We start from the raw sequence: 72,089 nt of genomic DNA, 5'->3' as shown, positions 1-72,089 counted from the left end.
GAAGCCCGGGTATAACTTCGGCGAGTTAACCCCCCCTCCCCAGCTGATAAAGAGAGAGAGAGAGAGAGAGGGGGCGTGCGTGCGTGCGTGCGTGCTGTGTGTGTGTGCGTGCGTGTGAGCGTGTGAGTGTGTGCGTGTGTGCTTAGCGTGTGCGTGTGCACATGTGTTTTCGTATATAGCTGTGCGCAGGTGGGCAGCGCGTGTGCGTTTCTGCGTACGCCCTTGTGCACTTAGCGTGTGTGTATGCGTGTGTGCTTAGCGCGCATGCGTGTGCTTTGTGCGTGTATGCGTGTGCTGTGTGCGTGTGCGTGCGTGTGAATGCGCGCGTGCGTATACTTAATGAGAATGTGTGTGCTTAGTGTACACGTCGTTCGTGTATGATCAGTTGGTTTGTGTGTGTGTGTGTGTGTGTGTGTGTGTGTGTGTGTGTGTGTGTGTGTGTGTGTGTGTGTGTGTGTGTGTGTGTGTGTGTGTGTGTGTGTGTGTGTGTGTGTGTGTGTGTGTGTGTGTGTTTGTTTGTGTCTGAATTGTTTTTTTTTAATGCAGAAAGCTGCTGTTGCAATGCACCAGGCGATCAACAATCAGCCAGGCGGCGCCGGCATGTGGCGCCGATTACTCTGCATTTCGCCTCAGAGCGAGCGATAGGCAGAGGCCGCAAACGGCAGCAACAATAGCGGCCTCACACTCTGAGGGCCATTTCGATCGCTAATCATGCAGGCCTGTCTATGTGCCAAGGCAACTCAGAGCTGTCTCTCATGTCTGATATGCATGAGCGTTCACCGATAGCCGAATTGCCAATGCCATCAGCGATGAGCCTTCACAGCCCCAATCAGCGCGGACGACCTCGACAAGCAGTTCGCCGGTTCGAAAAAACAGATCAACTCCAGCTTCGGTGCATCTGTGAGGTCATCCGCCTGATGTAGTTAATGTCACGCTCAACACTAGCTTAAAACTTGCTAGCAGTAACCATCGTTTTGTAGCTACTGGTAACAGTAACATCAAGGTGTAACAACAATAAAGGAGCTTCTTTAGAAATATATTTTGACGAAACGGCTGGCTACGTTAAGCGTAACCTGCTTGAAGTTTGAAATTTGGAGTTCGAAGTTTATTAAGAAGTTTGCAAATAATGCAGTACATAAATTGGTAAGGAATACAGAAAGAGGTCACATAGTTCATCACTGTGGGGGAACTTCTTGTTATAAAGCACATAGAAACAGGTAAAACATGAGCACTCAGAATAAATGAGCAAAAGTATAATGAAGACTTGTACACAAATCAATTGGGCGCTGAAAAATTAGCACAGTGAAATGATGATCTTTCATTACTGATTAGGTCAAAAATTCAGGGCGGTGGTTAAAAAAAAAAACAAGACGCGTCGCTGGACAGCAACAATGTCGGAATATAGAACAAAAGTAGTTTAGTGGCGGCAAAACAGCCTAGACTGATTTGTTAATCCCTCTTAAAGCAAACAGAACATACATGAAAACAGAATTTTTGTAAATTCCTTTTACACAGTAAACGCGTAACGGGGATGAATCAGCAAAGTGCTTCCACTGAGACGATTTCATTTTATTGTCTATTTTTTCTGAATTCTGAGAAAAACCTGTTTTCGTCTATGAGTGCAGACTAAGCCTTTCTTTGTTTTCTTTTCGCATGAGTCCGCGTAGGAAAAAATATTTTTCTGCCAGCATTTTTTTCGTTTGGCGAAACGTAGTCTTTAATCGATTGCCGGAAATCCAGGTCACTTGTACCGCGTGCGTTACTTTTAAATAATTACACAAACCGGAAATAGTGTCCTTGGTGCAAACTTTGGGTGCGTGCTTCAGCTGTCTCTAAGTGAAAATAGCTTGAAGACGCTTATTTATAGTTGTAACACCCCGTATGGTAGCAGTAAGGGCTGTTCGAATTTCCGAAATGGTCGAATGTAGAATTCTATTAACTTCTATTTGCTTTGGTGAATGAGTCGAGCAGTGCGCACCAGACGGTACTCGAAATTCAAAACATGGCTCGAACAACTCATGGATATTTTTGACATAGTGTCGGAATATTCCGAAAACCAAAGCGGTGATATATTTGTGAACAATTCTCCCAACAATTCCCCAGTGCTTGAAGAGCGCTCCTCCCCGTCGAGAAGAAGCTTGAGCTTTTGGCCCAAATGCTGAGCTTGAGCTTGAGCATGAGCCGAGTGCTGAGGAAAGAAGAAGGCGTCGAGCTTGGGACACTATCACTATCGTTAGCTAGAGGAGGAAGGCGTGGCATTAAAGGAGTTTTTATCGGTGCCGTGGGTCTCAGTCCAGTTACTCAACATTAGGCCCAGTGGACTGCATGATGGCCCAGCGAATCTTCAAGGCTCGCGAGGCCTGGGAATCTCCTGCTTGGGAAATTTCTCGATCCTGCGATCCCGGAGGCCATGCCCTTGGAAGGTGACTGCCATGGCCGGCTGCTTGACGCTACACAACGCCCGCACAGAACCCGGAGACGACACAGAGGACTTGGGCCAACTGCTACGGCTTATAGACATCCTCCAAGCACAGATTTCGCACCTCGTCAACGCGGCAGACAACGCATTGGAGCAGCGCCCTGCGAAACCAAGTATGCTGAAAACCCGTCTGAATGCACACAGCAAAAACAAACCAGCCTGGTAAAGCATGACAGTCAGAAACTTATTTGTATCGGAAGACTGCGCAAAGGAATATGAAGAGTCGGACATATACCTCGCAATGATTATTCTGAATAATTGGCTGCTTCGCGTGAAATTACCGAAGAATGGCTACGTCTGCACAAACCCGCAAGACAGTAAAGGCAAGCCTTCGTGGAGACATCTTGGCACCGTCACTAAAGCTGCATCTCTCCGAACGTCACGCAGAACTCCACCGACTTCTCTAGTTTTGGAGAACTTTTAGTCCCCGCCAACGAATCTCTGACAGCAGCGACACCGGAGGCAGCCACTGACTTTTCTGGATGCATCGTCTACTCTGCATCTTTGTGCCAGGGCGCCGCCACAGAGCGAATTCATACCGCATCGAAATGAAGAGCCTGACGAACCTATGACAGACCTTCCCAAGCGTGTGACATGAAATTGGGTCACTAAATAAAGGCTTTTAGAGTATCGGCACTCTTTTCTCTCATTGTTATGTGCCGCCAGGATTTTCATTGGTCGGTCGGCACCACGTGATATTTGTTTACATATGGGCGCAGCCATTTTGTTTCTGGGCGACGGACGCTAGAGCGGCCCGTGGCAGGCTGCCCGTCACAACCAGCGGCGGTTTCGTTGGGAGAGGTGGTAACACTGCAAGCCAGAAACAAAATGGCCCCCAGACGCTTCCGGGGCCCCAGACGCATCGAGCTTAAGACACTATCACCATCATTAGCTAGAGGAGGGAGAAGTGGCATTAAAGGCGTTTTTAGCGGTGCCATGGCTGTAGGTCCAGTTCCTCAACACCAACGGTTGAAAAAGCTTGAAATTTTGGAGAAAGGGTTGGGCTGTTGGCGTAACACTTCCTTGTTTATTTTTATGTATTGTTTCAACAAAGTAAGCAAGCTCGACGCAACTCAAAAAAGCACAGCAGGGGTACGAGCGAGGTTCACACGAAAAAGAAAAAAAAAAACCCTCAGGGTTCTTTCACGCCCTTTCGTTTCAGGAGGTACACTAACTTGAGTAAAAATTGTAAAATTCACATTAGTTCCTCTTATAGATTGCAGCGCATAGTATTAAGTTTTTTATTATGATGATTATATGCAGAATTGATGATTGGCAAGCTCAAAAAGAACGTATGCAGATAAAAACACTGGCAAAAACTATTGTTTTGGGGTTTTGTTTGTCAAGTCGCAATTTCTGTTCCGATTTTGACATGGAGAAACCACAAGAGAGCATTTTTCAAACTTTACTGACTCTCGAGACGACAGTTGACGTCTGCATCCACTGCTTTGCGGTTCCAATAGCTGTCTCAGAAAATGTGGCTAGCTCATACCTCCCGCCCGCCCTGCCAAAGTTGCTACCAAACTCGCAGTGCTCCGTTAATTACCGTTAATTAAGATAACTTGCGGAACACAACGGGTGACGCAGCTTTTGTACTATTTTGTCAACTGCCGGGAGCGTCTGGCCTGCTAGCTCAGTCGGTTAGAGCGTCGTGCTAATAACGCGAAGGTCGTAGGTTCGATCCCTGCGCAGGCCAAGCCTTTTTTTCTTTTTTTCAGCCTGTGGGGTGTGTTTACAATGCAAACACTTGTTTAAAACGCAAACAGTTTCCCTTCCATTGAAGGCTTGGAATTTTCTAGGACAAGCGTTCCTCATTTCCAGCAAGGCAAATGTCAGTTGTAACAACCGGACAACAGGTGCGTTTACGCACTTTACACGTCTTCGTTCATTTGCAAGACGGGGGGGGGGGGAAGGGGGGGGGGGCTTAAAGACGATAGTCTTTCTTGGGAGGAACAAGACATTACGCAAATTTATAAGGCATAAAATCAATAGATAAGTGATATTTGCAGTGCTCCTTTATTTGGAAATTCATAGATGCTTGGTTTTTGCGATAGCAAACGAAATACCACATCAACGGCAGAAAACCGTCACCTGCTGTTGCCAGCGCCACCTCCTGGCGGTATTTAGGAAGTCAAATGGAGACAGAAAGAACAATCTTGAATGAGTCTGGCGATGTCAGCCGAGCTAAGCCACCTGGCTTGCAACGCCTGATGAATGCGGGGACAATGATGATTATAATGATTAAGAAAAACACAAATGATTTTAAATATTTACAAAGTCTGATCAAGGCTTGTAAAGCAACAAAAGGTTCCATTTGATGGGATCGATGTTTCGCTTGGGACGCTCGTGCAGTAGGGCATCGTAGTTCTATAGATGTTGTAGTAGGGTGCCTCAATTCATCGCGCCTCCGCCGTACGGCAGCGCTGGCATCGGGACACCCGACTTGTAGCAGTGGATCGCGGTAAATTTAAATTGACTTGAGGAAGCTTCTAGCGTGTTATCTAGGGAGGAACGAGACGGGAAAGAAACAGCATGAGAGGTAAGCGGGAAAGAAAAGGAGGCCTTTACATGGCAGGGGCCCCAGCCAACTATCCTCTTTCGGCGACATTTGCAACAAAAGCAGCCGATACGCCGCCATTTTTTTTTCGTGCAGTAAAACAACGAAGAACATAAAAGACGAGCGTAACGTGCGAGGGCGCGCGTGCACGCCTCGCTTTATCTATCCGGTGTTGCCACGGTTGGCGCAAACTCTTTCGTATCTCGCAAAGGCGGAAGCAAACCAGCGTACCCATAGGTGCACGCGCCGAAACAGTTAACCTGCAAAACAGCCGGGGGTCCGTGCATCAATCGACCTCGGTGGGTACTTGCGCAATTGCCACGCGGTTGCTCTCGCGACGGGCACCGATAAGGTTGCACCGCGCCTACATGAGCATGCGCAGTTCGTTCCAAGTAGACCACGTATACCTGTAACTGCGTACAGCCGTCCAGGCGCGGATTGTTATCTGGAGACTCGATGACGTCAGGCCGGCGACTCGATATAGACACACGGTACTGCGCGGACTTCCCTGACAAAGATATTGCCGCACACAGGAACACAATCGGCGACGTTGTGGCGCTCACGGCGCCTCGAAGCGAACGAGTTTCCTTCGGCTGACTGGCTTTCGTGTAACTCGTGCCCTGGGTGAAGCTTGTGCTGAACACCAGTGACCTCTTACGTTTGTTGCCAATTTCGGGGGTAACTTACCGCAGAGTTAACGGTCTTTTCAATATCGCACTAAACACATATACTGGAAATCAGTGGGAACAAAAATAAGGGAGATAACTTTCCTTTCGCCTATACCCTGCAGTGCGTGTGATTCGATTGATTGATTGATTGATTGATTGATTGATTGATTGATTGATTGATTGATTGATTGATTGATTGATTGATTGATTGATTGATTGATTGATTGATTGATTGATTGATTGATTGTGGGGTTTAACGCGCTGACGCAACGCAGGCGATGAGGCTTGCCGTATTGGAGGGCTCTGGGTTAATTTTGACCGATTGGGGATCTTAAACGTGCGCTGAAATTTCGAACACACGGGCGTTTTCTCTTTTCGCCTGCATCTGGAAAGCGGCCGCCATGGGCGCGAATCGAACCCGTGTGCTTGGGCTCAGCAGCACAACGCCTTAGCCACTGAGCCACCGCGGCGGATAGTGCGTGTGAGTCACACGAACTGCAGGGTAGGTGTTATGTGTCAAGATTGTCATTAAGAACACGGTAATAACTTATTCAAAAACTTATGGAAATAACTTATTCTACCCACGGTCGTGCCTATAAGCAATGACCAATGACAGCGAGGCGACGTTGGTGTAATGTGTGATGACGTGGTTTATGCTTGCTACCCTTCACATGGTAAATTACAAAAAGAAATATTTAAATGGAAAGAAGGGTAGGAGTACAAAATGGAGGGAGGGGAAACGCGGCCGAAGTTCAATGGCGGGAAATGAATTTGGCGGAATGTCCCAACGGGGTGAACGCAAGGCGTCGCACCCGGCTGCAATGTCCGGGAAATCCTTCACACAAATTTTGCAGATACAGAGAATGTTTCAATTAAATGACAAGGGCGGAGGGGCTCAGATACTTCTCTGGCGACAAACAGATCACGAGCAGGGCTGTTAGCCATTTCGATGGTAACGACCTCAGTGAGTGTATACGTTAGGGAGGAATGCCCTCTACAGATTTTAGGTCTTCTCACAACAGTCTGGAGTGAGTGAGTGAGTGAGTGAGTGAGTGAGTGAGTGAGTGAGTGAGTGAGTGAGTGAGTGAGTGAGTGAGTGAGTGAGTGAGTGAGTGAGTGAGTGAGTGAGTGAGTGAGTGAGTGAGTGAGTGAGTGAGTGAGTGAGTGAGTGAGTGAGTGAGTGAGTGAGTGAGTGAGTGAGTGAGTGAGTGAGTGAGTGAGTGAGTGAGTGAGTGAGTGAGTGAGTGAGTGAGTGAGTGAGTGAGTGAGTGAGTGAGTGAGTGAGTTTTATCGCTCAGCCAGTCAGTGAGCCAGCCAGTCAGTCAGTCAGTCAGTGAGCCAGCCAGTCAAACTAGCTTGCCTTTAACAGCAACGATTAGGCAGGGCTGAAAGACGCATATTTAAGACGGGCTCGAAATCAGGATTTACCGCGTTCGGTTCGTTTAACGTATCTTAGGCTGTAACGTACGCATGAGAGCTTCTGTTGTTGCTGCTGAACATGCCCTCGATCGGCAACGCGGACACACCAGACGGAATCGGAACCATAGGCATTGTGATCGTGCAAAAACAAATTCCCCGGTCTTTAAGCATCCCTCGTCTCGGCCGAAAAAAACGCACAAAAATTTCTATCACAGGCACCAGCGGGATATATAATGACCATTTTAATACTACCTACAGGATATGATATCCACTCAGCCTCAACAAAAGTGAATCCTTCATCAACGAAATATCGCTATCGCCCGTATTCTTTGTCTCCAAATGTGTCCCGATTCTTCACAAACGTCGGCGGCCGAGTGGCCAGTGATGTGATCGGAACCTTACAGCCCCAGTGGTGAGTACAGCTGGTTACCGCTCCTGCATCGCGATACAGCTACAAGAGTAGCGGTATCGCGATGCACTTCCTGTGAGGGACAGCTCCTCTCACGAGGACGAATAAATGAATTTCACGGGTACTCCGCTGTCGCCAGCATTGAAACATCCTATTAGGTTCCCACGCCCCGCTCCACTTCATTCGCCGTAAAAAGAAAGCGTGCAATTGCAGGTTTGGAGCCGTTTCGGTAGAAAAATGCAGCTTCACAAACACCATCAAGTCTGGGGGTGGTCGCGCACAGGCCGAAATGCCGCAGCCTGTCAAGCTTGACATTTGGTCAACGATAAGATATCACGGAGACCCTCGCCCCTCGTTCACTCCCGCTCGTTGCTCCTCCTTTTTACTCGCCATGCCATTTTTCATTTGCACTTCCTCCGTGCGATCGTGTGCGAAACTGCTATCTGAAAAACCGCTATGCGGCCGATAGTGCCAGCGGAAGCGAGTCGGAAAAGTGTGGGGTTTTAGGGTTCCCATCCGGTTTGTTTCCTAAGAAGAAGGGAGGGGGGGGGGGGGGGGGGGAGCATCGAATCTTAGTAAACTAAAGACAGATGAGCTGAAAGGAAGAGAATTAGAGAGAAATAATGAGTGATAGGGAAGGGTTAAGAACGCCGCTGCTTACGGTTTCATCTCACAGATGAGAATGCTCTGAGAGATGAGATGAGATGAGGTTGTTTTTCGCAGATCGGAGACCAAGCCCCAGCTCCGTAAGTCGCAGACATGACCGGGCACTCCACTGGAAAAAAATAAAACAGCAGGGGAAAAAGGCAGTGTCGGTGCTAGGCCATGTTATTTAGTCAGCGTTGGTCTAGCGGGAAAGCTCTTGTCAGAAAACTGCGGCCGCCAAAGCTGCCACGTCGTGGGGCGACCGTGCGCTTGTGGTCGAATGCAGCGAACAGCGAGGGTAAGAAGTTTATTTATTAAGTGCAGAGCAATTTAGGGGCTCGCCTTGTCGTCGTAGCCTGCTAGCTGGACCCAAGTAGAGCCACACGGCGTTCCGTCGTCGCGGCGTAACCCAGAGGCTTCGAAAGCCAAGCGGTTTATACAGTCATAAGCGTTCGAAACTCGTGAACCCCTGGCGTTTGTCATACATCTCCCCGTTATTTAGAGCAGAGAAAACTACAGGAACATTTGAGGCAAAATATACGTAATTAAACGGCTGCGCCCGCGTTGCTAAGTAAATGAACGAGCGTTCATTTAGTTAAGAACGCTCGTTGGGTTGGTTTTTCCGATAGTAAGCGAAAAAAGTGGCACTGCAACGCCGGCATGTGCGGGAGGAAAAGAAAGCACAAAAAGAACAGAACTCCCGTTGGCGCAGTTTCAGGCAGGGAACGCGCGATCACTGCGGAGGCGGGAAATTTGAATTGCACTGGGTGGTAGCAGTGAGCGGATAACGGCGCTGCAGCCCGTTATGGCCAATCACTGCCTGCCCTTCCGACAGCTTTCAGATTGAGTGGAACGGCTTGAATGTTTTATTTATTTATTTATTTATTTATTTATTTATTTATTTATTTATTTATTTATTTATTTGAAGATTCAAGTTAGACTGCAAAATAATTTTTAATAGATTCTAGTACATTTTCATGTGGCAGGTTATTCCAATCTTCCTGTGCGAGGAAAAAAAAAGGAGTACCCAAAGAGTTGCCTCACAGGAGACAATGAAGACAAAACAGGACTTTGTTCAATTTTGAAAGAACTAGCCTTCAGTCACACACATCCCCTTCATGCCAACCACGAAAGACGTTTGTAATTCGAGAAAAAAAAAACGCCAGAAATATTGACAAACTCAAATTTCGCGCTGAGGAATGATATCGTCTCGCCGGACACGAAGATAACGGAGTGAGGACGTGTGATAGGTATACAATGCTGTTCTTGTTTGATAGATGGAAAAAAAATTCACGCATCTCCACGAAGTGAATCATGACGAGTGGGCGAAGCACTGGGGATCGTTCTTACCGTAAATCCCCCGTGGCATTGTCCACTCGCGCAAGTAAATGAGTGACAACGCGTGTGTACAATATATACAATTCCATTCCAATCCAATCCGACGCAATTTCAATCCAATCCAATCCGACACAATTCCAATCCAATCCAATGCAATCCATTTCAGTCCAATCCAATCTAATCCAATCCAATCTAATGCTCCTCGCGCATGCGCAGCACTGTGTACACGTACGCCAAGCCCCGGACAAAGCGAGGTCCTAAGGTGCTTCGCCCCTAATTACATTTTTGCTAGTTTTCATCGGGACTGTAACCCGAAAAGCGTAGCCAAGTCTGGCGAAGAGGGAGGAAATGTTTCGTGTTAGCGGAAAGCGCTCCCACTAGTTATCCTGCGCATTTTTCTCCCTTTTCCCTCTCACGTCACGTGAGGCGGGCCGCGACAGCGTCGTTGTCGTCGCCCTGGTCGTCCAGCCGGGCGTCCACTCGATCTTTGTACCGGCGGTGGAGCGGAGGACAGCCGACAACGCGCTATCAACAACGCCGGCTTGCACGAGATCCTTGCGTATTATGCCCGCACAAAGCGCCGGAGCCTGGGCTGTTTACAAGCTCGAACGAAGCATAACAGCGAGAAATACGGACGGTTTGCCTGCGCCAGCCGTGGAATATCGCGCGAAGGCGCGTTTTCTTTGAGCAAATGAGCCATTCTCGTTCCCCAAGTAAGGAATTGGTGGGCGATATCGTTCTGGCGTCGGAATGGGCTGCATGTGCATATGTTGGTGATGATTTATTGTAGGGTTTTACGCGCCGATGCAACGGGGGCGATGAGGCGCGCCGTAGTGGAAGGCCCCGGATTAATTTTGACCCCCTGGGGATCTTTAACTTGCGCCGAAATCTCGTTACACATGGGCGTTTTTGCGTTTCGCCTCCACCAGAAAAGTGGCTGCCGCGGCCTGGAATCGAACCCGCGTCCTCGGGCTCAACCATGTGCCTACGTGGGTATGGGTCTAAGAGAAGATGACCTTACAGAGAGGATGATGTGCCACTTTCGGTCAATCTCCCAAATTTATATGTGGAGAGAGTGTGGCCGTGGATATGGAAGGACGAATGTTTTTTTAGGGGCTTCCGACGACGACCCCGGACCACTTCTCATATTTATTTCACAGATACCCATGCACGTAAATGTGTAAAATAAACATGGAAAGTGATTCGGAAGGTGAGTAGCAGACAGACATCGCATCTAACGCTTTGCTTGAAGGACGCCTAGACTGAACTGCGTATATCGGTAAGGTGAAGGCAGGGGACTCAAGTTCCACGCCGGCCCTGCAGCATTTCCTTTTCTTTTTGACAAGGTCAGAAGAGGGTTCATACAAACTGCGAAGTCTAGACTTCTAAGATCCATACAAACCGCCAAATCTAGATTTCTAGGCAAGCAGCGCTTTCGCGCCAGACAAAATGTGCTCACTAGCGATACCTGTGATGTTTCGAGTCACGAAGCGACAGTTTGGACCACTTTTAGCAATATAGCTCTTGACATGGATATCTTAGTAGCGCATGCAGTCATATTAACATTACGAATATTTGAAATTCAAATCTATTCCGCAACAATAAATTGTTACTAGGAGGACAGGTAAAAGCTGCGGGACAGCTCCAGAGGCCCTGACCCCCCGGAACACGGGGCGACATACAAAGCATGCGGCTAAGCGATGAAAGCCTTCTTAGGGAAAAACATTAAGGTTTTTCATTTTCACTTGTACACTTATAAATGAGGTACAAGCACATGAAGTCCCCTCAGAACATCATTATACAATCATTAGGCGGAGTTATTTTACTGATATACACGATACCTCCATGTGTGTTGCGGTTGCTGTACGGTGTAAAACTGTAGGTAGACCATTTAGACCATACTACCGTCAAAACTTGGGAAGATCCTGCATATGTGTACGCAAATCGGGACCATCTTTTTTTCCAAAACTCTTGCAATTGCGATGTGCGGAGAAGTATTACCACAGAAATATTAAATTGAAGCGATATAGAATGGCTTTAATGTCTACGGTGGCATAGATGCCCTGGTGGAGAAGAAAAGAAATGGGGGAGAAGGGGGGGGGTATAATTATGGAGCTGGAAGTCGAAGTCCAAGGTTACGCAGTCCGTACAGGATTCGTGACGTAACAAATCACATGAACTCGTAGTTGTTCATCCATGGAGTAACATGTGCGCAAGACAGTCACAGTTAGGACAGTTTAGATTGTTCTGTGGAAAAACAGGTGCACAAGGCACGAAAAAGGCTGCGATGGAGTTCAGTCCAGGTTATCGCACCAGCTTGGATAGACCGCTGGTTAGTGTGGGTATTCAATTATTTTCTGAAATGATGAAGAGCCCCCTGGAACGCGTTGCATTTTCACTTCGAAATTATTATTATTACTATTCTTTATCAAAGTTTTTCTTCTTTCTCTGTTTTTATTTAGTAGTAATTGATACTCGTCGTTTCATTGTTCATTTTTCTACATATTTGTACTTGAGTGTTTTTATTCTATTTATATTTGTGTTCACTCGCATTTTCTGGAACATAACATCTGCAATCTTGCTAATAAAAACATAATTGTCTATGTAGTTATTCTAAAAATGCCCTTTTCATCGAATCTTTTGTTTGCTGCGCTTTGTAAAATCACGTATATATCAATCTTTATAGGAGGTCCCGTTGCAGTCTATGACTTTGGGATCCCATTCTATATATCCTAGCCATGTACTCAACCTTTACAATAAAATCTTTTAACTGGACTTGACTTGAAATGTGCTTCTTCATCTGCAGGCAGGAGACCAAATTCCAGTAGCGGCTTGCGAGTAGTAGTGAAAAATTCCGAGAAAGGGGGGGGGGGGGGGAGAGAAAATTGGAGTTTGTTACCGAAGAAACGAGGGAGAAAGTACGAAAAGAAGTTTTATTTTTACTATTAATAGTTCAGAGACCAGGATTGATATTGAAAGCTAAAACGCAGATGAAGGTCAGAGAGCTCGAAGAGCTGCCAACGTCAGTGCGGAAGCACCGTACTACAGTGGTCGATTGCGGGGGTCCCCTTTGCGATGAAAATGTCTGCTGAGGAACTCCTGTTGTAAGCAGCGCCCCTGGCGGCCGCTGCTTACCAATTGGTTTCAGAAGTTTTGTTCGTTAAGTTAATCCTTATTTATTGCCTCAATAGTCATATTTCTTTATTTTATGGTATAAAGATTTATAAACCTCTCAAATAAATGTTTAGTTTGATTTAAAAACTTACAGGTGGTGCTGGCTGGAACAGGAATTATCTGGGTAATATAGGGTTTCATACTAATATACGGGAACGCCTGCGCTCCATACAATTTTTTCATCGCAAAAGTGACCCACGCTCTCCATTGGTTTTTCCTCGGCACGAAACACCTCTACCGTCTAGTACACCGTAAGCGTAGTCTACTTTTCTTTGATATTCTGAAGCCAGCAGAAGTTCCTGGTTTAAATAAAAACAATCCCTTTGAGGCTGCTGGGTTGGTTCGTCGGCGAGGGTAAAACAAAAAGGACGAAAAGTCTTTGTGAACATCGATAATGTGTGTTAGACCAATTGCATCTGGAGGTGGTTCCGGCTTTCAGACGCTCGAGTAAACCGCAGGGTGAGTCATCACGGGTGATACGGCGAGGAAGCACGGGCGTTGCTGTGTCCACCAGTTATCTACGCGGCTATCGGCCGCTGATGTCATACATTTGTCCATGAGAAAGTTTTAGCTCGCTAATAATAGGCACGGCACTCACGCGTTACCTCCAGGCTTCACGCCTCTGCCTGGTGGGATTGAAAACGAACGGCAAGAACACGGGATAAAGCGCTTCGCCCTGTGTTCCTGCTAAGTCTTCGTTTCCAATAGCGGTGTCCCCGTCGTGAACCCGCCAGTTCTTCAAAATCTCGGCATCGTTTAAAAGGAAATGATTTCGGTGAACCATGCGTACGCATGGGGCAGTACGTACACGACATATCTGGAACCGGTTACTATGCTCCAGAAGCACGCTCTAAGAATTATCAACTTTTCCAATTGTACAGAACCGAGCAGGCCTCTTTCCCAGTTCACACGAATACTACCCGTTACCTTGCTGCACAAACAAAAAAATTCGCAAATAATCCATACTATAGTACATAATAGGGATCCGTTGCCATTGAGTATATTTGTTAGCCCTAGAGGAAACACCAGAGCTGCAACTTATAACCAATTTAATTAGCCGGTTTGCCGTAATACCTACGGACAAAGAATAACTCACTGAAATGGCACCCATATGAGGAATTCCATACCTAATAACGTGCAGATAAAAAAAAATATGTCTGGTTTTAAAACACCATTTACAAAGTTCGTATACATCATGATCATTGCGTTTTTTTTTGTGTGTGTGTAATGTAATCATTATTATGACTGCGTCATGTTATTTGGTGATATGGTTTGTCACAGGATATGTTATGTTATGTTGTGTTATTATACGTTATGATAGCTTCACGTACATGCTATTTTTCACAAATGTATTTGTTGCTGTCGCTGCAAATATAGCGTATTTTGCATTGGTCCTGCTACTACCCTATCGGCTAGGGGTTCAAACACTGTATTGAATAGTTCTGTAAATAAGAGATAAATAAACTGAACTGAAGTGAACTAAATGAATTGAACTCTTGAAGCTGTTTTAATAACCATAATGCCACATCAGATTCCACATATTTTATCCGCGACGCTCACTATGCTCCAGCGCCATTACCCGCCTTTCAGTGCCGCTTCCTATCTCACCAACGACTACCTGGACTTGAAATAAAATCGCTGATATGCGTCTACAACACGTGTGGTTCGATTTTTCGGACAACTCAAGCTACAAAGAAAAATAAAGAAACGCTTTTATCTATACATGCTTTGCCGCGACGCACCCACACAAAGAGAGGCGAAGTCTAGCGTGCGGTTTGACTCGGAAATAAAGCCTGTGCGTTGCACACAAATAAGGTAAGTGCAAAGGCGTTTCGCTTTGCGCAAGCTGGCTCTGCCGAAATAAGATTTGAAAGCTTTAAAGGAATGCTTCTCACCTTTTTGAGCGTTCATGTATGTGTGCTGAGGACATGTTCCTTGTGAACTCTTTCCTGTACATATTAGTTGACATTAACACAAACATTTGCGGGCGTCGAAAAACCGAAATCGTGTGTTCTCGTCAGTGATATTTAAATCATTTAATGGGCTGTCGCAAAGCGGAAATAGGAGCCGCACAAAGACACCGGGGTGTCACAATTAGCGCGGAGCCCCTCACAGCGGCACGCGTCATAGCCTGAATGCGTTGAACCTTTAAAATTCTGATTTTCGGATCGGCACTTCCTACTCGCCCAAGATGTTTACGTTCACCCATCACTCCTAGCACTTCACTCCCCTAGGTTTAAGGGGGAGCTTTCTGCATGCATATTTAACAGGAATTTCCACTTACTCAAATTAAGTTTATATTTATTTCCGTATACGACAAAGTTTCCTGAGGGTAGTTCCTGAAGCATCCTGTAGAGGTCATATCCCAATACCCCGAACAAGATGATACAATGAGCGAATCTCAATTGACTCACTCATATCATTCCTTCTACCAGTCAGGTATCTTAAATGCCGCTCTATGCATGCTGTCAATAATATATATGTGCGTGCATAGGCGCAGCGCCATCACGACATCATCGATGTTGTTGTAAGCTATCGCCTACTAACGTTTAAGCTATCACTAACGCCCATACCTCGTGTCAGCGCGCCATCTGCCGACCGCGCATGGTATCGCGGGTCAAAATAGAATGGACACCTCGTAGTCTCAGCAACGCCCACTCTAAAACAGAAGCCGACCGTTTTTTCGGACTCCAAAAATTAAGACTTGCTGGATATTCCGGACTTTCCCGAGGAACCGACAGTTGCCGCACAGGAGTAATATATACGAAAAAGGGACATTTCGGAGAAAAGGAAGCCAGAAGTCCAATTTTCCGGGCAAACTTTTCCGTGACAGAGCCACGGTGCGACCCCAGGACGCCGCCACTCTGAATTCTAATTACCAGGTTAGCTTCGGATTGGATGGGGACAGGCTTGACTCCCCCGGGATAACAAACTTTGATCTTGCAGGCTATAATTTTGCATGTAGTCCGTGACGGAAGCAATCTCAAAAGCCGGGAACGGTTCATACGTGGAGAAATTTAAGGCAAGGAATCATTGGCGACTTCTTCAGTCCTATTTAAATGAAATAAAGTTCGTTTTTGCGGTTCGCGGATTTTTCGGATTGCTCTTTTATTCGTTCTATTTTTCGTTCTCCTCCAGGTCCGTAAAATCGTTCGGCTGCTGTATCTCGGTTACTCACTCCTAGTTCTTTAAATTGCACAACCATACCGCTCGGCCACCCACAATCTACAAATAAATGTGGGTCGGTTCAGGTACGCTACCACATCATTGTGTCGTATACATCATGGTGACCTGTAGACACGATTGTTCTCGATACCAAAAAATACTGCGGTTGATTACTCTGTAATAGGAATCAGTAAAACACGAAAGGAAAATGTGCAGCGAAATCTGCAGCTGAGCATGATTTCCGGGTCAGCGGCTGTCTTATGGGTGGGCTTGGCGAGCGACATCCTTCTGGTGGGTCGCTTCGGCAAAGGTGTACTGGCGTCATTTCCGTGACAGATATGACTTCAGTGAAATCTTGGTGTATCCCGACATAAAACACTTCCCAAAAACGAACAACCCCAAGTATAACGTACTGATGATGATGATGATTGCTATTGGTCTCTCCTTTGAAGCGGGGTGATGACATGTCATCTTACCAAAAAGGACTAATATAATCATGTTTTTACACTCTTTGATTAATACTAGCGCTGCTTAGGGCAGGCACTAAAGCTTATTAGGCCCGTAATACTTTTTTTTCCCTGTTACAGGTGGTAACTGTCCTAGGCAATATTCCCCTCTCTGCTTTTCGTCCACCAGCATTCTAATCTTCTTTTCGTCCCCTCGACAGCCTCGAAGTTAACTTCCTCTGTGATACCCTTAAATCCTAGGGCTTCTCAAAGCCCAAAATTCCCTTCATGTAGATTTGGATGGATATCCTCACATTCTAACACTATGTGCCGCATAGTTTCTGTTTCTTTTCCGTAGACCACGCATACCCCATCATTTTGTGAATACTTCCCCACAAAACTCTTAGTTCGCAGGCAACCTGCTCTAGCCTCAAAAAGCAACTCCCTGGGAATTATCGTAGAAATTTTCCTTTCTGATGTTCAATTTCTCAGCCCTGTACATCTCTAACGACGTTTTACCTTCCATTTTTTCCCTCCATTTATTCGTTTCAATCTGCCACGCCTCTTTTTTAGTTACCTTGGCTGTTTTGGATTCTCCACTGTTCTTTCCGTATTTCATCGTTAGCCTTCTAGTCTTTCTTAACCACTGCGTGTCCACGCTTTTCAAGTATAGGTACCTAAAAACCTTAGCTGCCCACCTTCGTTGATCCATTGCCCTCAACCTCATCTCAAAACATATTTTACTCTGAGCTTCTCTAACTTCAAACGACGCCCAGCCCATATCTCCCTGAACTGCTTCGTTAGTTGTTTTCCCATGCGCGCCTAAGGCCAAACGTCCTACCGTTCTCTGGTTTACTTCAAGGCCTGATAGAACGTCTGATTTTAGGCAGAGTACAGCATTCGCAAACGTGAGACCCGGAATCATTTCTCCTTTCCACATTCCTCTTACTACTTCATATTTGTTATACCCCAACAGAGCTCTATGCTTCATTATAGCTGCGTTTCGCTTTCCCTTAACCTTAAGTTGCTCCTCGTGAGTTCCTAAGTATTTATCCCCTTCGTTTATCCACACTCCCAAATATTTATATTCCTTCACTCTAGGTAATTCGCCTTGCTGGATAGACACTACATCAGTGGTAGCGTCATTGAAAACCATTTTTCCTTATTTTTCTGCACTGAAATCTAACCCGAGGTCGGTGGCTTCCTGGCCGCTAATATTTATTAGCCGCTGCATATCGGTTTGGTTATCAGCTAAAAGAACAATGTCGTCTGCGTATAACATTCCCGGAATATGTTGTTGTACCACTTCGCCTTGCAGCATATGGGTTAGGCTAAACCCTACTTGACTTTCTTCCAGTTTCTTTTCTAACCCTGCCATGTAAAGCATGAACAGTATTGGGCTCAAAGGGCATCCCTGTTTCAGTCCCCGATGGATGTTGACCTGCTGGGCGTATTTCTGTCCTTCCCGAGTAAGGTGCACTGTATTGTCTTTAGAGATTGCTATAAGGAAGTGCATAATCCCTGGAGTTTCAGCGTTCTCCACAGCCGTTCTCTGTTTACGTTGTCATATGCCTCTTTAATGTCCAAGAACGTAATCCATAGTGGTCGATTCTGTGCTTTCGCAATTTCAATGCATTGCGTTATCACGAACAAATTGTCATCCAGTCGCCTGTCTTGTCTAAATCCATTCTGCAGTTCCCCAAGTATTTCATTTTCTTCCATCCATGCTTGAATTTCTGATTTTATCGCCTGCATTACGAATCTATACACCACTGACGTTACTGTGAGTGGTCTGTATGAATCAATACTGGCTTTGTCTCCTCTGCCTTTATATATTAAATTAATCTTTCTTTCTAACCAGTCCTTTGGTATTTGTTTGGTTTCTATCACCGTATCTATTGCCCTCATAAACGATTCCTTGCTTTTAGGTCCAAGCAGGTTTATCAGTTGCATTGGTATTCCGTCCGGGCCCACTGCTGTCTGGGGGGAAACCTCTTGCTCTGCTTTTTTCCAATCAAGGTTGCTCAAACTTATTTCCCTTTCCGCAGTTCTGGTGCTGTGGCGCTGATGTTACTGATGATGATGATTCCTATTGGTTTCCCCTTTCAATCGGGGTGATGACATGTCATCTTACCAAAAAGGACTAATATAACCATGTTTTACACTCTTGGTTTAATACTAGCGCTGCTTATGGCAGGCCCTAAGGCTTATTAGGCCCGAAATACTTTCTTTTCCCTGTTACAGGTGGTAACTGTCCTCGGCAATATTCCCCTCTCTGCTTTTCATCCACCAGCATTCTAATCTTCTTTTCGTCCCCTCGACAGCCTTGAAGTTAACTTACTCACTGATACCCTTAAATCCTAGGGCTTCTGAAAGCCCAATATTCCCTTCATGTAGATTTGGATGGATACCCTCACATTCTAACACTATGTGCCGCATAGTTTCTGTTTCTTTTCCGCAGACCACACATACCCCATCATTTTGTGAATACTTCCCCATAAAACTCTTAGTTCGCAGGCACCCTGCTCTAGCCTCAAAAAGCAAAGCACTGCCCTGGGAATTATCGTAGAAATTTTACTTTCTGATGTTCATCTTCTCAGCCCTGTACATCTCTAACGACGTTTTAGCTTCCATTTTTTCCCTCCATTTATTCGTTTCAATCTGCCTTGCCTCTTTTTTGGCTACCTTGGCTGTTTTGGATTCCCCACTGTTCTTTCCGTATTTCATCGTTAGCCGTCTAGTCTTCCTTAACCACTGCGTGTCCACGCTTTTCAAGTATAGGTACCTAAAAACCTTAGCTGCCCACCTTCGTTGATCCATTGCCCTCAACCTCATCTCAAACATATTTTACTTTGAGCTTCTCTAACTTCAAACGACGCCCAGCCCATATCTCCCTGAACTGCTTCGTTAGTTGTTTTTCCATGCGCGCCTAAGGCCAAACGTCCTACCGTTCTCTGGTTTACTTCAAGGCCTGATAGAACGTCTGATTTTAAGCAGAGTACAGCATTCGCAAACGTGAGGCCTGGAACCATTACTCCTTTCCACATTCCTCTTACTACTTCATATTTGTTATACCCCCACAGAGCTCTATGCTTCATTATAGCTGCGTTTCGCTTTCCCTTAACTTTAAGTTGCTCCTCGTGAGTACTTAAGTAGTTATCCCCTTCGTTTATCCACACTCCCAAATATTTATATTCCTTCACTCTGGGTAATTCGCCTTGCTGGATAGACACTACGTCGGTGGTAGCGTCATTGAAAACCATTATTCCTGATTTTTCTGCACTGAAATTTAACCCGAGGTCAGTGGCTTTCTGGCCGCAAATATTTATTAGCCGCTGCATATCGGTTTGGTTATCAGCTAAAAGAACAATGTCGTCTGCGTATAACATTCCCGGAATATGCTGTTGTACCCCTTCGCCTTGCAGCATATGGGTTAGGCTAAACCCTACTTGACTTTCTTCCAGTTTCTTTTCTAACCCTGCCATGTAAAGCATGAACAGTATTGGGCTCAAAGGGCATCCCTGTTTCAGTCCCCGATGGATGTTGACCTGCTGGGCGCATTTCTGTCCTTCCCAAGTAAGGTGCACTCTATTGTCTTTATAGATTGCTATAAGGAACTGTACTAACTCGTCATCTAATCCTTGGAGTTTCAGCATTCTCCACAGCCGTTCTCTGTTTACGTTGTCATATGCCCCTTTTATGTCCAAGAACGTAATCCATAGTGGTCTATTCTGTGCTTTCGCAATTTCAATGCATTGCGTTATCACGAACAGATTGTCATCCAGTCGCCTGTCTTGTCTAAATCCATTCTGCAGTTCCCCAAGTATTTCATTTTCTTCCATCCATGCTTGAATTTCTGATTTTATCGCCTGCATTACGAATCTATACACCACTGACGTTACTGTGAGTGGTCTGTATGAATCAATACTGGCTTTGTCTCCTCTACCTTCCATAGTACTAAAGGTTGCTTCCCCACAAGAAGACCCTGTGTGCAGGGGTGCACTCTCTACATGCCGCTTGCTTCGTTGTACTGGCGTCACTTCCGTGACGGATATGACGTCTGCGAAATCTTCGTGTATCCGGGAATAAAACACTTTCGTGTTTATTTTGCAAAAAAAAAATACACAGAGAGAGAGATAACACTGCACACACAGAAGCCACGCGAAAATGCAACGTATCGACAAACTCGTGCGCACGAAAAAACAGATCCGTGTATCTGCTTGCTTCGCATAAAATGTAAAAAGAAGGTAGTCTTCTGCCTTCCTATACCACGCAACGGCCTCTTCCTTCTCCACCTCCCACCGCGCAGACTTTTCTCGTTTCATCTCGCTCCTCCCATGGGCAATGCAATTGAGGTTTATTACATTCGGTGCAATTTTTCCCGCGTTCGAACTGCTCGCATATGCCACCCGTTGACACCTTTCGTGTCTGCTGTGCCTGGAGCAGCTCGAGTCGACATAAAGTAGAATCTCGATAAAGGTAACTCACTTAATAGGAATTGCCGTTTAAACTGAACACTATACGGTAAGTTGGTTGGTGTTCTATTCAGATAACGTAAAATCACTTTCGGTAATCGGAAGTAGCATTTCTGCGTCACCGTTTAAACGGAACCGGTAATGGAACTTCTTGTCACATCCATTGCCATGAGCATCAGCTTTTCCTGTCCCGGCTGTATTTTTTTTGTTTTTTTTTTTTACCCCGTTTGCCTTGTAAACCCAGTCTCGTTAGTAGTCAGCCGTGTTATCGCGAGGGATGCAACATCGCAGTTCTTGTTCCAGTCACTCGTTCGGTCTCGATTCAAGACGCCGATATTACAGGGCTGAGCTCCTGCCGCCTCGTTCGTGCCGTGGTGGTGCTATTCGTGGTTTATTACCGCGTTGCCGTCTTCTAAATTCAGTGGTAAGCCCTCGTGAGGTTGAGACCTCTAGCATCTGCGCAGATGCAGTTGAAGGACTCAAAAATAATTGAATCTTTCTGTTGTGTACACCGACTCATTGTCGTAAAACCAACTTTGTGAATGCTGCGCCTAAACCTTTTGTAGTTTTCTTGCTTTTTGAAAAACTATCAGCTACATTCACCTTCTGGTGCTTAGAGTTCTATGAAATTGTACTAAGAATGCGTACGCACATAAAACGGAACTCCTGTTAAACGAAACTAATTTTTTCGGTCCCTTGAAGTTCCTTAACCGAGAGTCTACTTTATTTTCGTTTTAGTGTTTATTTTCCCCGTGCCTCTCTTAGAAGCTTTTTTAATGCTTTTTTTCTTATTTGCTACCGTTAAAACCAATACAACCTCTATGCCTAATTAAAGGAATACTGATACATTCGGTTGTGCTCTTATATTTTCCCTCTGATATGTATTCCTGAGGCTTTTTTTTTTATTTTCGCGGAATGGGTTGCATATGTATGAGCCGTGACAGCAGTTTTATTTGTTGGGAATAGTCTTGCCTACATGTACATACCGTGTTTGCAAGATTCTAACGCGCACCTTTTTTCGCTAAAAGAAGCCTTAAAATTGCGTGCATGATACAATCAGGCTCAAATCTGAAATCGGTCTTCAATGTTCCCCGTTTTAGTGATAATGCCAGCAGGAACTGGATAAGCAAGTTTAGGAAGTTCATGGAATTTGTGCTGCCACCGCGTTGTGTGTCACATAAAATCTTCTACTGCCAGGAATGTGGGGTCACGTCCTTTACTTCTGCGCTGTAGAATTGGAGTTAAGGTATTTTTTCTTATTTTAATGAGTTAATTTACCTGCGCGTTACGATAGGGGGCGCTATGGAATCGTGCAAATTCGGCACTTTGTGTCGAAGCATTTATTCGTTGTTGTTGTTCTTTTTACGAGGCGGTTGGTACGAGTGAGATAGGCAGGCCGAAATTTTCACGGTTAACTGTACCAAAAATGTCTATCGTCTAGTAATTATAAAAAAAAAAAGAAAACCTGGCCGCGAAAGAAAAAAAGGAATGGCCTGCGCAGGGATCGAACCTACGACCTTCGCGTTATTAGCACGACGCTCTAACCGACTGAGCTAGCAGGCCGTGTGATGCCTGGCGTCGAGAACACAAGCCATGAGCTCCAAATTAACCCTAGAATTCCTCAAGTAGATACCGAGCTTTAAAACTTCGTAGCAAAACTTTGTAGCCCGAATTAAACCGCCGTTAGAAACTTAAAGCAGCGGATAATGACGGTAACGAACCAGTGTCGTCCCAGCAGTCGTTAAAGTTCAAACACAGCTTTTTTTTTTCTCTTGGCTTTTCCAAATTAACTTCAAAACAATGACTCAGGTTCTTCAAGGATACAATTGATTGATTGATTGATTGATTGATTGATTGATTGATTGATTGATTGATTGATTGATTGATTGATTGATTGATTGATTGATTGATTGATTGTAGGGTTCAACGCACCGACGCAACGCGGGAGATGAGGCGCGCCGTAGTGGAGGGCTCCGGATTAATTTTGGCCATCTGGGGATCTTTGACGTGGGCCGAAATCTCGTACACGCGGGCGTTTTTGCTTTTCGCTTCCATCAGAAAAGTGGCCGCCGCGGTCGGGAATCGAACCTGCGACCTCGTGCTCAGCAGCAGGACGCCTTAGCCACTGAGCCACCGAGGTCAAGAAAACAGTGATAAGAATAGTTTTCTATTCAGTATGTATCCAGAACCCTGTCACACGTCTCCACCCACGAGGGTTAGTATACGAAAATAAAAGCTTAAATGCTTCCTTGTTACCACTGGCAACCCCCGGCGCCATGCTATCGCCATCATCAAGTACATAATGAACAATATATCGCGTGGCCACCTATAAATTGAACTTACGTCAATCTAATGCTTTTCACCCTCAGTAAGGGCGTATCAAGTTCAAGTTTCACTCAGAATTTGGCTGAAGACATAAATATGAATATGACAGTGGTGGCTGCGATAATAATTGGCATTGAAGAGCGCTGAGGTGCTTGCTTCTTTTCTTTAGGTGTGAAGCTCGTGTGTTCTACTGCTATGCTCGTTCTTAAAGAAAACAGAGCTCCTCAATAGCTGCTATATTTCATCTGTCGCTGCCTGACCAACACCGTGATTGTCTAGAAGCTGCATACATGTTGATTTGGTTCATTATATATCCTCAGGGTCGGGTACATGTTTTCATTGTAGAAGAAAGACGTCTAGTTAGATCTGAACCGTTTAAAGCGTGGAGCAAAACTGCACATATCTCGCACAGACACGCTTCGAAAAACCAACATGCATGCACGCACACAAGGGAAACATCTGCAGCGACGTGTTCTGATCGCTATTCCGTTTTTGTGCTTTATAACTACCAAGGATACAGTATGCCGGCTCACAGAGTACCCTACAGAACGGCGCCTTTCGAGACCTCCACGAACCCCTAGTGCAAAAAGTCAAGTAGAAGTTTTGCATCATTTTATGTCCATCCAAGCAGGCAAACTGAGGCGTAGTGGTCTTCGAGGTCCCACTTCGCTTGTCACTGCAGTGCACGCGATAAGAAACAATGAGTATCCACTGAATGGGCCACAAGGAAATATCCTTACGCTTGAGCCACTAGAATATGAGTCCTCCGAGTACGATGGTCCACACAGTTTCAAATGTCTACCCACAACGGCTACTGAGTCCGAAACGCGGAGTAGGGCGCAATTTTTGTCACTAACAATCGCGCTGAACCATGCCTCCATATTCCTGTAGGATCGGAGAGAGACAAACATTGGGTTGGATGAAACGATGAAGATAATCAAGGCGATTATCTAAAACTTAATTATCTAGATTCGGAAGGCAGGGCTACTTCACAAAAGATCGCGGGATGGGGGATGTCACTGAGATAGAAATAGAAAACTCCCGAGAGGGACTAAGTGAGAAGGAAAGCAAGCAAGAAAGAAAGAAAGAAAAAAAGAAAGAAAGAAAGGAAGAAAGATAGAAAGAAAGAAGTAGAGGAATAAGGAAATTAAAGAAAGAAAGAAGTAGAGAAAGAAAGGAATGGAGAAAGAAATAAAGAAACGAATGGAGAAAGACGAGGAAATGGAGAAACAAAAAATAAAGACAGAAGTAGAGAAAGAAAGAAAGAAATAAAGAAAGAAAGAAAGAAAGAAAGAAAGAAAGAAAGAAAGAAAGACCGCTGGTGCTGCTGGAGTCCAGAACACAACAAAGGCTGCGATTAGCCGGAGGAACCCGGTTCTCGCTGGGAGGAAGGAAGTCAATGTTTTAATAGCCTCGTTCCCGGCCCACGCCGCTTCTCGAGCACGAAGCATCGCCGAGTGATTGACGAGTGCTGCGCGGCGGCGAGCCAGGCGGTGACAGCTCGCGGGGCCTCTTGCTCGCTCGGACGGCCAGAAAGAGCAAAAGAGAGAGAGAGAGAGCTTCTCGCGAATAAGTGCACATCGGCGTTCACGCTCCCGTTGGCAAGCGTGCTTAACGCGGCCGAAGGGCTGTATAAACGCCGCGACCGGGCAGCGACGACGTCGGCGACCAAGGGAGCACGCAGCAGCCGACTCAAGAACGAAACGATAAAGACAGCGAAGCGTGCGCGCGCTTCACAAAGCATTCATTGAAGTCCTGCCTTCTCCTCCTCTTTCGACTCCTTCGTTCGCAGACTCGGTCGAACGAACGAGCGTTCACATAGTTGGTAGGAGAGCCTACCGCCGCTTCAGCGCCCCCTCCCTCGCCTTCGTCACGGTGAGTTGCCGGTGACGAGAAACAAAAAACGAGAGGTGGAACATTTTTCTTGTCATCGCGGACGAATTCGCCGCAGCGCGGCTTAGCACTAACGTGGCGGCGATGGCGGCACGGGTCACTTCATTCTGAGATTGTACAATTCCGAGCCAGAAGCCTGGAGGGGGCCTTCGGTAGCGCGCGGGAGAAAAGAAGGGCGGGGGGAGGCCATCGCATCAAGAGAGGTTTAGCAGAAGGCGACGGCACGGCAAACCGAAACAAAGCGAACATCGGATTGCTGCGCGAACACGTCAGATGAAGGGACCGACGGCGTGTCTTCTGCGACGGACGTGCGGAACGGATGAGGTGAGAGACGAACCATTCTGCTGGAACGTTAAAAAAATGAAGAGGGAGAATGGGGGATGTGTTAAAGAAGGGCGGCCATTCATTCAAAACTGGTTTGATCTTTCCTGTCGGCCCCCGAGAACATCTTGTTCGAAGCCGCCACCGCCGCTTCTTGTTCGTTCATGGAATGCCCCTTCACGCGTTCATTCACAAGCGCATCACGAGCACGGTAGACGGATCCAAATAGGCAAAAGGAAAGGGGCGATGCAGAAGTGGCGCGAAGATATGTGTACGGGCCAAATAAATATACAAATAAAAAACATGTAGCGGTGTATAAGGAGACGCAGAAGAGCTTGAAGCCGCTTGTCAGTACTTGCCAACGTGCCGTAAACTAAACACGCACATTCCCCTGCGTTGTACAAGACCAACAGGAAAACAGGTCTTCGCACCGGACGTATATTTATAAACTTATGGCCGGCGTAAGACGGAAAGGCGCTCGAAGCGGCCCGCTGTAAGGAGCGGCCGTAAAGAGTGACACATACGTCCAAAAGGGCATCAGAGAGTGATAGAGAAACACGTACGTGTGGGAGAGATAGACAATGGAAGCGTTCAACGCCACTTCACGCGTTGTGAAAGACGCGCAGCCGCCTGTGGGCATCGCTCGGCGCGGCGTAGTACCTATCCAGCAGAGAGATGATAAGGCGAGGGCGTAACGAAAGAGAATTTCGACGGAAGAAAGGAAAAGGCAGCGGAGATAAAGGCCCGAACGGACAACGATGTCTCGGTGGAAGGGCGCCCCGCGCAGTGTTGAGTGCTGGGCGAAACTCGAACTCGGTTGTGGTGCCGAGTTTAAGGCTCGGAGGGCAGGGTGCAGGGCGGAGGCGGCCATTACGTGTAGCGCCGCGAAAGGGGCGAGTCGAAGAACAAGCCAAGTGAAGCCGAACGCGAGTGCGGAAAAGAAGTCATCACCCGGTTGTCAGGCGTGAAAGACGGCCGAGATTTCCGTTTTGATTCCCGTGTGCGATTGTTCTTTTCTTTTTTTTTCTTTTTTCGGCGGACTGTTTGTTCTCTGCATGGTTGGTCTTCTCCACGTCGTCTGGATCTCACTTGTTCTCTCGGCCATTGTTGTTCTCCGGTCGTTGCATTCGCTGGTCGCGCGTGTTGTATGCTTTATATATGTGCCATGTAGCTGATGTTCGCGCAGGCGTGAACGGCAGACGGGTTTGGGAACACCGCACAGCCTTCCCTGTAGGTTGAAAAGACGCGTTCGCAGACGACAGCGCTGTTACGTCAAGACGAGTCACTTTTGCAGTAACTCATGCTGTGGCGGAGGAGTGATCAGCAAGCCTGGTTGGTACGTTCTCTTTACGTTAGCTTGCGAGCTTTCCGACAGGTCATTGATAATCCCCTGGACACCACAGCGTCACCCAGCCACGTCCATCAATCGGCCGTTTGGATTTACAGCGCACCTCTTGCCCGGTTCAAACACAAAATGTTCTGCCGACCTGCAATTCTATAGAACACCGTCAGATTAATGGCCCTTGAGGACGCCAGTTTTGCATGAACAGCGAGGAACAAGAAATCCCGGCAAAACAAATAAGCATGCTGCCGTAACAATGTCAGTACCAAAGTGAACAGTTTTTCTATTTCTAGAACTAGACTCTACACCAAGTACGTCAAGGTGATATGTGCATTAACAGTAGCAAGAAATTTGTTAAAATTTCGACCCGAGACTTATGTGTCAGTGACATTTTTGTGCGGAGTTTTATTGGGCCTGCGTTCAAAGTTACTCTGGAGCCTTCAAAGGTATGTATGTAAAAAATAATTATATAATTTTCTGCACCTTTTCATAGAAACACACAATTGTGAACGACGCTCCCTACAATCACCACATATCGACCATCGATAAAATACAAAGCAAGGGATGGATGGAAGGACGGGCCGACGGAAGGAGGAGTCATGCGGGCACATAGACGGATGGATGAACGGACAGATAAATTCCTATAGTGGAAAGGTGGAACGTTCCGTATACGGAACGTTCTACTAGGCATCCATCTATCCGTCCATACATATATATATATATATATATATATATATATATATATATATATATATATATATATATATATATATATATATATATATATATATATATATATATATATATATATATATATATATATATATATATATATAGAATCATGGGAATGCTGAAGTCACATGGAGTATGCACCCATGCATAACTAATGCAGTTGATATTTTTTTAAAAACACAAAAATAGAGTGATTTCTCAAGATAGGAATGTTTGACACAGTTTTCGTGATTGTGCCCTGTTTAAAGAGCGAGAAACGGCACCATATGTTTTTCGTATATTTTCTGTATACTCCCTGTATACGGAATTCATACGGACAGTAGGGAGTTACGGCAGAGCAGCGAACCAGTTCCGGTACTGCACCCGGAACAACTGCGCATACGTACGGTACACCCAATTTTTTGGCCTGTGCGCCCGCGCAGTAGCTCCGGTTGCCTACCGGGTACCGTATCGGGACCGGTCCCCCGCTCTGCTATTTCTCTAATGAGTTGGCGTTTCTGGCAGCCATACATAGATAAAATCATTGTCAAAACTTTAAAACCCTACTCTATTATAGTGTATTACTAAGTCATGTACCTGTTTTTGTTCCGTCGCTGTGTGAAAGTATACGTGAAAGTATGTGTTTTTTTCCCGTGTCGTCTCTGTGTTCACAACAAGCGCAACTCACCTTCAGAAACAGTCTCAACAAAAGTAAGAATTTCGTATTCCCAGGATTCCGTATATACGGAACGTTTCAGGATGGACGGATGGTTGGATTGATAAATGGATGGCCGCATTGGTATTAAGTACTCAGCTAGGCATTGATCACAAATTTTAGGTCAATAATCGGCAGGTATTAATCGTTTAATTCCCCGATTAACCAGTTCTTTCACCGAGCCATGGAAAGAATATTGACAAAAGTAACCTTCAGGGACGGGAAACGAGTGCCTTGGATCATGGAGCAAACTCGGTTGCAAGGCGCCCATCTCAAATTAATACAGAGAAATGGAGTTGGCGTGAGCCTGTAATGCGAAAAGCAACCGGTGGACCACCGGGGTGGTCCACCGGTTGCTTTAAAGAATGGCTACAGGGAGACGGTACCAGATACAGAAGACCGATAACGCGATGGAGTGATAAGATAAGGTAATTTTGTGGCAAACAATGGCTTCGGATATCACACGATAGGAGCAGCTGGAGGTACATGCGGGTAAAGGCTTCACTATATAGCGTTCACGAAGTCTGTACTCCCTTAGCTTTTCGTCATTCAATGTACAATGACGCGCTAACTAACGCTACAAAACATAGCAGGCTTTTAACATTTCTCGCTAATGTACAATTTTCTTTAGTATACCGCGCGTGCTACTAGCATGCATATTTTGCGGACAAGCAATTTATCGCAGTCACTAAGTTCTCTGTGCCAACACCTAGCTTTTAAACGAATACCAAACCGTGAATTTAAACTTTTTTTTTAATACTTTGCGATAGAAATAAGCAGTGTAGACGACTGCTGCAGAGCGTATAATCTAATGTGTGCACGCGCTGATGCAAATATTGCAAATGTGTTTGCTTAAAATGCGGCGGATTTCGAAAATCGGATGGTGGCAAAATTTTAGTTTCCTTTAAACCTGCTGCTAATCACGGCGGTAACATTACGAAGAGTGTTAGTACAAAACTGTTTGTAATTCGCTCCATAGGACATTTCTCTATTCCATCTTTTATTTGAACCATCGCCAAGGCATCAATCACTCTGTCAATCAACATTTATATTGCAACACTACTTCTATGCTTACGTTATTATGAGCTAAGACCACGTATCTGTGGCTTCCTCGCTTACTGTACAGTAAGCACTCGTTAGGACGAAGTCCTCAATGCGACAAACTGACCGCAGTATAAGCGGTACTGCGGTAAAAGCATGATTTACACTCCATGCACTGAAGTTGATTGGGGCCATTAAAACTTGAAGAAACTGAGATTTTGAATAAAAGCATTCTTTATAGTGAGAGTTTGCTATACCTTCCACAAATGTATGCAAACCAAAGAAGCTGTAGCCAACAAATCACTCTATAAATGTTCCTGATGTATACCTCCCGTCTGCCGTGTCGTGCTGCTGAAATTATAGATACAACCGATACTATACTATTTATGCTGTAACGAATACGGAGATAGCGGAGAAGCTTAAGACATGACGTGCGGGACAATTCAGGCTTGTACACACCCAAGGAACAGTACAACGCGAATCATCTCTGCTCTACAATTGCAACACGAATCACATGCTGCTCAACAATTGGGTAGAGGGTAAGCTGTGGTGCAGAATGCAAGCGCTAATTCCCCCAACGGGGGTTCCTCAATCCGCACTTACAATACCAATCCCTCTTTTTGTATAGAGTCAAGTGAACTTCTTGTTCTTCTTGCGAGATGAAGATGGCTACCCTTTCCTACGAACCTGTTCATTAATAGGCGTGGCCCACTTCGTGGAGGACTCGGAAAAATCAAAAGATTCCTTCATTCCCTACTAAACTTTTTTTCCAGTTTCTCGGAAGTTTTGACGTTTACAACACAATGATGTGTTATGTAAATATTGTCCGCTTGCTAGTTTAGGCTGCCCGTACCGTGATAACGCCCCATATTTGGAGAAAAAGGAGCGCTTGACTCCTCTGCGTCGTCATTTGGCCGTAATAATCGATATAACCGGTACCAACTCATAACTGCTGTATATGTGCTGACGATGTTTCAGTATACCGGTTAGTTATGGAGAAAAAAATAGTGGCCTGTACCAAATACAAACTAATGAATTACGTGTAATGCAACTTACACCAGTGTGGTCGAATTTGGGTCATCCCGGCGTCAAGAGCTTCCTCCAGAGTTGCCTAGGGCGTCTGCTGTGACGTCCCACTGAAGTCACAGGGGACGTAGTTAATGGTGCCACAATTATTATGATGTCCTATGCACGTACGCCACGGTATATGTTGTGCCGGATAAGCGAGGTCACACATGTGGTGGTATTGACTTCACTGCGTCTTACGTGACGCCATTGCTACCACACGTGCTCTGCTGCGTTTAAGAGCCTGAATTTCACAGATGTGCATCATGTGTCAAATTGTTGGCCAGAACTCACAGTAATCTCCAGACTATTGCGACGCCGGCAAAGTAGACTTGGACATGAGCTTAAACGAGCTCGCAGTCAGGCTGCGTGGTGTGAAGGTAACTTATGGATTTCCTATGCAGGTTAAACTCCTAGTTGGATCTGTCATTTTTTTACAGGGAGCAGCTGTTAATAATTCATTATGAGCACGTATACATGCCGTCAGCGCGGATGTCAAGCTGATCTTTGACGATGACCGGCTGCACAGTGCATGCGCGCACCAAGAGGGTCCTACAGCGCCAAGTTTTCGGACCGGTTGCAGCCTGTTGGGTTAGATAGTCGCGTGACTTGATTACAACTTGATGCGCGTCCGCTGATGTAGTTCAAAATATCAGCAGATAATTCTCTTCAATGCGTGAGGAAACGTTGGGTAGAGATGTGTGTGGCTGTGGGGCGGATGGGTTTGTGTGTATGCGCATTTTGTGACTGCTTTGGGCACTTTGAAATTCAATGTTATTGGCAATATGTAAAATCAGCTTTTCTCTGCCATTTAACTAGTGCAAAGAGTGACCTTAGTATTTGGTAATTTTCTTCTCCGCGAGTTGCTGCTTATAGGCGGAGGGGTGCTGCTGCAGTTTGTAGTCTCTCAAGGCTTATTTTAAAATCGCGCTGTTTTAAATCCCTCGACACTAAAATAATGTCGCTGGGCAGTGAACTGAGTATTGTTTAGACAGACCAGGAAGATCACACTTCGAATTTCATTCAACGGAAAGTATTGCTGCTATCACTGATTAATTTGCCTTAAATACTAAAATATTCATTGTTCGCTATCTCCGGCGCAGAAAGTGCAGTATGAACCCGGAACAAGCAGGCTGGGTGGTTACTACTTGGATTAGATGGCGAAAAGCGTGGATCAGCTGGAATCAAACATTGAGATGACGTTAATTAAACCTAATACAACCAGTAATGTCTTTCACTAGTGTTAAACAATTACCAGAAGGGCTGTTCCTGGTTCAGGCACTGTACCTGGAGATCACTAGAACATGGCAGGAATTGTATATATCGTGAGGCCACTCAAACTTTTAATTCCCCTCCGTGAAAACGTTCAGCTTAGGCCGCAAAGTGATTTCTTAAGCCGTGGTACTGTCCCAACTGCCACACAGAGATAGCGCCACGTCCTCGCTGCTGCGGTTTTCGTCGTCAAGTCATTACCTAATTTCTGGCGTGTAGTTTCGCACTAGGTCCCTTAGAGCTAAGGTCCGAGGACTAAGCTGCCAATATATTTAGGCCTCAGGCCAGTATTAGTTCAAAATTCAGGGCCCCAAATAATCTACAATTCGCGGTTGCTTTTGTCGGTGTCAGAGCACAGACTTGCATCTGTGTGGTGTGCTCCATATAAGAAAATGTCTAGGAGGTTGCTAGTGAGGTTCCGCATTCATTCTACTTGTCTTGTTGCCTAGTTCATTCCTTGCGTTTTTGTGTTCAATTTCGCGTATTCATTATTTTTACGAAGTAATATTTCAAATGTAACAAGTTTAAGTGCTGTCCTGGTTCCAAATGGTTTACCACAAAAGAACATCAACGTGGCGGTGTAAGGATAAACCAACAAACGTAATTTATTCAAGGCCTTCCATGTAACACAAAATCCTCTTCGTCACCTTCACGCCCGTTTTGTGGCAAAGTTATCGCTACCAACATCACATCAGTGGTTCGAGTGACCCTGACTGTAAATCGTTTCACATACTGGAGACTATTGAACGTGTGCTGTGCAACTGTCCCTGCTACGCGCATCACGATGGAAAGTTATCCACGTCGTTGGCCCTGTCAGACAATCTGGCATTCTCTGAGGACGTCCTGCTGGGACCCTGGCCAGACCGACAGTATCCAAAGAAGGCCTTCGAGGCAGTGCTGGCATTCCTAAAAAGCAGCGGTTTAGCAGCAAGATTGTAGCCCCATCAGGTTCTGGTGAACTATTGAACATGTACTCTACTATCGGGGTCAAAGGAAACGCGAACACGAAAATATGAACCAGAACGTCCAACATTGAAAAACACTGTTCGTAGAGTTCATATAATGGTACACTATTGGTATGTTTGGAAATCCACTTTTCCAACTTTGTTTTTGTAGCTAAGCTACTTGTCACTTGGCTTGCATGGAAATAAATCACAGTATTTGTGTGTTCAGGTTCATATTTTCGTGTTCGCGTTTCATTTGACGCCGATAGTACATGGCATACGCATTTTATATATACTTATACTATCACCTCAATGTTCATCATCATACCTGTCACCCTCTCTATCTACGCTCTTTTCCCCCTTCCCCAACCCCACACAGAGTAGCAGATCAGAGACTATGCGATCAAGTCGACCTCTCTGGGTTTTCCTTCCGTTCAAGAAATTACTCTCTTTTTCTTGTGGCAAAGTGGACGCCAGCCTCCATATCTATGTAGTGAAATTTCCTAGCTGTTTACCCAGCGGGCCAACTATCCTTAAATAGGTGGCGATCTGTTGCATGGTGGAGGCTTCAATCTAACACTTTCCCACACTGAGCCCTGTCCCATCGCAACTTTCCAGACACACTCAGGAGCATACAAACGGTGCCAAATGTCCTCTTCCTCCCCAAGGCACATGGTGTGGGCTTGGCCTCAGAAATCCTTCACATTAACCACACACACAGCCATTACTATCCCTAAGCAATGGAAGGCCGTTTTGCGTAGTAACCAAGCACCAGTACAAGGACAACTCAGCACGCTGCGCAAGGCCAGCGGACTCCTGCTGCCGGCGGCCTGACATAAAGGGGTTGACACCACTCTCCCAGGAATCAATACTCTTCAGTCAGCAACTGACAATAAAGTATACCTGACCTGGCGCAGTCAAAAATAAGAAAAGGTGTGTTGTCAATCCTTCTCCATGGGTGCAATGTAGTGCTTTCTTGTCATGTATAATGCGTTAATTTCTTCGACGCTACTGTTCGCATGCTGGCCATGGCTGAACGGGGTTCTGTATCTAATGAACGCACATCATTATCTTCCCTGAAATAGAGAAACATTGTTCCGTGAAATGAGGGGGGCAGCGAGAACTGATTACACCCAAGGCGAAAGAAGATTAGCGATTTGACTGGCCATGGACGAAGTAAAGTAAAGCCGCTTCGACCATGCAATACCACACACCTGAGGTGATGCATTGTTCGCAAGATTATGCTGATGGTTATGCCTCTGAAATTTGATTTATCCGCTCATTCGCTATTCTGGGCGTGAGCTCAAATTTCATATAATCCCTTCATTATGCGTGGACTCGTATATATCACTGAATTAACCCCTATTAAACCATTTCGCTGAGTGTCCTAGAAAGCACGCTGTGGATCTGTAAGAACTCTACAAAATATCTCTTGAAAGATTTATGTAACCACTACCAGCGACGGAGTCCAATTACATGTGAGAAAGAATTTTCTGCCTACGTGACAAGAGCGCAAGGGTTAATCTCAAATGAGCATCAGCAAGAATTCAACAACACGTATTACGAAGACCCACCCGGTGATATTGCTTGTTTCTCATCGTCACACGCTAAGGAACCAAACATAGACGTGAATACGGATTGGTTATATACGTCTTTATGTACAGTCACACAGTGTACACGTTCAAGCAGCAAGCTGCGGACTCTGTATACAAACATAGGCGCCGTAAATGCATCGGCCATACTGTCTCTCTTTTTCAAAACAAAACAAAGCGAACACGCACTCGGCAGCTGCAGTCAGTCCAGGCTTCGTCACCTTTCCAAGCGAGGGCTCATGCTTACACAAATAAACACACACGCACACACGCAAGCACTCCGCCGTTCTGTTCTTCGACAGACCAACACACACCGATAGGCTCTGTGCTGAAAGCCAAACATCACTTGTGTGGGGCATCCGCGGCTGTCACTCCAGCAAATGTCCCCGCCGCGGTTCTCCCGTACGTCCGTTTTCCCACCAAGTTCCCTGTTTTTTCTCGCTCTCATTAAATATAAATTATGATCTGCTATGTACAAGTTCCAGCTCTCTTTACACAAAACGCACTCGCCGATTAGTTCAGTGCGTGACGACGAAGTTGGGCATCGCGAACGCTCACCAGTGTAAGTACACGGACAACACACGCGTGTGTGCACAGAATGTCTTCGCCCGTGTGCGCAGAGTCTAAGACGTCACGTTCGGGTGTACGCGAGGCGAGACCAGATGACCACATCCACGGTGCGGAGGAAACACTGCTGCAAATTCTGGCAGGGCGCTGTCTCGTAGTTGTTTCACCTGTGTGTGGCGTCGAAAGGACCATGTGGGCTCCGAGCGCGGGGGTTCAACAACTTTCGCGTGGCTTGCCACCCTTGCTGATCCGAATCACTCGCGTTGGCCGCGATTGCTGGTTTTGCGGCACACGGGGTGCTTGAACGCGCTGTTGTGCTCCACTCCGCAGGGAAAGCGTCGATGACGTCATTGGTGCCACGTTCGTAAACGTGCGCCTGTGATGGGGACTGTTGGATCACGTATTCCATGGATTTAACCTCGCTGATTTTGTCCGGAGATCGGAATAACTTGGGTATCATTAAGATTGTTGGGTCGGATGATTTGGTGTTTTCAGAGCCTTAACGCGATCGTTAGTCCCTTATGGATGTGCGAAGGCTCCACAATGTCCAATCATGTAACGCAGTAGCCTCTGTCTTGTGAACAACTTGCTTCATGCATTTCATTGGTTCATATCCGACGTGAAGTACCCCGCAAGAAGACTCGTAGGTTGCGAGGCAGGGTTATTTTCAGACTGGCCAAGAATTGGGACATTCGATGTTCGTAATGATAGAAATTATTCTTTTGTTTCGTTCATTAGGAGGTTCTTTCCAAAGAATAAAACAAAAATGGCAGAATGTTGACGTCTTGTGGCTTCCCAGCCTTCGGTGTGATTTGCACTTCTTCAAGTACCCTCGAATTCACAAAAATAGCCACACCAAGAGGCCACAGCTTTCGCCGCAACGCTTAGAGGATATTTTCATTTACTTGTGTTTTTGTTCTCTTTCTTCGACTGTTTCAGGCTTGGATACCATTTACGGCTTCAGGCTGCATTTTCAGGGAGCTACAGCGCCACCTGCAGAGTCTATAGGGTCACAGTTTTTGTTAGCGATAGAAAGAGTAACGAACAATACGGCATGTGGAAGTAATTTCAAAAACTGGGTTTTAGGGAGTCTGGTTATTGTCAATTTTGATAGTTTAGCGAACCAGTTCTTACTCGCCACGACAGAAATAGCGTTCTTGTGTTTTTCGATTGAGCTGCTGGAAAGCCGCCGTTGCGTTGGTTTCTGAATTACGAATAAGTTTCGATTAAAGATTCAGATTTGAAGGGCTTGCATTGAACAGCGAGCGATTACGGTTGCTTTGTGTGGTCTCGTCTGCATTGTCAGCAATTCAGCGAATAAATCATTTAAGACCTCCAGCGGGCTAAATAACTCCCCTCGCATTTTTCCTTGCTTCCAATATTTATTGGCGCATAAATATACAAACTACCCCAATGACCGAAACATATTCAAATCAGGCGAGTCCCTGGCCTACGATCATCGCGAGCCAATCACATATGTCAGGGCGCAAGTTTTGACGGCTATGAAAAATCACCTTCGGAACTGGTGGCGCACGATAGCGATCTACCGTGCCCTGTCTCATGTGGCGACCAAAATCGTTGTTGCGGGGGCGTGCACGTCGTTGTAATGCCTCCGATGAGAGCCACGATCGGTCAGTGTCACCGGCGCCGTAAACATTTCCGTTTCCATGGCAACAACTGCAGATATAGCAAGAAACCCTTTGGACCTCGAGTAAAACGCACGCCATAATCGCATAAAGCGCCGCGATCGTTTTTCGACAAACTCCGCGGCTGCTCGCGTCCTATTCGTGCGAGTGCGACGCTCAGCACTCTCTTCGGGGGCGGTTCCCATAAGGCTAACCAATTTCGAATTTGCATTCGGGCCTCCCAGAACATCGATTCCCGCAGCTACGAAAAGCGTACCTCACGGTAGATTGTCCAATCAACTTCGACCGATACAGTTCCCTCAGTCTGCACGGCACATAAGAATTATCACTTCTCTTTTCCCCTCCAATGCGGCCGCTTTCTCGTCTCTGAAGCGAGTAGCCCATGTGTAAGGGGGTACGCTGTAAATAACGAGCGGGTATTTCGTCAAAACACGCAGCTACTACGTAGCTTTGATCGAACTAGCGGCTGCACGTGGAAGCTGGAACCAATCGCAAGGCGTCGCCATGCGCAGCCGTTTAAACCAAACAGTGGTACACAATGTACAGCTTTCATCTTTTAAAGATTGAAAACATTCTCGCATGTCCTGAACTGTGGTGTGGATGCACAGTTAAGCCACCCTGTCGATAGCGCCAATTGAACTGGCGCTGGCGTAGCCCTGTGGTAAACTGCCTACTTTCAGGATGAAGAAAACGAAAAGGTCTATATGAACCAAGAGCGAAATGTAGCGACTCGCCGTCTTCTTATGTGCCATTTCTCGAACCTTCGCTTTTGGGTTCCAGCCAAAAGCTCGCCTAACAATTAAAACGCTTTCAAATATTTGTTCGCTACTCGTAGGCTGAGCAAGAGAAATATTGGACCCGGGTATACAATTCCCATTGTAACCAGACTCTGCAAGCGTAAGAAGTGACTCCATACAGCCCTATGTTCGCTCTTTTTTGGAATACATCGCTATCTTGCTTTTTTGCTTTTCATGGTCGCAACATGGCCTTTTTTCCTGCTTTTATCTATTCATCTTGGTGTCAAGTGCCCCGCCGCCTTCCTACTCCCTCTTTCTCTGAGTGGCATTCGCTGGCATATGCACAGGTCAAAAAGCTCTGACAGCCTGTGATGTAGACAATCGGACGTCATGCCACAATGCGTGGAAGTCCGGGGACTGATCTTGCGCTGACAAGCCCAGGTCCAAAGGGTGTCGAACAGGGCCTGTTGAACTCGACAACCTGTGGTATTGGCTTCTGAATACTGACGCACTATTACAGACCGCAACGAATCTTCAGAAGGGCTTCGTCTGGCGTTCCTCCACGCGGGCTCTCGGCCGTGGATAATGTTTGCTGCTGGGAACAGTTCCTCACAGCTAACGGTCCACGCGGTAACGGGAGTGAATTTATGAATGGTGTAAGCGGTCACGTCGCCGTACAAGGAAGCATGGCTCTCCACGACCGCTTGTTCCATCAGGCAGGCATTGAAGTTGTCTTTTGACGAAGTTGTCTTCAGACGAGGCTTAGAGGCCCGCCGTGCCCTCCTCCAGGACGGGTTCAGCGTGATTCTTCTTCAAGACCACAAGGGGCTGTCTTGCACTTGGCTCGGTTGAACAGCATGCGCCACATCGCTGTCGTCCAGCGCTCTTCTGGGATGGCCGGATCGCCGGCACGGGAACTCGGCGTCGTCACGGTGCGGACACTAACCACCGCCGAGCGGTCGTCGGCGGGTGGTGCTGCTCCGCGGCGGTAGGCGGGAGGCTTCTGCGGCAGGAGGCTTCTCAGAAGTCCCGCAGTTCCTCATCTCAGAGACTCGGCGTGGCCGATTGGTACATGGAGTAGAGGGACGGGTGGTAGTAGCCCGAGGAGTCGTTGGGCAGCGCCGTGTGGCCCGTGATGGGCGGCGAGAGCGGGTTGTAGCCACCGTACTGGGACATCTCGTACAGCTTCAGGTCCGCTTTGCTCTCGTTGGCTGCGATGATGCTGTTGATAGAGAAGGGGTGGCTTGACGGGTTGTAGTGGGGGTCCACCTGCGACGGGAGAGAGAGACAGAGAGAAAGAGGACAAAGCGTGTTACTTGCAAGTTGGCAACACATTTTAGGGTTCGTGACTCCGACACTGGAATCCGACCCGGTACGGAACTCCGTGTAATCACTGTGTGGTCGGGCACCAAAGCACAAACATAGGCGTTCCTCAAGGTTGAATTCTCTGCCCACTTTTATTTTTATTGTGCATTAATGGCCTGCCTAAGTGTCGTTATCGATTGCCTACTCTACGGTGATGACACCGCCACCTACATGTCACACTCATCTATTAATAGTCTTACTACGCCCCTCAACCACGATATCAGTAACATTTGTTCATTGCTCCAAAACAACGGTGTATTATTCAATTCGTCCGAAACTAAATTTTTGGCGTTATAATCTCGTTTGAAGGCTTTAAGTCCAACCGTTCCCGTTTACATAGGGTCTGACGCCATGTGGCAAACTGATCGATGATCATTTTTTGGGTTCTGAGCTGGACTGCTCCTTCAAATTTAACAACTCCATAATTTTCTCAAAAAGGTGCCTTACTAACAGTATTAATCAAGGCAAGAAATTATTCGCGCTTGCTTAGGCTTAGAAATATTGATTATGTTTTTATTTGCACTCCCATTACCTATTTCATCTACCCCTAGGCCGCAACTTACTACATTTATTTACTTCCTTCGAAGCGAATTCAAAACAAAGGCACCCGAGTCATGACATTCACCTCTTTAATCTACCATGTCACTTGACAATATCAACACCTAGATTTGCTCCCGTTAGATAAACTAGTTATGTATAGTACTGGAATGACCGGCTATAGATTTACTACTGAAAGGTTCTTTTTATAATCAGTAAAACTGATTTCGCCAACATTTACTTAACGCAATTTTCATTATAACATGATTTTTCCCTCTCTAAAGTCAGAACTAACTATGGTAAGCAGACTGCTGGTTTTGCTCCCATTAAATTATGGAACGACTTGGCTACCACAGCGAAAACTACTTTGACGTTCATTATACAGACAATCACTTATTAAAGTCATCCTTGTATAACACCCCATTTTGGCTCCCTGCATCAAATGACTTCGTGTTATTTCTTCTTAGTTTCGTCTTCCTTTCTGTGTTCGCTATCTTTATTTTCGGCCGTGAATCTTCGCAATTTCTCCAATAACTAAGATATGTGTGCTATTTTCAATCATCAAATCATAGTATTAGTGTTTAATTTTGTGGAATGTTGTAATAATACTACGTTACATGTTTTGTAAGTTCCTTCTGTTGCGACTGCTCTTAGGTATCATTTTCCTCTCCCATTTACAAGAGGACCTACCGCAGTGCCACACTGAGGGAGTTTCGAAACGGACATCGATCACTTTTGACAGATTTGCGACAAACAGTGCGGCTCTTCGAAGAGTAGTTTAATTTAGCTGATCAAGGGGTAACCGGAGATATCAGGCACCATTGAGAGTTGCCTGACCCTGTAATGCCCAACGTATCATATAATGTACGCCATCTTTCAAATTTTTGTACTCGCACCTGAAGCGTTTCGACCGTCAAGAAATGCCTGCTGTATTATTTCTAACACTTCCTAAGAGTTTTTCAAAAAAAGAAAAAAACGATACGTCTATAACTCGCCGCATGAAGTCCCAGATGCACTTTGAAAGAGATTCCTCCATTGTAAGCGTGCCCGGCGCGTCTACACCTAATTTCATAGTATGTATGATACACTTTTTAACGGGGTATTGGTACATTAACACCTACTTTATATGTAGCTATACATACATATACCTACATTATATATGTATGTATATATATACTTAGTTTTTATGTGTTTATGTTTCATTAGGTAATTTTGTAATTCTGGGAGAAAAAAAAATCTGGGTGTTTCTTTATTCTTTGAATAACACACTATGACGTAATAAAGCATTATAATTTTTATCTATTGTTTGCATTGTTTGAGTAGTACAGGGCTAATCATGAATTTTGTGCCTTCATTCATTTGCTTCCCCATTACTCAGTTCTGTCTCTGGAGTAATAATGAGGATAGAATTTCTAGAATAAGTCGGTGTTCGAGCATCACATAGCCATCTTTCTCGGAACTCAACGCTCAGGAGGCCATCTCGTGGAGGCATCATCGAAGAAACACATTTCCTAACCTACACAAGTTCAGCCTCATCTACTCCCCAAAATACTAATCTCAATGCCCACGCTGCGGCAAGCATCCGACGCTGTCCCGTGCTACAAATGAATGTAGCTGGGGTGAAGCCGCAACAACAAACAACACCTCAAGTGCGCTGTGGAAGCAGCCCTGCCCAGCTCTGACAGAGAAGAGCAGCTCCGCCTCATCAACCGGACTCAAGGTAGGGCCAGTCAATGTGGGGTCCTAGACATGGAACCCCATACCTTCATCGTCATCAGAAGCAGCAGCAGCAGCCTGCCTACGCCCACGGCCGGGCAAAAAACTCTCCCCCCCCCCCCTAAAATAATGTCTATTATCTTCTCTCTATCTCTCTATCGGAGCTACTGCTCACGGCAGGCGTTTCGAAATTTCCCACCGGCGTGCGCTCTGGTAAGCCTGTAAAGGGTGCCTCACTGTAAGATTACTAATAATGGAAGAAAGCCACCTTCACCGGGAAAACATGTTTTGTTTGGGCGTAAACCAAGAGCAAGTTCTTAAATTCGTTTCAACAACGGACATGGGCAAGTTGTTATTGGTTCGTAAGGAGAACCCTCCTACAGGTAAACAAACATGGTGAATGTAAACTGCAGAAGCTGGTTGTATAAAATATCGCGTTACATTAAAAACGAGTCCTATGAGTGCCTACAGGCGTCACGGTGCTCCCCTTCAAGTACAAGTGCAATGGCAGCTTCGGGAGGCGCTCTGTAAAGGCAGATATTGCACAAACTGCCAATAAAGGGCGAACGCTATAGTGGCTGTCACCGGCAGCCCCATTATACTTTACATAGAAAGGGCTGCTGCTTAGTCAAGTCCATGGATGGAACTTGAGCCGTCATAAACTTTTCTTTGTGAATAACATAACACAGGAAAAGAAAACAAACCGAGGCAGCGAGACGAAAAATATCGAAGCAGATAACACATATATCTGGAGCATTCACTTAGAAACGCCACGTTTTCCATGTAACGTTCTCACATTTCGCCTTAGCCAATTGTTGAGCCCTTTTTCTAAGTATCCAAGCATGGGATGAGAAAAAATTTCCAATAAGTGCGGCCAGGGACGTAGCCAGAGGGGGGGGGGGGTTTGGGGTTCGAACCCCCTCTAAAGTTTTTTTTTTTTTTCAGGCAGCGTGTGAGCCAGACTTAGTGCTCAAAAAAAACCTCCTCCCTTCTGATAACCCATAACCCCCTCCGGAAAATATTTCTGGCTACGGCGCTGAGTACGGCAACCTGTCGCGTTCAGGTTTTAACTTGGCGGCGTCTGTCACACAACCCTTGACAGCGTATCTGAACCGTTTAGATACTTTGCTGAGACAAGTCGCGCTCTCCATTGCTTTTGTCTCCACTGTCGCGTTGACTACGCAGTCCATGATTCTGCAAAGTGTCCTGCCGATGTAATTAGGATTTTCACTAGAGGAAAGTACGTTGCACAGTGTTCCATCGCAAAATTATTCCGCCTCTTTAACCATTCGACATTTTAAAGAGCCTTTAAAAGACCCTCAAAAGATGACACTTCGCGTGTCTGACATGATTCGCAGGGAGTTCGTAAACTCAGGGAACGACAGAAGGAAAACACAAACCACACGGCAGAGGATGTGGTGTTTTTTTTTGTTTTGTTTTGTTTTTTTCTGTCTGCCCCGGAGTTCAGGCATTCCCTTCCAATCTATACTTTCAGGTCTTTATCCCGCTGCTGCAGCACTCTAATTCTACTTGTCCAGACCATAAACTGAACCATTACATTCACAGCCACGTCTAAGTGGTGTCTCGGAAAACTTGCAGTGCTATAAACTATTTTTAGTATGATGATGATAAGATGCAACCGCTTTAATGGGAGTGTAGCGCTTCGAGGGACCACGAAAGGCAGCAACTTGCTAAAATCGCCGCGTGCGGCGAACTTACCGGCGACTGCTGTTCCTCTGAGGAGCAATTTCAAAAAGACCCCGGCGAACGTACTAACTCATAAAGACTTTCTTCGTCCGTGTGTTGTCCGTGCGGCGGTCGCACGTGTTCGTCCTGCGGCCGAGCTTCGAATGAACGCGATTCAGGGAATCGGAAAGAATCACCTGTAGGGCCTGTTACGTTCTCCTTAAATTAAGACGACTTGAAGGCGAAACCCTGGGTTACGATGGTTCACTTTGCCTCACGTTCTCTTTTTTTCACGTGGGCGTACACCGTCCAGATATCGTGCTTCCTCGTACGATGCGGCTATTTTACTGGCAGCCCTTATATTGACGTCTACGCAGATTCGCGTCTTCATTTACATTTGTACTACTTTAAGTAGTTAGCTTAATTTGATCCTTGTATTTTCACCAGTTTGGTTCCGCAATTCCCTTCACCTGCAGTGTTCTGATGTAAACGGCCACCTCTCCATACTGCTATGAAATGCCCTGTGCTATGGAATGCTTCCGAAAGGAAATCTTTCAGGGCGCTGCCCTTTGTCGCCCGTTTGTGGGCTGATCCGCGTCGCCGTCGTCGTTACCGAGAGAACGATGGCAAGACCGACGAGTTAAAGAAGAAGCGAACGATGAAAGAAAGCAAAGGAGGAGAGTGTCGCGAATTTGGGAGGGGAGGACGGTTCGCGTTGGTGGTGCAAGCGCTCTCCGAAAGTGTGCGGTCGGGGAGTGGGGAGGGGCAGTATGCTGTGCCCGCACGAGACGCTCGTCTGCGCGACGCTGGCGACAACGTGAGGGGGGCGTGCGCGTGACTATGATGTGCGTTCGCTTAAGGTGCACTTTGCGGTTCCTTCCTGAGACGCAATTCGCGCCGCCCACGCAGAGGCTCACCGTAGCTGCCGTCGAGAAAACCCACGAGTGAGTTCTGCCTCAGCGCACTGCTGCTGTGCCCAAATATCACATTAGGGAGTATCGTAATCACCAGCCAATTTTTTTTATATGATGATGTCCCGTTTTCGTTTAAGGATGTTGAATGTTGAGGAGAACGGCGAAACACGCAAGGCTCATCTAAGAGAACCTTATTCGGTGAAGTGATGTTTCTTGCAGGAGGGTTCCAGAAAACGTTCGTTTGACTTAATTAAACGTTTGTTAAAGTAAAGCTCCATTGCCGTGACAACGCGCACGCACGATCTCGCCATTAATAAACTAAAACAAATACACCGAACTGAAACGCCGCGTTCGTCATCAGTGCAAGAGACAATATGTAAATAGTTTTTTTCTTGAGGCCAAAACGACAACCACAACTGAGTTACAGCTTGCAAGTGAGCTTCCCCGCACTGCTGGTTCGCAAGCGCTCAAGCGGGGGTAAAGTGTCTGAAGGTGGTAGTGGGGTTTCACCGGGAATCAAGCGATGCAACACTCCACGAATCGCATGCATGTTCTCGTTTCACCGGAGTGCGATCATCAATGCTCGAAAGCGCGCATGGCGCTGTCAACACATGTGCACTCTAGTTCACTGAACGTGCGACAACCCCTGCCAAGAAATTATATGCAGAAATGCCCACTTGCAGGCGTAATGCGGTATTTTTTTAGCGAAGCTTTCTATTCCTCATTGATGGCGATGTAGTTTTGCCAAAACGCGCTGCAAGAACGCCACCTCTACAACGGGTTTCCACAAAGACACATCAAGCTCTTCATGGTGTTCCAAAAAACCAAGCGCCTCAAGAAAAAATTCCGGGCCAACTCCACAAACGTGAAACCTGGTGAGGAGGTGAAGCATGCAGTGTACAAGTGTACTCTTGGCGCCTTGGCGTTTTTGCCCACGGAGATGAAACCGTGGGCGTAGAGGTATACAGCTTTGCTGTAAAAGTTTCTTGTCTTTGAAGCACGAAGCTCTCTAGCGCGAGGCGTAAACTAGTGTCCTGGTGTTTTTAGTACGCGTTACGAAGCGCTCCAGCGCGAGGCGTAAACGAGTGCCCCGGTGTTGCAGTACCGTGACTACATAAGACGACTATTACGACGACGACGACGACAGGAGACGCCAACAGCCCCAGCCCCTAAGGGGCTTCGCCTCTAAAGAGAGCTTCCCGTTGTCGGAATCGAACCTGGTTCCCTCGCGTTACGAAGCCAACGTCTATTTGTATCCGGTTCACCGTTCCGACACGGTATTAAAGCGAAGTTTTCTATTCCTCACTAAAGGCGATGTGGCTAGGCTAAAACGCACTGCTGGAAAGCCACCTTTACACAGTGGGTTTCCACAAAGGCACGTCAATCACACCACACGCATATACAATGGGAGGTCTTTACGCACAAAAAACGCTTCGGTATAGCACTGGGAGACACATTCGCACTGTAATAGAGTCGCTGATGATGATGAACAGTCCATCATCGTGTTCGAGTCACTCAGCATTTACATTTGGTTTGTTGCGCGGGCGTTGGCTTTGGATTTCCGCTGAGTTGAAGTAGTCTTTGGCTTTGGACTTCGGCAGTTGGGATTTGTGACTTTGGGAGTGTGGGTTTTTTTCTTTAATTGATTTGTCTCAGTTTGCATATAGAAAAAGCTTTTCGGTGTAACCATTTTTCCCTGAAGAAAGGGGTTATAATTTTTCTTGATTTTTTTTTGTTTATTGCAAAAGTGTTTTGTTCGAAAACCATCATCGTATACTTCGCAAGGTTAAGGCGCACAGTGCGCTTTCTCTAAAATGTAACTTGTAAAAAGAGCAAGAATTTGATGGTACAAAGAATAAGACAAGGATTTTGTTGGGAGAAGCCAGTCACAGTAATTCCATAGTTCCTTTGGATAACTGAGGACGTGGTACAAAGTCACGTTCTATACCCATTTCCTTCTTGATAAAACGAAGAATGTTCCTAGTCCGCTTGTGTTCTCATAAATACGCACTGTACATGACCGGTCACATGCCTAACTCTTAATATTCGCACGCACAAAACGGAAACCCGACGAGAATGACTGAATGGAGCAGGATGGCAGGATGAATTATAGAAGCTGCTGGAGATTAAAAGACATTTAGTATCGCACTAGGAACCTTTACAGGGTGTAATAAAATAAGAACAAAGGATTGAGCACACTCGTCAACTTGTAAACAATTAAGCCTAATTAAAGGAATCACAGAGACAAAAATACAACTTTACAAAATAAGCAAGCAAAAAACAAAACAAATACAAAAAAAGTAAGCCTTTGCCAACATGCTCAATTCCAGCCCCAAAAGACATTGTTCCAACCGAATAATAGCGGCAACAAACATTAAACACTTTCGAATTTCGCGCTACTCGATGTCAGCAGATACGTAATAGGAAGAATGCAAAGAACAGTTGTCAGTGTGCAGACCGCACATTTCAATTCAAGCGACACAATGTGGCACAATCAAACGAAACTATGGGCACCACCATACAATCCCATGATTACGTATTTTGGACGTTTTTTTTTTTTTTTGTTTTGTTTTTTGTTTTGGGGGAGGGGGGGGGTTGTCACTACCAATCGGTCAAACCAGATCTTCTGATGCCATAGAGACCTCGCCAGAAACTGGCCCGTGAGTCATTACTGCTTTCTGTTGTTCTTGAAATTTATGCTTAATTGCTGGAGATCTGCGTTAAAAATTGGCATGATTGTCGTTGTGCCAATGCAGTCTTTTGAAAGAACCAAGTGTCTGTTTCGTCTTCAAGGCCCCTTTAAACAACTAAGCAGAACGGAGCAAGAAAACAATTTCCTCCAAACTACAGCTATCTTGTCTCGACCAAAACGTCAGAGTCACAGCATGTGTTGGGTAAAAGGAACGATTGACGCAACGCAACGCGTTTGTCGCGGATGGAGCTGTTTTAAATAAACAATGGCTTTGTAAACAAACGAGACATATCCCCGCCTTTATACTTTACATCATGAATTCGTTTTGGCGCTTCGCCAACGGAACGCAGCATGCGAGGTCATCCGACGCCATTCGTTCCCGTAGTAAGGCGCTTTTTCCGTGACATCCGGGTATGTATGTACAACACCCTGCGCTATGGGAATCATCACGCAACCATGAGGTTGGTAGCAGTAACATGTTCAAGACAAGCTCGCGTGGTGGTTACGAAATGGTCATTCATCCTTGCGATTTTACCCCTTATTCCTTTTGCTGAACACGTTGCACGTTTCCATGCATGTTTTGTGTAAAGTAAACATCCTTCGCCGTAGCCACAAATGGTAATTCATCAAGACCTCCCCCTCATTTTCCCGTCCGTTTTGTATGCGGGGAATGCCAAAGGTGGGGTTCATATTGCGAGTTGATGCTATTACCAACGGGCTCATATTGTGTTTTGCGAACAAAGCCGCTCACCGCTTCATGAGTCAAATACCCCTCCGCCACCCTTTTCGACGTGTTTTGACACGTTTATTTTGATTAGTGATCAGGTGTCGCTTTTCCGGTCATTGACCGTACGCAGTCGACGATAATTACAAAAAAGCTATTGAGAAAATGACATAAACTTCCCCGCCAGTCGTAAAACGGGTTAAAAATGTATGGCATACGTTCTCGTGTTAAATGGATTCCTCCGAAATTGGCAGACCACTATTGGCAGCGATAATTAGAAAAACAGCAGCCGCTGATACCTTACGCAACGACGTTGCTGCCACTACGACTTTGCAACGACTTTCAATGGCTACGGTACAACTTTAGAATACAATTTTGCCTGTGCTCAAGTAGTTGTATGACAGTGTAGCCTACTTACGGGGAAAGGAAGGGGCGATTCAAGCGAATCCTACGACTACCCCGATGTTCTCTTTTACCCTAACCACATTGTTTCACACTTCTACACGCGCGGCCCATCTGAGCCAGCGCGACTGCTTTCGCCTTATATCGTCGTTTCCATAGCAACGGCACATGGTGAAAGGAGAACCGGCAATGGCTTCGCGAGGTGCGCCAACAACAGCTTCCCCTTGTAATAAAAGTATAATTTCATTCATTGCCTTCTTGCTTACATGCTGCAGTATAACTATAACACTCCGCTTGATATAGCGATCGCCCAGACTCTTTGATATTTTTTAAGTAAAACTGTTAGACCTATTTTACAAAATTATACACAAAACATGTGTCGCACGAACAGACCAGACGAGTAAAAACCGTGAGATCAAAGCTGTGCAGCGCAGTCTATTCTTCGATGTGTTTTCTGAGTCCCGTATGGTTTTCTAAAGAAACTTTTTTGTCTGTACCCCAGTTTTGCATTTCAAGCATTAATATTTTTACACTACAAGCTTTTCTTAGGTGTACAGGGGCCCTCTAAGAACATAACAAGGGAAAGTTCAACAATATTTTGCGGTCGTTTTTGCGGCATGTCGCGTGGCGTCGTCAGCATCCGAACCCTCACGCAACAAGTCCACAACACTTCGTTTATTGAAATTTAATGATTGAAATTTTCCAGTGAAGCAGCAGAGAACCACGCGCTAAATTATTGCACAAATGATTACGACCATTGATATTAACGCTTCAGTAGCAAAGATAACAAATTGGTGAAACCAAGTGCCGCAGTGCTTATATTGCTTTCTATTTCGTCTGCCCAAGAATAAAGTTTCGTTTGCGTTGGCGATGACGTAAATTCAAGCTTTTTTAGCGTGTTGGTACTCTCTGTATTGTCGGCGACTTTTGGTACCATCCGCTGTGGACGGTCAACTAGAACACTCGATTTTTTTAGTGATTGGGCATGTAATTGTGTTGCATTAATAACTGCCTTAACATTATACGTAACAAAGTGTCCTCGAATAGCACGCTGCGTAAGATACAATATATGCATTATTATTTCGGTAACGGTTTCTTTCTGTAGTTATTATATGAGGGCGCACTTAAACTCAAGTTCTACGGATTCGAACGCCGTCAAACTCCGGAGCGGTATCATCCAAACTGACAAAAAGCAATACTTTCCAACATCACGGCAGCCTTTCTGCTCCATAAGCTATAAATATTTGACTACGTTATGCTAGTAGAAGTGAGAGAGAAAACATTCATAAACTAAATTGTACGACTATATTTACACATAGCGGAATTTTTACGCAATAAATAAATTCCAGAAACAATTATAATGCGGTATTTTCCCCAAATACATGTGGCACGAACTAGCAACAAACCGGTGTTTGAATTGCTCAGTTAATGCTGCGTTAAAGCTACAAAATTTGATTTTGCTATTTCTCCGTATGATTGAAGCATTTGCTAGAGTTCATGGCACAGTATATCAACTCAAAAATTGAAACTAAGTTGGTTTAGCGAAATATTTGTGGAATTTTTTTTCGGGAAGTACTTTACTGACGGGTACTAGCTGTCGGGAGATCACTGTCTATCAAATATAAAGTTCTTTTTTGGAAATTTTTTCTTCTTTATCTAAAAAAAACACATTCGAGCCTACTTCCGCTATCGTCTCATTTTTAGACGTATACTGATGACATTTCAATAGTTTGTGCCACATAATTCGGAGAAAATGCCGCTAAATCGACAAGTGGTGTCAGAGCGGGGGCATGCAGTTAAACACCAAAAAACTGTGCTACTGCGTATCACCGGGAAACTAAGTCCTAGTCAATTAAACTATACTCTAACAGGTACTAACATAAATAACTTAGACAAATATAAGTAGCTTGGGTTGCCTCTCACAAGCAAGCTAACTTGGACAACCCCCATATCTGACATTACCACATCCGCATTACGTAAGTTACGGTTCCGAAAAAGAAAACTAGCATCTGCACCCTCGCGCACTAAAATTCTAGCCTATAATGCCTGTGTTCGTTCAGAGCTTGAGTATGCTTCCATTATTTGGGATCCGTATACCAAGAAAGATATTATGAATCCGGAACGTATTAACAGAAAAGCAGTTTAGGTTTCTTTTTGGCAAATATCGCAGGCTTGATTCCCCGACCACCATAATGCAATTAAACGTCATTTCTACTTTAGAAGCTCGGAGTAAGTTCAGTCGTCTTTCCTTTCTTTACAATTGTTTGTGTGGTAAGATAAAAAATTGATCTCCCTGACAGTGTTAAACAGCTATCAGCACGACGAACTCGCCATGGTCATGAACATGCTCTAACCCCAATTTTTGCCCGATCAAATGCTTTTAAATATAGTTCTTTCCCTAGAACTGTGGATAACTGGAATTGTGGAGAACTGGAATTGTTTGCCCTGTGACGTCTTTCATTCTAATAGGTTTCTTGGTGACCTGAAGCGTCACCTCCTTTCTTAACTTTTGTTTCTTTTGTGTTGTTGTCTGTTGTTGTTTTTTTTTTTTACAATTATGTTTTGATGTATCCACTCCTCCTTGGGCCAGCACATATTGGCCTGGAGTATTGTGAAAGAAATAAATACTAATAAATTAAACTACATTACACAACTAAACATTCAACTTCGATGTCCCGAAACTATACATATATCTCACCAAACAAGATGGCTAATCAGAAATTATAAAGTTTCAAACGTAGCAACGTCTCACCATTGTTTTTGCTAATTTTTATTTGTGTAGAAACCATACAAAGTACATGGTGTTGGGCTCATAAATTTCTTAAGACAAATTAAACAAATCTAAAAATTATAGCGCAGTACCCGTCTGTACTTACATGCTGCGTAATTGTTGTAACTCACGAGCTCAATACCGTATACACTAGTGTAATGCTGCAAGCCTTATTCAATACAGACCAATAATATGTGGCAGGTGCGCTGCCACAAGGCAAGCAAAAATAAGCACCTAGGATACTTTCCAGGATACTTAGAAGCGTAGTATAGGAATATGACCACTTGAAACTAAGCCTAATGACTCAACTTAACATGAAATTTCCCCTCGATGCACAATACTGTCATGTACAATATAAAACGTCAAATAAAAAGAGATTGTGTGATCACAAGCGGTCTATTATACTGTCTTCGACTATTTACGAATTGCTAGAGAATAATACGACTTATTATAAAACATTAACATTTAACCCCCATGTTTAAAATTTAATTCCCGTAGGCTGTCTAAAAACTGTAAACAAAAATACTCTAGACGAAAAAACTGTAAACAAAAAAATTAAAGCCATTCCACTCAATGTGAAAGCTGTCGGAAGAGCACATTCGCCATAATGGGCTGCAGCGCCGTTACCCGCTCACTGCTTCCACCCATCACGCTCCTCGCCGCCCTGTCTCACTCCTCTCTTGATTAATATGCAATTCCCCAAATTTGGCGAATCTTGCACTAAGTCGTGCAAGGCTTGAACCACAGCGAAGCTAGCGGATTTCCTTCTATGCAAGCACTGAAGGACACACCACCACGTGTTGGATTAGGTTTGAAAATGTTTATTTACATGTGCCGTCATCGTATTCCATTGTGCTAGTATAGTAGTAATCGTCATATCCATCCACATCGTCATTTTCCCCATGCATGACTGGCGGAACCGGATCGTTTTGTCCGCAGGCTTTCACATTTATCAGCGCGCACTACAACCGGCGGCAACCGGCTTCGCGAACTGGTCGTCTGTAGCGAGAGCTGTCCTGTGCTCCCTCCTGAAGGCGCGGACGCACGTGAACTGTTTCCTTGGCATTATTTTGCGAGCACCATGCGCAAGCCTGGACGACGCCCGGCGCCCCTCGTAAAGCGCGTGTTCACGAGCGCGGTACACGGCGAGAGTAACTATGCCCCGGAATTTTTTGATGACGCCGTACACATTACGGTCAACAACAACAGCTCCGCTTTTGGAACGTTAACCCCTTTATCATACGCTCAGAAATTTTTATGCGAAGCGTACGCGTTCGCTAGCCTCAGCCTTTTTTTCAGCGTCGATTCTTCATTACCAATTTTCTAACTTCGCCACCTAGCCATCGTTTTTTCAAGTCGATTTGAGCCCCCTAAATCCGTACAGTTACATATAAAAAGAAACACTTGTGCAATGACTCCGCCTACGAAAAAATATATGTATAGGCGAGAAAGGTTCAGAGGACACCTACGCTTGTGCGGCTGAGATGTTGGCGTGGGCGCGAAAGCGGTATAGTTGTTCTTTCTTGCAGCGCCTGTCGACATAAGGGTGAAGTGTTTTCCAGCAATGTTTTTACATCCGGGGAGCGCCCCGTTGAAAGACAGACAGACAGCGAGAGACAGAGAAAGAGTGAAAAAGAGAGCGAGACACAGACACAGAGAGAGAGAGAGACTTTTTTTGGCGAAATGATTAGGGCGCGGTGGCTGCGACCCCGATGGTCGCGACTCCAGCTGTTCGAGTCACAAGCTCCTCCTGGAGCTGAGCTCGCTAGTGCCTGCTATTTGTTTTCATGAGAAAGCATTATGGGCCACATGGAGTCAAAAAATACCGGCGTCGTTGTTGTCGGATTGCACCAAAAATGGCCGATGCGCGAATAGTAACAAAGGCGCGTCAAAAAAGCTCATATTGAAGGTAGATTCCTCACTTAGGTTCCTGTAAAAAATGTGAATTAATCGCTTTGAAAAGAAAATTTGGGGCAATTCGGTCTGGGTAGTAATCGAACCCGGCCTTCCGCGAAGTGCGATGATACGAGCACGCTACCCGACGCCACGGTGGCTCCACGTGCTGGCTGCTTAAAAGTGTGTCTATACTTCGTGCGTCATTGGGAATGTGACGGCGCACCCAACGGGGAAGACGTGCACGTGACGGCATGTGAAGAGAACAGGTGCAGCCCAACCACGGCGAACGCCAATTGTCGGGAAGTATACATGCAGAATGAGGTTTGGGGTGCGGCCTGATCCCGGCGACCATTGCCGGTAACGCACTCCCTCACCAGAGCACGATTGGCCCCCCTGGTGTAGTAATGGCCACAACCTCCCATGAATACTCCAATTAATTCCCGGCCCTCAGTCTCCAGTGGCTGCGAAGCAATTGATCACGGTGGCGGTCAGACTTGTGACGCAGCAAAGGGTGCTAAGAACCCCTTTAGTCGGACAAACCGCCATTGGACTATGAACCTGGCAACGTTTAAAATTAGATAGCCAGATGAGATCAAGAAGTTTGTGGGGCTAAATTGGTCGCAGTTAGTAGAGGACCGGGATAATTAGAGATTAGTGGGAGAGGCAATTGCCCTGCAGTGGGCGTAGATAGGCTGGTGATGATGATGACGACACAGTGGGATCAAAGTTAAGTCGACAGGTTTCTTTAAAATTAGGTGCTCAGATTTACGCGAATACCAACTTTACAGCGACATTATTCGCCCAGGAGGACACAGAATGAGGTGGTAATTATTTATCTCAATGAGCTAATGAACTAAAATTGAAGAAAATTCTTTTTAGTGGCTGCAGTAAGCACGCATGGTTGTATTGAAGAGTTAGACGGAATCTTGTTTCTACACATTTTCATTTGGCAGAATTCCTCTACCGCATTCGTAGTCCGAGATATCGAACTGCGAAGTTTAATTGCCGTTCGCATAAGTATACGCATGCAAGGCAATGAGGATCACCACAACGCTCCTCCCTTTTGTCACGTGCCTGCTGCGTATACGGCGTTTAGTTTGACAACGGAGTGGAGGCATAGGCAAAAGCGATAACTGACACCCTTTCATTTTTGGCTTGCGTAATCGCGAACTGCTGTTGGCGGAATAGCTGTTGTTCCTGATTTCGCTAGCCGAGATCAAGAGAAATGCAGTTATCACTTTTGCCTATGCCCCACCCCGTTGTCAAACTAAACACCGTACACAGCAGGCACGTACCAAAAGGGAGGAGCTTTGTGGCGGTCCTCACTGCCTTGCATGCGTACTTATGCGAACGGCAATTAAACTTCGCAGTTCGATATCTCGGAGTACGGATGCGCTGGAAGAATTCTGCCAAAGTAAACTGTGTAGAAACAAGGTTACGTCTAACTCTTCAATACAAACATGCCTGCTTACTGCCGCCACTAAAAAGCTAATTGTTCAATTTTAGTTAATTAGGCTACTGAGATAAATAGTTACACGTCATTCTGTGTCCCCCTGGGCGCATAACTTTACTGTAAAGTTGGTGTTCGCGTAAATCTAAGTGCTGTTACGTATGAGCCCGCCGCTGTGCTTCGTTTCAATACTCCTCAGGTGTGCGGCGAAGCCTCCACTACGTGCGACTTTCAGGCAGGCCCTCCCTGTCGGTGTCTCACGCTTTCACGCCTCGACAAGCCCAGGATCTCTGGCGCCTATCTATCGGCGCGATCAAGATTCGATGGCATGCCGACGCAACAGGCCCAAACCTGCCCCAAGGACACAGAAGCCCCGCGTTCGCTGGAGAGACCTCCTCTCTCCCCTCTCTCGTACTCAGCGTGCGCCGCTACTACCGACTGCTCACGAACTCTGGAAAGAGCGTTGTGTGTTTCTGTGACGTTCGGGGCGTGTGCACAATCTAGAGGGAACCCTGTTTCGACCGTTAGCGCTTTGGGTATAAATAGACCCCGCCTAAGTGCCGTATTTTCATTCCTGTTTGAGCAGTGAATGAATGTTGTCACTCTGGTCGAGTCCTGTACTGTTACCTCGCCCGTCGGGGCATTGTTCTTTGGCTTCGCCTCACCTCTCGCTATGAAGTAAATAGTTACGTTAGCCTACGGCTTCTGGACTTCTTCACGGCTGCAACAGCGGCTGGCCGCTCCCTTCAAACCACGCTACCACACGTATGTCGGAGGCGACGGAGCTCGGCTCGGGTCGGCCTTCCCGGTCACAACAGTGCCCAATTTTAAATAAACCTGTGGACTTAACTTTGATCACCCTGTAAGTGGAGTGCAGTGTCGCCAGGGTGTCTGTCGAAGTAATTCGCGCGGTGTCTCGTAATTGAAAACGCTTCTACGTCATGTTTATTCCGCCCGTTTCTGCGCTGGGTAAGCGCTGTCAACCACGCAAATACACAAGCGAGGCGGAAGCGCAGGGTGCGAAGAATGCAGCGAAGAGAACCAAACTATCAAGAAACGAAAGCGAAGAATGAGATGCGCCCCGCCGCGGTGGCTCAGTGGCTAAGGCGTTGTGCTGCTGAGCACGAGGACGCGGGCTCTATTCCCGGCCGCGACGGACGCTTTTCTGATTGAGGAGGAAAGCGAAAAACCCTTGTGTGTACGAGATTTCGGCGCACGTTAGAGATCCCCAGGTGGTCAAGATTAATCCGGAGCCCTCCACTACGGCGCGCCTCGTCGCCTGCGTTGCGTCGGCAACGCAGTCAATCGTAGCCCACAATCAATCAATCAATCAATCAATCAATCAATCAATCAATCAAGAAAGACGCAAACCCGATGCAGCAGTAAAGAGGCCGTTGAAGCGTCCCGAAGAATTTCTTGGTGAGTTTAATTGTGCATCTCACCTTTTCGCTAGCTGCCTCTGACTCGGACTACCCTCCCTCTCTCTCTCCGTGAAAATCCTCGCTCACTCACATCGTTAAAACGCGTGCAGGGAGGCATAAAGGGGAGATATACGTGTGCGTGTACATGCACACTTACACACGTGTACTTAATGCTGACGCTCTCGCTGGCATAACATATATTACAAGCGGACTCTTGTCTCAAAACCACGGAGGGGAACCGGGCCAGTGGGAACACATCTGTGCACGAGTCGCACAGTAAACAAGGTCAGTGACAGAGCTGAGTCTATACACGCACGCGTGGATAAGCAACTAGGCACACACTCTAGCCGACGTGTACTCACATAAATAGACACATGTGTGTAGACACAGATGAGAGAAGCGCGGAATCTTGAGAAAATATTGACATACACGACTGCCTATAAAGATTAACGCGAATACCTCTCTACACGTAGGAGAGGGCGTTGTAATGGTGCAGTGGGAGATCGCGTGCTGTGTGGATAACCACGTGAGACGGAGAAGGAGAGAGGGAAAGGGGGCAGCGTAATGCGTAGGCGCGCAATATAAACCTCTCGAAACGGCGATTTGCATACAGCACTGTTATGTAGCGAGAAGAGAAAGTTTGCCGGAGATATCGGAGCAGCGAATGTTTCGAGAGGTTTTTCTTTGCGTTTGATATCGATAGAGAAGATCAAGTACTGTTTGCTTTTACGAACGCAGCCCGTCGGCGCCGGACAATCTTCCTGTGTGAAGGCGGAAGTCTAAAGGCCGAGTGTGTGTACTCGAACAAATATTAATGTTCAGATTTATTGAGTATGTGCGGAAGTGGCGTGATGAAAACCGACGTTCGCGTAAAACAACATTGATGTGTGTTTTTGTTTCTTTATTCGGAATCGTTACACCATGAGTGACCTTGTAACATAAACCGGTCGATCAGACTTATTGTAACTTATATTTATCATCCTACGGTGTCTCAAGGCTTCCAGCATAGTTTTTATTTTGTTCTGTGACTCGTCGCTTGGTAAAGTCTAAAATCACGAGCAAATAATCTGCGCAACACGGTTGTCGTATCCGTGGAACAATTTTTCACTTTCGGAAAGAGCCTGTCCAATTCGGCTTCCGAAAAACCAGTGTCCAGAAATCATGTGACCTCTCCCACCGGAAATGACGCCAGCTCCATCACCTGCCGCACACAAATTACGCCGTCGAGATACAAAACAAAGCTGGCATCAGCGGTAATCGAACTCACGGATGAATGGTGACAGGCAAATGACTTATACACTACCTCACGTCGACGCCCCGCAAAGCACGGCGTTCGAGGTGCTCTAAATGTGAACAGAAAGGTACAAAGAGGAGGATTAAACACGAGTAAAAGGCCCGATTCTGTAGTTTCAACCTGACGCAGCTCTGTGCACGTGGTTGGGCTCTACACCCTGGCTGATTCACTAGGTGGCGCGAGTTGGCCGAAGGCGCGTAGTTTGAACCTGATGTATAGAAACGCACCGTATCATATTAGTGGCGGCTGCGATATGGAGTCGACATCGTTCGAAGTTCAATCGCTGGCAAGCTTCCGCGTTCTCATCTCATAAGAATATGCTCATGGATATTCTGCAATTCGTTGGAAGTACGCAAACAGGCTAACGGTAACGATGACCATGATGATGAAATGTCCAGATCTTTGTCTTTCCTGGACTAGTTAGCAACGCGCCACATCACTGAAGCAACCCATTGACAAGCGCAAGCGACCATCAAAATGTGCGTGCGTGCGTGTGTGCATGTTAGCGCGCATTAGTGCGTGCGTTTGCGCATTGCTCAATGTGCTCTGAAAGCGATGAGCAGGGTCCAGCGGCGGCCCTTTCAGCAGTTAATACGCGGAAACATCATTTTTCGCTTGCAATAGCGACGAAGCGAACTGCGGTCGGAACAATAGAGCTAATCAGAGCCCCCTCCAACAACGGGGATTTATCGGAATTGGAAGCGTCGAAGGAAAAGGGTTAATCGATATAGGAAGCCCCTGCACTCATTTCGTTTTCTATTCGAAACAAACGTGGCAATCTTTCCACGCTTTCGCGTATCAGTGAGCCGCTTGTCCAAAGAATAGGTACGTCGTGGAGCTAGTACAGTTCGTTTAGCGCTTGACGTATACGCTGTAGAGTATAGACATCTTTTATAACCACAGGCTGCCTCGTCTGCTTTAGCGAGCTGAAACCTGGGATGATCGCAGAAATAAAGCTAGGGGACCCAAACTTTGTCTGGTCTGTTTATCCCAAGGAGGTTTAGCTCGACTCTAGGTATTCTGCGTCGTTCGTTGGAATGCATCCAAATGACACGCACACATTCTGCAACCCTTCAACAACGCTTCACTTAGGCTGAGAAGCGACGGCTCCGGGAAATGCCATGTGTAGAACTTAACTGGGTGGCCAGTATTGCAGGAGACAACAATAATTTATAACCGGAACGAAATGGCAATAGTAGTGAAGTTTTTCTACGGACGTGCGGTGCTATAGACTTATTGGAAGGAATGAACGCCCTAATTTCTAATGTGCGCGTTTTCTTGTTTTGCTGTGAGTTCTTCACATTTTAAGCGAAGCTTATATGGCAAGGGTTCCATGTATCGCATTTAACGTGTTAGCGAGCTAAACCTCCCTATGCTTCACGTGTGTTTCAAGTGCGAGGCGTTCGAAAACAAACGTCCAGGCGTGTGTTCGCTATTTAGTGCGCGGTCACCAACAAAGTCGCAGGTCGTTCAAAACATGATTTGGACCTCAAGTATATATGTCTTATCACTTTTTGATAGCTTTGTTAATTTATAACGCCATTCGCCAGATTAAAACATCACTTAATTAATTAGCGTCTAACTATATGTCATGCGCTAAACAGCTTCGCTGGTCATTCACCCTCACGGAGTTGAATATATATGCTCATGACTTTATTTATGTTTTCTTTTTCAAAATGTGAGGATTTCTCAGAGCATAAAACAAGACGAATCGCAGGACCACGAAAACGTTCAAGAAACCATATGGAAGGTCGCTCTGTTTTGAAGGAGAAGAAGACAGTCTCAAGTGGTTTCAACTTTAGTCTCCAATAGCAGTGAATAAGCGGTCCGTCCAGGGACACATGCCGTATCTTATAGTATAGTCTACAGAAGATTACTGACAGTGTTAACATGTGTTTGCCACAGTCTATCTTCCCTTGTTTGTCTCTGCCGCTCTCACTTTTAGTGCACGTCCACTCGTGGGGCATCAGTCTAGATCAGGCGGTTGTTTTCCACTCTTTCCTGCAGCCTTAGGTAGTTCGCAAGAGAATTAACTGGCGCACAAAGTCATTAATCCGCGTGCTTATTGTGAGTGCGCGTGCCTGCTTAAGTGTGTCTATGCTTGAATTCTGGGGCCATTGCATGTCGTTCTCCTGCTCGTAAATCGATAGGAACCGTTAGGACGGCATGCAGGTGCTGTATTTGATGAGCAGGATATTTTCAGGGCACATTCGTCGTACAGCCATTGTAGGCGTGCGCACAATCATGCGCTAAAGTGTCTCCAATATCAGAATGGCCTTATCTTGTCCAGCACCTGTCGTGTGCTCTACCTGTTACGATAGACCGACCAAGTGCTTCGTCCCAGAGAATCGCGCCAGTCTAATTTGTATTAAACTCCATTTGCTGTTCGCATCTGACGGTTCAAGGAACAGTGGTTAAGTGGGCTGCCCAAAGAGAGTGTGGTATCTTATACAGTTTGTAGTAGATTGCAGTTAACTTGTGTTTGCCACACTGTACTTGGGGTTCGTGCATGTGCGTGCGATTAGAACAAGGACTTCATGTATACGCCCCAGAGCTCCTACAGGCGCCTCGAGATGGAAGAAGGTGCCCGGCAGAGGGACAACATACCTTGAGCAAAGACTCGTGTAGGGCGTGGTGCGGTCCCATGGCGGGCGAACAGCAACTGGAAGGGTCCTGGTGCGAGCCGTAGCCCATGCCCAGCATGGCAGGGTTGGACGTGGGCGCCAGGGCGTGATGGTGCTGCTGCTGCTGCTGCTGCGAGTGGTGCTGCTGAGCGTGCTGTTGTTGCTGGTGCTGCTGGTGCTGCTGCTGTTGCTGCTGCTGGTGGTGCGGCGGGGGCGGCGGCTGCATCATGTGCGCAGGGGACTCGGCGGCCATCTTGGAGGCCTTGGAGTTGTGGTGGTGGTGGCCGCCGGCTCCCGGGCTGGACTTCTGCGCCTGGCGCACAGCCTCCCGCTTCTCGCACTTGAAGCGCTTCTGGCGGCGCAGGTAGCAGCCGTTCTCGAACATGTTTCCCGAGTCCGGGTGCAGCGTCCAGAAGGAGCCCTTGCCCGGCTTGTCCGGCGTGCGGGGCACCTTGACGAAGCAGTCGTTGAAACTGAGCGAGTGGCGTATGGAGTTCTGCCAGCGCTGCTGGTTCTGCCGGTAGTAGGGGAACAGGTCCATGATGAACTGGTAGATCTCGCTCAGCGTCAGCATCTTGCTCGGGCTGTTCTGGATGGCCATGGTGATGAGCGAGATGTACGAGTAGGGCGGCTTGGCGTGCGTGTACGAGCGCCGGTACGCCTTGGAGTCGGCGCGGGCCCTCTGCAGGGCTCCCGGAGAGTCCGGGGCCGCGGGGGGGCCCCCGGCCAGGCCCCCGGAGGCCGCCGCGGAGCCCGGGAGGAAGTCGCGACCCAGGCCGCCGATCAGACCCGCCGACACCCCGTTCATGCCGGCCTGTCCCAGCGAGTTCATCGAGTTCATCGATCCCAGCGGCGCCACGGAGGGCGACATGCAGGCCGAGCCGGAGGTGGCCATGGCCGAGGCGCCGTTGCCGAAGGACTGCGGCGCGTATCCCGCGTGCATGCCCATGCCGGCCATGTTGTAGCCCGCGGGCGCGGCGCTCTGCAGGGGCTGCATGGACGCGGCCGTGCCGGCGGGGGCCCCGTTGCTCATGCCGCCGCAGCCGGACGACGCGTCCTGGTAGCCCTTGTGCTGGCCCAGCATGCTTGTGGCCGTCATCGCAGTTCTTCGCGCATCGCTCGTCGCGCACACCTCGAGCGCGCGGTGACGCGGAACCACCACCACGGGCAACAAGCACCCAAGACACCGAGCACCCGCCGGACCACAATACTGCCGTTGTCGTCAGTCAGGAGGGGGGAGAAAAACGGAACCTCTCGTTCGCTCGCTGGTTTTCGCGCGCGCGAAGCACACGCACACACACAACACGCGCGCGCGCGTACACGTCGTCCTCGTCGTACGGCGGCAGTTTCGACCGAGCGGCACCCGCAGCCGAGCTGAGCCGCTGGGTAAATAAGGCGGCCAGGCGGCTGCCTTCGCCACTGGAGCCGCCTCCCGCCATTGTAGCCGGACCCCGACGCCACGCCCACGGCGCGGCCGGCCCCCGGGCCGACGTCACGAGCCAGCGAGCCAATGGCGCATCAGAAGGACAGCCTTCTATGCAGGATTCTCCGATTTCCTCCTCGACAGGCTCATATCTTCCCCTTCCTCTCTCCACCGGATGAAAAAACCGTTTTTCGCGCTTTGTGCTGTCTTTTTCGAGCGGGTGCTTCATCGCTCCCTCTCGGTCGGTCTCCCTCTCGCCGGCCTGCGCGCTGTTCCTATCCGGACTCGGGTACGCTCGCGAGCGTCGCCGCGCCGCGACTGACGACGCCAGTTTCTTCCTGGAGCGCCGCTCGTCCACACTTCTTTGCGCTATTATGTCGTTTTGTTTCCTCTCAGTCTGCTGTCCATTCGTCGTGCCCCTTTTTTCTCTCTCTGCGCGCGTTTTTTTCTGGGCTCCCGCTTCTCCAACTTTTCCCGGTGCATTTCCATTCCCGTCCACGTCTTCCTTCGCCTCCTCCTCCTCCTCCTCCGAACCTCGTCGCCTCCTTCGTATGGCAGCGTCGCCCCATCACGCCGGCCGTCCTTTCGTGACGAGCTAGCCGGGCTCCTTTTTTGCGCGCTTCTTTTGATATCTCCTCTTCCGGCTCGCGAGCCCTCGTACCAGCGGCCTTCGTCGAGTACGCCGCGACAAGAGAAGACGAAGAAAGAGCAGGTTTGGCGGAGAAAAAAAGAAAAAAAGCGAAGGCCCTCCCCTCCCTTTCCTCCAACCCAGTAGGACGCTGTGCCCGGCAGTGTCGGTTACGTTTCTCGACGCCATCTCGAATGTTGATGCGGCGACAGACGAGATCGAATGAACGAAGGGACGAAGCAGAAAGAAGAAGACAGCCGGCAGCGGTGGACGAACCAGTTCCAGGGTGAGCTGGCTGCTGCTCGCCTGACTAGAAGGCGAGAGAGGTGAGCGTGCAAGAGAGAGAGAGAGAGAGAGTGGGAGAGAGAGCTGGACACTTCCACGGGGCGTGGAGGACAGGCGAAACGCGATTGCCAGGGTGCCACTAGCGCCCTTTCCAATCTCGTCCTTCGTCCTGTCGGGTTCGTCCCCGATTGCAAGGCAAGCTAGAACACTGCCCGCTTCCTCTGTATGTTGGGTGGCGCTGCGTGGGGCTGCAGTAAATATATCTGCGACGTCGCTTCCTCTGTGTGTATGTGCGAAACAATTTAAAGGTTGCATGGAACGGAAAAATGGCGGCGCGTATTGGATATCACCCCGTTAACGCATTCGTGTACAATTTATGTTCCCTTATAGAAGTGCGAGGGTGACCGCCCCAATATTGTCCGATTCCTCTTCCACACATGTCGTGACTTGGAGCTATCTATTGAGAGCTTCTGTCCGTGCATACACACTTTTAACCTTCATATTCTGTCCAGACATCATCAAAGCAGTGTGTGAACCAATCATCGCATCAAGTTGTGACGTGCGTAATCCGTGGATCCGTATTCTTGGCGCTGATCCGGTGGAAAACAGTTTCCAAGTTGCCATAAGTCCAACATGTTGGTCCGACCCAACTGTTAATCGATGTGCCAACACTAACAGTAACATTTATGAGGTGCGGATGTCCATGTAACATACCTGGTTCTTTATACTCCACCATTGCCTTATTCGCGTTTTCAGTTATTATCAACTGGGCCACTATCGATTTCACTCTGGGATATATATATATATATATATATATATATATATATATATATATATATATATATATATATATATATATATATATATATATATATATATATATATATATATATATATATATTGTACACAGAGCGCGAGAAAATGAAGTAATTAAAGACAGAGACACACAAGAAAAACATTAAAAAATAAATGTTTGCTGACGTTTCAGGATGAGGACTTCCTTTCTTCAGAGTGACATCGCAAGCGAGATTCAAAGCAACAATGATTACAAGAAAAAAAACTCAAAGACCCTTTTTTTATGGAAAGGTGGTTAAAACACGACGCTTTCTCCCATGCAATCGGACTGTTTCCACCGACCTGAGTCAACGCCCAAAATTTAGGAGGCTTCGACCGTGTGGGAATGGTGCAACCGCGATAGATGCCAGCCTCAGGTCAGACTCCGACCACGGAAAGCGTTTTTATTTCTTTCTTGGGGCGCTTGATGGCCCTTCGCTTACCACCATCATCGTGTTGTGAAACCCACTGTGTAAAGGTGGCTTTCCTGCAGTGCATTCTCGTGACACCACGGTACGGTCTCCATCAGTGAGGCATAGACAGCTTCGCTTTAAAAACACTTAAATATTTGGTTCATTTCTCTGGGAGGGAAACATAAATGTTTGTGTGATTGCGGGAACTGCGAGTACGTATCAGTGCAAATCTAGTCAGCGCACAGACCCGGAAGAAAAAAGCGTGCGAGACGTATCAGTAGCGTGGACGCAGTGTAATCAGGGCTCACGCGACCCAGTGCAAACAAGGACGCGATATCTAAATAGAGCAGTCCATTGCTAATGACGGCAGCATGAGCGAGGAGTACAATGGAAACAGTTTTATCCTTGCAACCGTCGCGTCTTTTTTATAAGCAGTGCAAGTGAAAATCGCCACGATCGCTTGCCCTAGTAACATCGCTGTGAGAATGCGTCGGCGTGAGCGAGAGGCACAGTGCAAGGTAAGTCACATCTGCAGCGTTCATTAAACCGGAGTTCTTCAATGTTCGTGTTAAAAGGACCATGCAACACTTTTTCGGAACTTTTGAATGTCCTAAATGCTTTCGGAAGGTAGGCAACAAACCCACCCATTACCTAGAATCAGGGGTCACGAAGTAGATACCTCAGCCAAAAATTACTGCTGGATGCCAATCAGATAAGCTGTCCAAAAGAATTTTCTCTCTTTCCCGGTCTTGGCGTTGTTCGAGCGCTCGAATTACGTCATCGCAGCGGTGGAGCGGCCATTGGCCGGCTTTATTTCACTTGCAGCAATGAACACATTCGATATCCACTTACAGAAGAAAGCCACGAAAGCAAAGCAAATATAAAAATGAAGGAAGCTCACACCAACGCGCACGACTTGAAGGTAGCAATCTTCACGAACATCACGACGGTCCACGATTGCAGCCGATTTGCTTCTTCGCCGTGAAACATGGTTAAGTAGCGCGGTAAGGACGGGACAAAAGTAGACACCACACAGGACTAGCGCTAGATGTAACACACTGATTAATGTGCAGCTTGTCTAGCGCTAGTCCTGTGTGGTCTGTATACTTTTGTCCCGTCCTTACCGCGCTACTTAACCATGTTTCACAGTTCGAACCACCTAGCCCACATTTACGCGTTGACAAGTATGCTTCTTCGCTGCCGCAGCGACCTTCACTCGATCATTGTTGGTGTAAGTATAAGCTTCTTTCACTTTTTTGGAACGGATACTCATAGGTCTTCCCCTTGGAGGGGCGTAAGCTACACTCTAATCCTTGTAACCCATAATGTAACTTCTAAACGGAAGTAACCTATAAAATAAAGGTTACAATGGATCCATTTTGATGTTTTCTTTATCCCAGTCCATTCTAAGGGTTACAAGCGTGAAGTTAAAAGCGGTTTATAGGTTACATTAATGATTTATAGGTTACATCAACAAAATCCGAAATGTAACCTTTATGTTGTAACCTATAAAACGCCCTGTAACCTATAAGAGATGCTCGTCGCGCCTTCTCTCCAGGCGGCCGTTGATTTCTCCGTTGCATGACGGGATATAGAGAAATGGCGGCGCCCGCAGGCCCGGTGGCCGCGTTTTCGCGCCACTCGAGCCTTTTTACCGCTGTGATACCCCTACGATGAAGCGAGGATTGCTGTTACAAGACTTATTTGTCGGCGTGAGTCGCGGAGGCTGCGGCGAGCCCATTTGTGACTGGCAGCGCTACACGGCCCGTTCTTCTACGACCAGCATCAAGTTCGCATGTTGGACCAATGCCCCGGCGCCAGTGAAAGCGAACTCGGTGAGTATATTCCCGTAACGGTTTCCGTGTTTTCATTGGATGTATCTTTTCGCTGGGGCCTTTCAATTTGAAATTGCAGCATTCGAGAGGGATTTTCGTTACCCGACTGATTGCTTCGCTGGACGTTTTCTGTTTCCCGCGACGGCAATTGAATGAAATCGCGGGCTTGCGTTCGTTGCGTCAGACTAGAGCGGACGATCGGGAAAGCCCGTACATTATAACAGATAACGGCGCTCGTGACCTGCTTTCTGCTCTGCGCGCCTTCGTCACGTGTTGAGCGTTTTGTTTACGCTGTTGGCTGCATCGGGCGCACTTGACGGGTTATTGGCCCATGTAATTGTCAGGTAGCTCTGCTTGAATATCTGAATTTTTTCCCAATGAAGTCGTATATTATCGCGCTTTTCTCTGGGAATTATCATTTTGTTCCAGCCGTCGGGAAATATTCATTTTTCTCGCTGCATATATTCGCAATGGTGTCTCGTTTATTGGTCTTGTAATAATATATCCGGATAAACACAAGGTGTGTGCTGCAGAAAAGTAGTCCACTAAATGCTGCCAGAAATTTCTAGACTCACTTTTGTCCAGCACAAGCCTCTTTTTTTGTGAAAGTTTGCCCTACCGCACAATAAAAAGTTTTCATATGTACAACACTCTTCATTTTTGTCATTCTTTTCCTTGAGTGGGTAAATTTGATGTTAGTCATTTTGAGGTAGCGGGGCATTTTCACCATGTTAAGTGGGTTTATTATTCTCATTCACACAAATCAGTCGTTTATTTATTCGCGTGGTATTGCAGGGCAAATGGTTGTCTCGCGTGATACTAGTGTAGTGCAGTAAAGCGACTTTACAGAATGGTGCTATGTATAAGCCAGCATGCAGGCTGCTTGATTGTTGTTGTTTTTTGATGATACAGAAATTGTGACGAATTACACAGAGACAGGTGCAGGTGTAAAAATGGGTGCTGCACCCTCATCGGTTACTGGCTGTTCGAAAAGTGTGGTTGCATATGGATAACTATGCTATGACTTATCAGCACTACTGTTTTTCTTTCAGGCAGTGTTCCTTGAGCTGACAACCAGGACTCCCCTGCGTATGACACAAGTTGAAATGAAGTCTGATTTCCGTGGAAACAACGGTATGAAAATGCAATAACTAAAACACATTCATTCAAATATTCTTTGTAAAAGATGGCACCCAGGCCTGCACAGACAAAAGTATGAATCACTTGTAAAAATGCGAGGCCTTACTTCGTGTTATGGTGTTATATTTCGTATCTATTTTGCCTCATGTTTAGTGACTCTTTCTATCAGTTCGTTACTACATTAACGTTACGAATTCACATAACTATTTCCTCAGCATGGAGCTTTGTAGTTTTTCAGCAACTCTACCTATTCTATAAGATGCGTGGTTTTGCAGAGCCAACAAGAAGAACTCTTTTTCCAAAAGAGCTCTTTAAGAAAGCTTCAGTTGTTAGTGAGGGCTTGTGCTGTGTTCTTTTCCTCGTCTTGTCAAGTTTGAGGTGTTCTTTCATTATAAATGTATACCAACTGCCCAGCTCTAAAGCCTATTACATTTTAACCCAAATAACCCTTTGAGTCATTACAGTTACAGACCTCCCGGGAATGCCACTTGAAGATCGGTGCAAGTTCTAGATGTATCCTCTCCCACAACACATTTGGACGAAGGAAAAATGTAAGTTGGCGATTCCTTTTTACGAATAGCCGAGGAAGAAACCACCGGTAGAAGAACACTTTACTGAAATGAAAAACGTTTCGGCTTCCACGTGGGATCCTCGTTCAAAACGAAACTGCCAGTACAAGGGGGGGGGGGGGGGGGAGATGTTTAAGTACAGCCAAAAATGTGACGCAGACGGCGTCAGCATCGTGAAAGGACGTTTCCTGGGTTTAGTGCGACGTTCGCCCTGTTGCGTGTACTAGTGATTCCACATGAAGGCGCGGAAATGTTTTTGCTTTCTCTTTTGCAAATGTATGTCAGTTTATTTCGTAGCTCAGGGTTTCTGCCTGTTCTGGGTGAGCATGCAGAAACATTTCGCGAGATAAACAGGAATACGGCGCGATTAAAATTCGGGAAGGTTGGCCGGCATGACTATAGTGGCTTCGCGTTGTTCTGAACAATGCGGCCAAATTACTCTGTGTAACGAGAACTGAAATGATGTGAAATTATTTGAAAGGCCATAAATCACTCCTTCTTTGGTGTGGCCTTTTATTTCATTCTCTGGACGACGTCTTCATTTTCGTGCAATATATTTTTCGTACTTCACATGCCTGTGGTTTGGTGTGAGGGGCCTATGGTTGCACTGGATTTTGTTCTTTTTCTGAAATTTTCTATAGATGGCTCTTCAAGGTGGGGAAATCCAAGTGACGGCCCCTCACATATATACCTCCATCTGCGGCAGCAGGGAACAAGTTATTCAGATGGCCTCGGGAAATCTTCAGCGTGCCCAGTTTTTGTGCCTGCTTGTGTACTACGTAAATTGCGAAGCTTATCTCTGAATTTTTCCAAGCGCCTTTTTTCATGCAGGAAATTATAGATCCCATTTAAAGTTTGTCCAAAAGACAGATTGCAATCGGCCTAGAAACTTGTTAGTGCTGAATAAAAAACGATAACTTGGCGTGGGAATCACAACTCAGGTGGAACTGTAAAGAGGAACCTAAGGGGGAAGTGTAAAGACGGATTCGTAAAGACAAGTGAATTCCAAGTGTAATATTAGACTATGAGTGAAACAGAGAATGTAGGGAACATAGCCATAAACACTGCTTTGTATGAAACAGTGAATTTGTAATAAATGTTCTTTCTACTTTCCCACATTCTGCGTTTTTTCTGTGGGGAACCATGACAATAACGCTGTACTGGGAAAGTGCACCTCGGAGAACCATCTTATAAATGTAGCTCAAACTCGAATTCGTCTGAAATGGTTCAATTGCAGTACCAAACAATTCGAAATACTTTGCATACATCCGTGCAAATATTGAGGTAAAGAATCTGCATATTTGACCATGTTTGTGAAGCTGTTCACGCAACATTTATTAAACAGGTTTAATAAGGATATATGAATAAACCGAATTTTACCTGAAAGTCTAAAGCAATATAGGAAACACCAGTTCGCCCAGGAATCCGCACTCGTCTAATACTCATTAAGGAACGATAATTACATTGGGGTGGTTCGCAACTTTGCTTTTTAATAAATAGCCCACAGGAGTTTCATAATAATAAATGTGAATGTTCAAAACTACTGATGCCAAACTTCTGGAAATGAGCTCCTGTTGAATGCGAAAATATGTGTGCATGTACTGCAATTCTCTTTTGATAATCATGGCCTGAGTTGTCAGACAAGAATTTTTGGCTTAAGGCTATGTTATCATAACTTTGGCGTCCTTTTGAAGTATGCTATCAAGTGCATGTTTCCACTAAAGCTTGGTTTCACTAAAGCCTAATGTTGTTTAACTAACGCTAAAATTCATGCCCGCAATTTACCAAAAGACCTATCATGCATGTATGATACTGGCTTCTTAAACGGCACAAAGCTGATGCACATATCAAATTTAGTTATGCCTGTTTATAAGACTTAAGTGTTGCCAATACTCACAAAGATTTTGGGGTGACAACCTGGATAACGATTATCGAACAGGTAATGCAATGCATATATATTAAGAGAACATTTTCAAGCTTTTTAGCACCGCAATTTTAGGAATTATAAAAGTAACTTCTCTTTTAGCCCCAGCCGTGTGGCCGGCAGTTTATTCAAGGGACGAATAAAAGACACCACCCGACGCAAAAGTTTAGACTGCGCAATGGACAGCATGGTCGCACATATCGTCTTCCACTAACGCGATATTTGTTTACCAAGCGGGAAAGGCGCCTTCGGGGCGTCGCCACAGCTGCGCCGGCGAAAGCGCGCCTGGCGCGCAACATGACACCTTCCAGGTGTGTGGCCTTGGACGGCGGTAGATGTAACTTATATATAGGTATACATGCTGAAAGCGGCAAAGTAACCCATAACTGAGTAACCCTTACGTGTATACGTATATAAGGGTTACGAAGATATAGGTTACATTTGTACCTTATAAATTATAGGTTACAAAAATTCGAAAATGTATACCTCTATTAAGGGTTACCCAGCTTAGAGTGTATGACGTGTCTTTCTCGTTCCGAGCAAGTGCTCCAACGATTACGGCGAACGCGGCAGTTTTTCTTTTTTTTTTTTTTTGCTGATCTTATCCAATCTTCCTAAATGGATTATGTTTGGCTTGAAAAACGTGCGCCTGGGACGCTGGGCGCCTGCGAGCGCTCTCTCGTGTACGCGCGCTCGGCCATTTCGTGCTATTTCTACTGCGTGCGAACACGAAAATTTTCGATTTGCTGAAGAGCCTCTCTTTTAAAACGGAAGGCGCATCTGCATGGGACGAGCAAATCACGCAGCGCCGCTCCGTGCTGGCGATAACTATAGCTTTCACGTTGCTTCCAGACGCGAAGAAAAGAGTGTAAGCGTTTATCGGAGAGGTTGTTGCAGGGTCCCTTTATTTCTCAACAGTTCGTCAGGAGCAGCGAATTCCGTGCGAATGGCTAGGGTCGGAGTAAATATGTTCATCTATATATATAAAGAAATACGTCCATAGTATTAATGCACTTTTATTAGACTAAACCGTTGCTTTAATAAAATTGATGTGTTCGAAAATCTTGGTATACTAAAAATGTTTTATGGCCCCCATCGTAGAGCATTCAACGCTAATCGACTCCGATTTAATGGCGCATCACTTTTAAAGAGCATGTTCTGGGCCCCGAGGAGTTATTATAACGGGGGTTGCAGGAGGTAGAAATGTGCATATTGGTATACATGGCTTAACGGAAAACGCCGATCATTAATTACTTCTACCCATCATAGATGATTTCATCAGTGGCCCGACTACAATTGCCCAGTCAGGTTTCCTTGCGATTTCTATAGACGGCAGCCTCCGACTCCAACAACCAGATTCTGGGACGTCATACAGGAATCTGCGAACAGTGGCCGGGGTGTCGCCACTGCTTCGATCGACTGCTTTCTTTAATACCTATATTATTTGTTTGAAGTTTCCGGTAAGGTTGGTATAATTTTTATCGGGACGAAGCAATCGTTTAATGAATCATGCTTGTATTTTACCTCCATCGCCCCTTTAAGGTACCAGAACCTTCCAATTGACACCCAGCAAAAATTTCCAAGCCAGCATTCAACCATTTTTAATAATGAATCAGGATAAGCTGCAGTGTATATAGTTCCATTTGATCTGCACCGTGCTTTGATTGTGTCTCTTGAATGCTAACGGGCAGTTAACACAGTGATTAATTTGTTTCTCGTGTTACCTCCACTGCGCCAGTGCTGACTTTATGCACCGGGAAATTTAGAATTTATCATCAAGGTGTATCTCGGTTTTACGGTTAAACAACGTCTTTCGCGGCTGGAATAGACCTGAGCTTCAACCCATCATCATCGTCACCAGCCTATCTACGCCCTCTGCAGGGCAAAGGCCTCTCCCATTATTCTCCAATTACCCCGGTCCTGCGCTAACTGCGACCGATTTATCCCTGCAAACTTCTTGATCTCATCCGCCCATCTAACTTTCTGCCGCCCCCTGCAACGCTTGCCTTCTCTACGGATCCACTCTGCCCTTAATGACCAGCGGTTATCTTGCCTTCGCATTACATGCCCTGCCCACGTCCATTTCTTCTTCTTAATTTCTACTAAGATGTCCTTAACACGCGTTTGTTCCATAACCCACTCCGCTCTCTTCTTGTCCCTTAATGTTACACCTATCATTTTCCGCTCCATTGCCCGCTGAGTTGTTGTCAATTTAAGTTGAACCCTCTTCCATTTGGTAGTTGAGCCTCAACTACCAAAGGCTAATTCTTCCATAATAAACAAGATCCTCATGGCCCTGTAACACATGAAGTCCCTTAATTCAGTCATTTTCACATCTTCATGTCTGCTGCCACGCAAGGGGTGAAGTATTTTTCTTGTCGGGTTTTTTTTTTTTTTTTTTGTCAGATTTGCTGTGGCTCCTTTGAAGTGGATGGCTCCGGCTCTGGCGACCTGCACGCCACTGCAGGTGCTTGCGTGTTCATCACGTCGAAGGGACTCTGCAACGCTTCCCATAAACGCTTTCCCCCTTTCCTTCGCGTTCGGAAGCAAGCTTGAGGCGCAATGCGTGATTTTCTCGTCGCCGCAGACACGCCTTCCGTTTCTGCTTTGCTTTCGTCGCTTTCTTTAGGAAGTGGATATCGAATTCGTTCGTTGCTGCAACTGAAGGAAAGCCAACCAATAGCAGCCACATCGCTGTAATGACGTAATTACAGCGCTCGAAGAGCGCCAAGAGTGGAAAAGAGCGAAAAATCTTTTGAGCAAGTTTCTGTGTTATGTGATGGGCACAGATCAGTAATTTTGGGCTGAGGTAACTTGCGACCTTCTACTCTACAGGTACTGGGTGTGTTTGTAGGCTACGTTCTGCTTGCATAACGGAACAAATTGAATAAAAGTGTTGGAGGGCCCCTTTAAGGTGGAGGGGTTGTTGCTGGGACGTGGTGATTACAATGAGGCTTGATCTCAACTTGCCTTTCCGACTTCGACGCATAGAAATGCGTCCATAATTCCGCTTAACGGGTCGTGACTCTCCTCCCTGCCGCAATATTATATATATATATATATATATATATATATATATATATATATATATATATATATATATATACCCTAATCCCATGGTGCAGCTACAAAACAATGCCCTGTGTCATCCTGCAATGCAAGCATGGCGCTCTGCATTCCGAATCTCCATTGTGCAGAGCCTAATCTTAAAGACGTCAGTTTTTCTTGGGCTATCTCAGCTGCCGTCAACACTGAAGAACCTGAACTTTCGGCGGTCATTTTCGGAGAAGATTTTCTGTCACTGGATTTCTCTGTCGTCCGCTCAGAAAACTACTAAAGAACTCTTACACGTTCTACGGGCGACGAACTTAAACAGCAAGCTATAGAATTGAAAGCCTACAGTGTCAATCACTGAACTTGAACGTTTAGTGCTTCAGCGCTGGGCAGGCGTGTCTCCTGTAACTTTTCTTCATTCCTTCCTTTCTCTTTTTTGCCTGTTTTCCCTTTCCCACGTGCGGGATAGCAAACTAGGCTCTAGCCAGGTTAACTTTCCTGTCTTCCTTCTACTTCCTTCCTTCCTTCCTTCTCAAACACGAAAATATTGGTCTGTCTGTCTGCCTGATTTTCTGTCCCTCGATTCGGCCATCAGGTCAAAAGATAGAGGATTTCTGAAACGAGACGTTTATATAGGCAAAGCGTTTCTAATCCGCTAAATCTACTGACAATGTTCATACCTGTCAACTTTGTTCAGCAAAAAGAGAAAAAAAGAGCATTAGGCATATTTGAGGCGAGGCATCAATACTGAAGGAATATTTTCAATGTTGTTTTTATTAACAATACCTGGCTGCTTCTTTTTTTGTGATAGCAAATAAAAAATACACATTATAACAGTTTTGACCTTAAATGACCAAAAGCGCTCGCGGCGCCACCTAGTGGCAGTGTTCGAAGATCAGAAGTAACAGGAGGTTTTATTATAGATAGCGCGAACAGCGGAATGTGGAAAATTGAATTGATTCGAAGACACCTCCACTGTGTTTATCGTTTTACGGGTGAAACTGGTGAGGACGAACGGGAGAGGTGGACAGGAAAGAGGAGACAGGCATTTTACGTCGCAGGGGCGGCCGAGTATTATCGTCTATCGTCATTCGCCGAATTCAGTTAGTTGCCTTCATGGATATGTCCATAGATTAAATCGTGGTGAAGTTAAACCATGGTACTCCCTCTGACAGCTACGCACTACACATGAAAGCTTTTTTTTAATTAAAAATATACCACATACAGCTAGTCTTTCGTGCATTTTTCTCCTCCAACAAAAACAGTGCTTCCTGGCTTTATACACGCATTTGGATAGTATCCTCCGGCTCTCCGAGGCGGCGGTATAGTCGTCCACATTGGGTGAACCACAGTCTCCATGGGTTTAACGTTTCTTTGAAGGTACAGTGTTCCATAGCACGAACGTTCTTTTTTTAGGGGCGAAGCTCCTTAGGGCGTGGGTCTGTCCATCCTCGACGTATGTATGTAGCCACCTCTAGTTTAGTTCTTGGATTGTTTACTAGATGGCGGTACTTGTATATGATGAAAAGATGCGCTTGGATTGTTTA

At 46.2% G+C, this 72,089-nt stretch overlaps 1 protein-coding gene, 1 long non-coding RNA gene and 2 other non-coding genes across 4 annotated transcripts; 2 read left to right on the top strand and 2 right to left on the bottom strand.

Moving 5' to 3' along the window:
• Window positions 1-4,101: 4,101 nt before the first annotated feature.
• On the top strand, window positions 4,102-4,175 carry Trnai-aau (transfer RNA isoleucine (anticodon AAU)). Its single transcript has one exon. It is a non-coding gene; the product is annotated as a tRNA-Ile (tRNA).
• Window positions 4,176-22,264: 18,089 nt separating this feature from the next.
• Trnai-aau (transfer RNA isoleucine (anticodon AAU)) lies at window positions 22,265-22,338 on the bottom strand. The gene has a single exon. It is a non-coding gene; the product is annotated as a tRNA-Ile (tRNA).
• An 11,698-nt stretch (window positions 22,339-34,036) lies between these two features.
• On the bottom strand, window positions 34,037-60,127 carry LOC144177880 (silk gland factor 1-like). The gene is made up of 2 exons (XM_077705459.1): window positions 58,421-60,127; window positions 34,037-38,215 (listed from the first exon to the last, which is right to left on the bottom strand). Exons 1-2 carry the CDS (start codon window positions 59,534-59,536, stop codon window positions 37,991-37,993), a joined length of 1,341 nt encoding a protein of 446 aa, XP_077561585.1. The 5' UTR covers window positions 59,537-60,127; the 3' UTR covers window positions 34,037-37,990.
• A 3,268-nt stretch (window positions 60,128-63,395) lies between these two features.
• LOC144177856 (uncharacterized) lies at window positions 63,396-66,737 on the top strand. The gene is made up of 4 exons (XR_013323872.1): window positions 63,396-63,855; window positions 64,908-64,989; window positions 65,460-65,546; window positions 66,206-66,737. It is a non-coding gene; the product is annotated as an uncharacterized LOC144177856 (long non-coding RNA).
• Window positions 66,738-72,089: the final 5,352 nt, after the last annotated feature.

Source organism: Haemaphysalis longicornis, unplaced genomic scaffold, assembly GCF_048455015.1.
Source record: "Haemaphysalis longicornis isolate Haplotype H1 unplaced genomic scaffold, Haemaphysalis longicornis Haplotype H1 scaffold_33, whole genome shotgun sequence".
Taxonomy (NCBI): domain Eukaryota; kingdom Metazoa; phylum Arthropoda; class Arachnida; order Ixodida; family Ixodidae; genus Haemaphysalis; species Haemaphysalis longicornis.
This window is presented reverse-complemented; position numbering and strand designations above follow the sequence as displayed.

Coding starts and splice junctions, on each gene's coding strand:
- LOC144177880 (XM_077705459.1), bottom strand. CDS start 59,536: ATGACGGCCACAAGCATGCTGGGCCAGCACAAGGGCTACCAGGACGCG. Junction 38,216..58,420: donor TACACGAGTCTTTGCTCAAG/GTATGTTGTCCC, acceptor CTCCCGTCGCAG/GTGGACCCCCACTACAACCC.